The sequence below is a fragment of the Hyla sarda genome, chromosome 2, assembly GCF_029499605.1.
Source record: "Hyla sarda isolate aHylSar1 chromosome 2, aHylSar1.hap1, whole genome shotgun sequence".
Classification (NCBI taxonomy): domain Eukaryota; kingdom Metazoa; phylum Chordata; class Amphibia; order Anura; family Hylidae; genus Hyla; species Hyla sarda.
This window is the reverse complement of record NC_079190.1, coordinates 368865018-368937106: the sequence shown is the minus strand read 5'-3', so window position 1 is coordinate 368937106 and position 72089 is coordinate 368865018.

Here is a 72089-nt window from a genome sequence, read left to right as displayed (position 1 = left end):
ATCTGCGGCGATACCGGGCTGATCGGGTCTCTGGGACCCGACCGCCCGGTAATTTCGCATGATCCCGGCTGTCACAGACAGCCAGGACCATGCTAACGTATAGGAGCGAGGTGGCAAGCCGGCCACCTCCTCCTATACCATGCGATTATTCGGTTAGTTAACCGACCAATTGCACGAGGGGGGGCGGTTACTTCCTCCCGCCCTGCCCGGCCCCTGAAAGTCCGGAGAGGACGGGAGGAAGACCGGAGGACGCGGCGGGGGACGGGGGAGTGCTGGGGACCAGCCTCGGTACTTACCTCGTCCCTGAAGACCCGGATCCAGGCGTGAAGACGGCGGCGGCGACAGGTGAGTTGATCTTCAGCCGCGGTCGGGCCCTTTACAGCAATGCATGTCGCCGTAAAGCGACATGCATTGCTGTAATGGGACCCTGTATACTACAACTCCCAGCATGCCCAGACAGCCCTTGGCGTCTGGGCATGCTGGGAGTTGCAGTTTTGCAACATCTGGAGGTCCACAGTTTGGAGACCACTGTGCCCTTCCAGATGTTGCAAAACTACACATCCTCAGCATGCCCTTACTGTCCATGCATGCTGGGAGTTATAGTTCTGTAACATCTGGCCCTTCAGATGTTGCAGAACTACAATTTCCAGCATGCCTGGACAGTTTTGGCATACTGGGAGTTGTAGTTTTGCAACATCTGGAAGGGCACAGATTGGGAACCACTGTATTAGTGGTCTGCAAACTGTAGTCCTCCAGATGTTGCAAAACTACAACTCCAAGCATGCTGGGAATTGTAGTTCGGCAACATCTGGCTCTAAAGATGTTGCCGAACTACTACTCCCAGCATGCCTGAGAATGTTTGGGAGTTGTGGTTTTGCAACAGCTGGAGGCACACTGGTTGGGAAACATTGTCTGTTTCCCAACTCAGTGTTTCCCAACCTGTATGCCTCCAGCTGTTGCAAAACTATAACTACCAGCATGCACTGATAGACTGTGCATGCTGGGAGTTGTAGTTTTGCAACAGCTGGAGGTCCCCCCCTGTGAATGTACACGGTACATTCACATGGGCAGGGGGCTTACAGTGAGTATCAGGCTGCAAGTTTGCGATGCAGCAAATTTTGTGCGTCTGCTCAAACTCGCAGTGGGAAACTCGCTGTAACCCCCCGCCCATGTGACTGTACCCTAAAAACACTACACTACACTAACACAAAATAAAATAAAAAGTAAAAAAAACACTACATATACACATACCCCTACACAGCCCCCCTCCCCTCCCCAATAAAAATGAAAAATGTCTGGTACGCCACTGTTTCCAAAATGGAGCCTCCAGCTGTTGCAAAACAACAACTCCCAGTATTGCTGGACAGCCGTTGACTGTCCAAGCATGCTGGGAGTTTTGCAACAGCTGGAGGCACCCTGTTTGGGAATCACTGGCGTAGAATACCCCTATGTCCACCCCTATGCAAATCCCTAATCAAGGCCTCAAATGCGCATGGCGCTCTCACTTTGGAGCCCTGTCGTATTTCAAGGCAACAGTTTAGGGTCACATATGGGGTATCGCCGTACTCGGGAGAAATTGCCTAACAAATTTTGGGGGGCTTTTTCTCCTTTCACCCCTTATGAAAATGTGAAGTTGGGGTCTACACCAGCATGTTGGTGTAAAATAATAAATTTGTTACACTAACATGCTGGTGTTGCCCTATACTTTTCATTTTGACAAGAGGTAAAAGGGAAAAAAAGCCCCCCAAAATTTGTAACGTAATTTCTCCCGACTACGGAGATACCCCATATGTGGGCGTAAAGTCCTCTGGGGGCGCACAACAAGGCCCAGAAGGGAGAGTGCGCCATGTACATTTGAGGTGATTTGCACAGGGGTGGCTGATTGTTACAGCGGTTTTGACAAACGCAAAAAAAAACAAAAAAAAACACATGTGACCCCATTTTGGAAACTACACCCCTCAAGGAATGTAATGAGGGGTGCAGTGAGAATTTACACCCCACTGGTGTCTGACAGATCTTTGGAACAGTGGGCTGTGCAAATTAAAAATGTTGTACAGACCACTGTTCCAAAGATCTGACAGACACCAGTGGGGGTAAATGCTCACTGTACCCCTTGTTACGTTCCTCAAGGGGTCTAGTTTCCAAAATGGTATGCCATGTGTTTTTTTTTTGCTCTCCTGGCACCATAGTGGCTTCCTAAATGGGACATGCCCCCGAGCAAAATTTGCTCTCAAAAAGCCAAATATGACTCCTTCTCTTCTGAGCATTGTAGTTGCCCATAGTGCACTACAGGCCAACTTATGGGGTACCTTCATACTCAGAAGAGATGGGGTTACAAATATTGGGGGGTATTTTCTGCTATTAACCCTTGCAAAAATGTGAAATTTGGGGGGAAACACACATTTTAGTGAAATTTTATTTTATTTTTTTACATATGCAAAAGTCGTGAAACACATGTGGGGTATTAAGGCTCACTTAATTCCTTGTTACGTTCCTCAAGGGGTCTTGTTTCCAAAATGGTATGGCATGTGTTTTTTTTTTTTTGCTGTTCTGGCACCATAGGGGTTTCCTAAATGCAACATGCCCCCCAAAAACCATTTCAGAAAAACGTACTCTCCAAAATCCCCTTGTCACTCCTTCGGTTCTGAGCCCTCTACTGAGCCCGCCGAACACTTTACATAGACATATAAGGTATGTGCTTACTCGAGAGAAATTGGGCTACAAATATAAGTATACATTTTCTCCTTTTACCCCTCGTAAAAATAAAAAAATTGGGTCTACAAGAACATGCGAGTGTAAAAAATGAAGATTGTGAATTTTCTCCTTCACTTTCCTGCTATTCCTGTGAAACACCTAAAGGGTTAAAAGGCTGACCGAATATCATTTTGTATACTTTGGGGGGTGCAGTTTTTATATTGGGGTCATTTGTGGGGTATTTCTAAGATGAAGACCCTTCAAATCCCCTTCAAACCTGAACTGCTCCATGAAAAATAGTGAGTTTGGAAATTTTGTGAAAAATTTTAAAATTGCTGCTAAACTTTGAAGCCCTCTGGTGTCTTCCAAAAGTAAAAACTTGTCAACTTTATGATGCAAACATAAAGTAGACATATTGTATATGTGAAAAAAAAATTCAATATTTTGAATATCCATTTTCCTTACTAGCAGAGAGCTTCAAAGTTAGAAAAATGCAACATTTTCAAATGTTTCATAAAATTTTCAAATTTTTCACCAAGAAAGGATGCAAGTTACAATTTTTTTTACCACTATGTTAAAGTAGAATATGTCACGAAAAATCTCGGAATCAGAATGATAACTAAAAGCATTCCAGAGTTATTAATGTTTAAAGTGACAATGGTCAGATGTTCAAAAAATGGCCGGGTCCTAAGGTGTAAAATGGCTGGGTCCTTAAGAGGTTAAAGGGGTACTCCGCCCCTAGACATCTTATCCCCTATCCAAAGGATAGGATATAAGATGTCAGATCCCCGGTGTCTCGCTGCTGGGGACCGCCGGGATCTCCGCTGCAGCACCCCGCTATCATTACTGCACAGAACACACTCGCTCTGTGCGTAATGAGGGGCAATACAGGGGCCGGAGCATCGTTACATCATGGCTCCACCCCCTCATGACCTAACGGCCCGCCCCTCAATACAAATCTATTGGAGGGGGTGTGGCGGTCATCACGCCCCCTCCCATAGACTTGCATTAAGATGGCGGGCCGTGACGTCACAAGGGGCGGAGTCGTGACATCACGATGCTCCGGCCTGTCATTACGCACAGAGCGAGTGTGCTCTGTGCAGTAATGATAGTGGGGTGCCGCATTCGAGATCCCGGAGGTCCCCAGCAGCAAGACCCCGGCGATCTGACATCTTATCCTCTATCCTTAGGATAGGGGATAAGATGTCCAGGGGCGGAGTACCCCTTTATGGTCCTTAAGGGGTTAAAGTCCCATACAAGTCTATGGGAAATATATGTTACTTCATAACTTCTAAACAGCTGGAGATATTTTTATTATACTTCATCACATGTTATTTATATGTCAACTAAAAATATTGAATAGTTAATTTAACCCTAACCTACCCCCATTTGCAAGGGTCAGGGTTTAAAGTCCAAAGCAAATCAATGGGAAATGCATAACTTCCGTATGGCTTGAGATATTTCAATAATACCTGTCACACATACCTGTCAAATGAAAATATATGATAGTTAAATTAACCCTAACCTACCCCCTTAAGTGAAGGATGGAGTTTTTGTTTCAAGTCCTATACAAGTATATGGGACTTCCGGTTACCTTACTCCACAAGCCCCACTCTGCATCCCCTGGTGAGTGCATCAGTCCGGCTTGCAAGCCAAACCCTCCACGCATGCCACGTCCCATCTTGCAAAGACATAACCACAATTTAAGCCACACCCTTTTTATTTTCTACCCTTTTGTGCATCGATCTGGCTTGCAAATCCCGCCCACTCCCACAAAGCTACGTCCCCTTTTATTTACAGCTTAATATATCTTCAATCTCAACTCAGCTCCACCTGAGGACTGGATATGAGGTCGGAATATAAGATGGGGATATGAGGTCAATATGAGGATGGGATATGAGGTCAAAAGCTTCCTCCTTTGTTGCTTTTCCTGTCCAACAAGGATTAGGAAGGAAAAACCGGGCAACGTCGGGTACTCAGCTAGTAACACCTAAAGCACAAACTGTGCCTCTTTTCATTCTGTATTGTTTTTTAAAAGTAATAAACATTTATTCAAAACATTTATATGTCAAAAAAAGGGAGAATAGATAAGAAACACTATGTGATATGAGCATTGTTTCTATTAATTTATACAGTTAAACAGTGTTGTATAATGCAATTAATGTTCAATATTTGGCTTATTGGCTTTATATTATGTCAGACAAAGATTTAATAGTTAAATATAATGCAGTTTCTTTAGGATAATATATGGTTGGAAAAATTACCCAAAAATGTGTGCAATGGAATTTTCCACATTGGAATTCCGCATGGAAATTCCGCAGCACTGGCATTTTGCTGCACTGTGCACACGGCAGAATTTCCTAAATAAATCCTGATTCCAAAGTCTGCAGAAAGAATAAACATGTCTATTCTTTCTGCAGAGTCTGCACAAATCCGAAATTTTCTGTGCAGACATTCTCACGTGTAAACATAGCCTAACTGTGTTAAACAGTAATTGAATCAAATCCCCTTCCATGGCTCTTCCCTTTCCACCCCACTAGACCAAGAAGGACGGTTTAAAGGTCCCTTTAGATGCAGCTGTCAGCTTTGACAGCTGCTATCTAAAGGGTTAACAACCAGATGCATCCTGGCTATTAGTTGTCTCCCCCTAGCTACTGAAATCAGCTGGTGGTCACCAGAAATGGAGAGGCACCATGACGGACTAGATCCGTCATGGGTCGTGACAGGGTTAAAATGTAAATCGATTCACACAGTGAACACCATAAATAAAAAATATGCCCAATACTAGAATTACTGTTTTTTGTGTGCAGGGCAGTGTTTTTTTTAAAGCCTTTGTAGCTGGTGAGTGGACCAATTAAAGACCTTGACTTTGTTCAATCTAGGCCACAGGATACAGAACTGCATAACAAATATACATCACCATACAGCTTCCTAACACTCAAGATTGAAGGCAGTGAAGATTACTGCCTGCATCCCGGGTGGTCTAGAAAGATAAAGGGGTTAATGTCAGTATACCTGGTGGTTTAAAGGGGAACTAATGGGGGCAATTTTGAAGAAAGTCAGCACTGTACAGAAGGGGGAATAGATGGAAAATTGGCCCTGTATACCATGTGTGTGTGTGTGTGTGTGTGTGTGTGTGTGTGTGTGTGTGTGTATATATATATATATATATATATATATATATATATAATTCCTAAGGTTTTTCATACCATGTAGAGAGCAGAAAGTGTCATTTTGGCCTCTGTTTGGGTGGCTTCTGGTGAAGTTAGCATTTTTCTTTTGGGTTGAATAGTGCAGACGTCTCCGCTATTCCACAGAGCAGAATCCTTTATAAAAACATGTATAGAATGTGATAAGTGGCATATGCAAAGATATACATTGAAGAATCGAAATATTGGGCATACAGCTACCAAAGTATACCAGTATAAAGTAGCAATTATCAATATATATATTACTCAAAAAATCACAGGAAAAAAGGTCATACTTACTGGTTACTGGTACAAGGGCAGGTTAGGTACTTATTTCCATGCATATCAGCCACAATGCTATATTATCATGCATATCAGCCACAATGCTATATTGGGGGAGGACGCACTTATACAAAATAAACCACTTACATGCCTCCTACTTATGAGCAATGCCCATACTATTCGATCATTCAACATTCTATAGGTGCACCCCACAAAGCACTGACGCCCCAGGCTCCCCTAGCATCACAAGGCCAGACCGCATTGTCACGATCACACCCTATCGGTCCAGCTAAGACGCTAGAAAGAGTGTGATGGTGCAAGGGTTAAGGCCACCAGACCTCTGGGTATCCACTACTAGTCCCAGCAAGTCACCAAATTAACCCTTAGATAAACGTGTTTCCCCCAGAGCTGTCTTCAGAAAGGTGAGCTCATATATTTAGAGATCAAAGACCAGAGCTGATTAATTAAAGATTTAATCTGATAAAAGGTATCACAGTGCTGACTATATAAAAATACAGAAACAAATGACATACAGGTATAAAAATATATAAAAGAGTTTTGCAAGGTAAGTTCAGAAAAAACAAAAGATTAAGTTCTTACAGCATGATGATATAGCAGTGCATGAGAGTGCTGTTCTTAGGATGTTCTTGTCAGCTTGTGGCACAGCCTTGAAAACCCAACTTTGAGTCTAGCATTGTTTTAAATATCATATCTGCTTTCTTGGGAGGGAGACTCCATTACCCCCTCCCCTCTGATCCCACCAGGGGGTCTTCTCTCTTCCTGGCCCCCTTATCTGTGTGATTATGTTAGGACCAGAGTTCTCCTTACATCCTGCTGCTTCAAAAGAGCCTTTGACTTCAAAGGAGATGTAAACAAACAGCCAGACTCCCAATAAAATGCAATACACACAAGGATACACCGTCTGAATGACCTCTTACCCATGTCTTGGATAATACATCACACACAGTTATAATTTATAATACACATATAGGATTTTAATAATCAGGCCTTGGGCCTGACATGCATCATAAAAAAAAATATACTCCAAATGATCAACATGAGGTATTCGATAATATTTTGGCCAAAATACACAAGCTCGCAACCTACATCAATATACAAATTACCATTATACTGCTACAGAAAAAAACCTAGTAAACCAAGACTATTGTTACCTATAATATCACTACACAGGGGCTAAATGATACTGCCACATCCTGACCACTAACATTACAACTGAATAATGTTTGAGTAATATATTATGCTACTGAATAAAAACAACTGTACACAGACCAATATTAGCTTCATACATATAGTAGTAGATGCCAGCTCTACACTACACAGGGGGCGCCCTCTTTGGTTGGAGTCTTTCACTATTCCCTTTTTGTCTATCCAGACCAGCATTGAGTCTTCTCCAACCAAGACTCATCTCTGCAGAATTTACAATACAAACCTTTATTTATTAGACAGTACCTTTCACACCCTTTACAAACTTTCCATGTATAGTGCTTTAAATAGTAGTAATGCCTTCTTTCTGCTCCTACTATATTGTGGACTCATACTTAGCCCATTTTGTGTCTCCACAGTTTATTTAGGCCCCTATGCATTAACACAGTAGAGATAGATCCCCGCGCCCCCTCCCCCCACCTCCACAATATGGTTATACCCCCTCTGCACCCCACAGTATAGTTAGGCCCCCTCTGCACCCCACAGTATAGTTAGGCCGCCTCTGCACCCTCACAGTAAAGTTAGGCTCCTCTACACTACAACAGTATAGGTATGCCTGCTCTGTGCCCCACACAGTATAGTTAAGCACCAACGGTGCCCACAGTATAATTATTTTTCTGGTACCCCCACAACATAATTATGCACCCTTTGTGCCCCACTGCATAGTTAGGTTCCCTCTTGACTCCACTTGTCTAGTTAGGACTTTCTCTGTGCCCTAACAATATAGTTAGGCCTCCTGTGCCCTCACAGTATAGTTATGATTTCTCTATGCCCGCATGGTAGTTTTGCCCTCTCTATGCTACAACATATAGTTAGGTCCCCTCTTTACCACATCATTATAGTTAGGCCCCCTCTGTACTTGGCCACTCTGTCACTTGTTAGGCAGACAGTCCCGCTTGGGAGCAGGAGCGATGTTCTCGTGAACAGGAGCAGTGCCCTCGTATCGGGCTCGGGAGAACACAAGGACACCACTCCTGTTCAGTATGAGCAGAAGTGACAGGTTTTTTTTCCCCTTTTTCAAAAATATCACTAGAACCATCAATTGGCTTATCTTTATTTTATTTTACTTTCCTTCATTATTATTACTACTATACTACCATTATTACCATCATACCATTACCATTGAGATTATCACTTCCACTGTTTCCCAGCGTATCCCTGTAGAGAGCACTGAGGACTGTATTCTTTTATAGATAATTTATTATGCCTAGAAAAAAAAGTTCTCCAACTCCTGGGAAGTCTCATTTGAATTTTGCAAGGAAAGAAAGCTCTTGTAAAACATAACTACTCTCTATACAAAATGAATCGATCAGCATTGCTTCAGATTCGGATTTAACTATCCATACTTTAAGTTTGCTCTTCTCTACCTGGAATGAGTGTGCATTTTGCTCAAAAATGCTCAGTTTTTTAAATCATTCCTTCTTCCCCGTAGTTATCTTTATTGACCCTGCTGATGTCTGAGAGCTGGGTGTCTGGATGTCTGAGAGAAGTAAGCATGATGTGTCTTCAATCTACTGCTCTAAGTTTCCTTGGCTGACCACGTCTATGTCTGTCTATAGTGTTCAGCGTTGCCTGTCTCTGTGTTTCTTCAACAGGATTTAAACAGCACATCCTGGAACCCCAATTTGCTTTAAAATCTGGAAGAAACCTTGCTGATGCATTATAACAACTTTTTGCAATGTTTCAATACTGCCATTGTGTATGACCTGTGATATCAAACAGTCTCCCACAGCCTCAACTTTGTAGCAGAGTTTGGCAGTTCTTTACCCAGTATAATGGTGTTATTGGTAACTCATACTCCTGACTATAATTCAGTATTCCAAGTAGAATTGATGATATTTGAAGTCAAAGGGGAATCACACCAAATATTGCTTATATTTTGATTTCTCTACATTTTAGTCGCTTGCATTGTGTTAATTGAGAAACATTTACTATTAACACTTTTATTTTGAAAGCATTCCTATTTCTATTCTTACATATATTTTTTCCCAGAATTTGTGAATTATCAGTCAGATATTAACTTTTCCATACAAAGAGCTGAAGTCAGACTCATCTTCAAAAGATCCCACAACACAATACAGTCTGTTTCCATGGGAGCACTTTGCTGCCCTGCTGACTACTAACTAGATATTGCTGTCGCTGGCTGGAATTTCACACCCTTTCAGATAAATAGTAAATCTAGCCATACATTTGTAAGTCAACCCAAGTTAAAACCTTTTAGCCTTGTGCTAGAGAAATATAATTAAGGTAATTAAGCAGATGTCAAACAGTTTAAAAAACTGGGCACTGAGGAATAACCGGCAAATAACCCCCTGCAATGAATTGGGGATGTATTACTTTAAGTGGGCAGATGACATTTCACTGCATGATGAGGATCAGTATTAACTTTATATGTAAAAGAGTTAATGATGCATTGTATTAGGCATTCTCAAGTTCATTAGTATGTTTCATTACATTATAAGGCCATCTAATTACATACAATTCTCGTACTTTTATAGGGCATGAAATGAAATAAACTATTTTGTTCATTTTTAAAATTCTGTCATTTTAGCATTTATCGTAGAGAGTGGTAGAAAATTAATGATACTGTTTACAGTACACAATCAATATTCCAATTGTGATGTCATTTTGTCTGTTGATATAGTGCACTAGATACACACATTTGGCTCAATCCAAGACTGTTTATTTAAAGGGGTATTCCAGGATTTTTGTTTTATTTGACTATGCTATAGGGGCTGTAAAGTTAGTATAGTCCATAATATAGTATCTGTACCTGTGTTTGATGGTGGTCTCACAGTTCTTATGTGATCTTTGCCCTGATGTTTATCTTTAACAGCATACAAAATAAGTGTTGTCTCAGGTTTTCCCAGGTTGCAGTGCAGCCTGAAACATTAGATCACTAGTTGGGTGTTCAAATGAGCCTGTATGCTTCAATGGATGCAGCGACCACTGGGTGGGAAGGAAATCATTCTGCAAGGAATTTAAGTTTTGCAACAGCTAAGGCACCCTGGTCTACTGTTCACAGCACAGCATGGAAAGCAGTTCACCTGTGCTTCCATGGGTGGGTGGTTGATGTGTGGGAGGGAGAAAAGGGACCTCACTGTCACGGTGCCGGCTGGCAGGTAGTGGACCCTCTGTGCCAGAGAGGGATTGGCGTGGACCGTGCTAGTGGACCGGTTCTAAGCCACTACTGGTTTTCACCAGAGCCCGCCGCAAAGCGGGATGGTCTTGCTGCGGCGGTAGTGACCAGGTCGTATCCACTAGCAACGGCTCACCTCTCTGGCTGCTGAAGATAGGCGCGGTACAAGGGAGTAGGCAGAAGCAAGGTCGGACGTAGCAGAAGGTCGGGGCAGGCAGCAAGGATCGTAGTCAGGGGCAACGGCAGAAGGTCTGGAAACACAGGCAAGGAACACACAAGGAACGCTTTCACTGGCACTAAGGCAACAAGATCCGGCAAGGGAGTGCAAGGGAAGTGAGGTAATATAGGGAAGTGCACAGGTGAAAACCCTAATTGGAACCACTGCGCCAATCAGCGGCGCAGTGGCCCTTTAAATCGCAGAGACCCGGCGCGCGCGCGCCCTAGGGAGCGGGGCCGCGCGCGCCGGGACAGAACAGACGGGGAGCGAGTCAGGTAGGGGAGCCGGGGTGCGCATCGCGAGCGGGCGCTACCCGCATCGCGAATCGCATCCCGGCTGGCAGCGGGATCGCAGCGCCCCGGGTCAGAGGACGTGACCGGAGCGCTGCAGCGGAGGGAGTGAAGCGAGCGCTCCGGGGAGGAGCGGGGACCCGGAGCGCTCGGCGTAACAGTACCCCCCCCTTGGGTCTCCCCCTCTTCTTGGAGCCTGAGAACCTGAGGAGCAGACTTTTGTCAAGGATGTTGTCCTCAGGTTCCCAGGATCTCTCTTCAGGACCACAACCCTCCCAGTCTACTAAAAAAAAATTTTTCCCTCTGACCTTTTTGGCAGCCAAAATTTCCTTGACCGAGAAGACGTCCGAGGAGCCGGAAACAGGAGTGGGAGGAACAGATTTGGGAGAAAAACGGTTGAGGATGAGTGGTTTGAGAAGAGAGACGTGAAAGGCATTAGGGATACGAAGAGAAGGAGGAAGAAGAAGTTTATAAGAGACAGGATTAATTTGACACAAAATTTTGAAAGGACCAAGATAGCGTGGTCCCAACTTGTAGCTAGGGACACGGAAGCGGACATATTTAGCGGAGAGCCATACCTTGTCTCCAGGGGAAAAAACGGGGGGAGCTCTTCTTTTCTTATCCGCGAACCTCTTCATGCGTGAAGAAGCCTGTAAGAGAGAATTTTGGGTCTCTCTCCATATAATGGAAAGGTCACGAGAAATTTCATCCACAGCGGGCAGACCAGAGGGCAAGGGGGTAGGGAGGGGGGGAAGAGGGTGACGGCCGTACACCACGAAAAATGGGGATTTGGAGGAAGATTCAGAGACCCTGAAGTTATACGAGAATTCGGCCCATGGAAGGAGATCTGCCCAGTCATCCTGGCGGGAGGAAACAAAATGTCGCAAATAATCACCCAGGATCTGGTTAATTCTTTCTACTTGTCCATTGGACTGGGGATGATATGCAGAGGAAAAATTTAATTTAATCTTGAGTTGTTTACAGAGAGCCCTCCAGAATTTAGACACGAATTGGACCCCTCTATCCGAGACAATCTGCGTAGGCAACCCGTGAAGACGAAAAATGTGTACAAAAAATTGTTTAGCCAACTGAGGCGCAGAAGGAAGACCAGGAAGAGGGATGAAATGTGCCATTTTGGAGAATCGATCAACGACCACCCAAATAACGGTGTTGCCACGGGAAGGGGGTAAATCAGTAATAAAATCCATACCAATCAGAGACCAAGGCTGTTCGGGGACAGGCAGAGGATGAAGAAAACCAGCGGGCTTCTGGCGAGGAGTCTTATCCCGGGCACAGATAGTGCAGGCTCGCACAAAGTCCCCAACATCCGTCTCCAGAGTCGGCCACCAATAGAAGCGGGAGATGAGTTGCACAGATTTCTTGATGCCCGCATGACCTGCGAGATGGGAGGAGTGACCCCATTTGAGGATTCCGAGGCGTTGGCGTGGAGAAACAAAGGTCTTTCCTGGAGGAGTCTGCCTGATGGAGGCAGGAGAAGTGGAGATCAGGCAGTCAGGTGGAATGATGTGTTGCGGAGGGAGATCAACTTCTGAGGCATCCGAGGAACGAGAGAGAGCATCGGCCCTAATGTTCTTATCGGCAGGACGAAAGTGAATCTCAAAATTAAATCGGGCAAAGAACAGAGACCACCGGGCCTGGCGAGGATTCAGCCGTTGGGCAGACTGGAGGTAGGAGAGGTTCTTGTGGTCGGTGTAGATAATAACAGGAAATCTTGATCCCTCCAGCAGATGCCTCCATTCCTCAAGTGCTAATTTAATGGCTAGAAGCTCTCGATCCCCGATGGAGTAGTTCCTCTCCGCTGGAGAGAAGGTCCTAGAGAAAAAACCACAAGTGACAGCATGCCCGGAAGAATTTTTTTGTAGAAGAACAGCTCCAGCTCCCACTGAGGAGGCATCAACCTCCAATAGGAAGGGTTTGGAAGGGTCAGGTCTGGAGAGCACGGGAGCCGAAGAAAAGGCAGACTTGAGTCGTTTAAAGGAGTCTTCTGCTTGAGGAGGCCAGGACTTGGGATCAGCATTTTTTTTGGTTAAAGCCACGATAGGAGCCACAATGGTAGAAAAATGTGGAATAAATTGCCTGTAATAATTGGCGAACCCCAAAAAGCGTTGGATAGCACGGAGTCCGGAGGGGCGTGGCCAATCTAAGACGGCAGAGAGTTTGTCTGGATCCATCTGTAGTCCCTGGCCAGAGACCAAATATCCTAGAAAAGGAAGAGATTGGCATTCAAACAGACATTTCTCAATTTTGGCATAGAGTTGGTTGTCACGAAGTCTCTGAAGAACCATACGGACATGCTGGCGGTGTTCTTCTAGATTGGCAGAAAAAATTAGGATATCGTCCAGATATACAACAACACAGGAGTATAACAGATCACGAAAAATTTCATTGACAAAGTCTTGGAAGACGGCAGGGGCATTGCACAGTCCAAAGGGCATGACCAGATACTCAAAGTGTCCATCTCTGGTGTTAAATGCCGTTTTCCACTCGTCCCCCTCTCTGATGCGGATGAGGTTATAGGCGCCTCTTAAGTCCAATTTAGTGAAGATGTGGGCACCTTGGAGGCGATCAAAGAGTTCAGAGATGAGGGGTAAGGGGTAGCGGTTCTTAACCGTGATTTTATTAAGACCGCGGTAGTCAATGCAAGGACGTAGGGAGCCATCTTTTTTGGACACAAAGAAAAATCCGGCTCCGGCAGGAGAGGAGGATTTACGGATAAAGCCCTTTTTTAGATTCTCCTGGACGTATTCGGACATGGCAAGAGTCTCTGGGGCAGAGAGAGGATAAATTCTGCCCCGGGGTGGAGTAGTACCCGGGAGGAGGTCGATAGGGCAATCATAAGGCCTGTGAGGAGGTAGAGTCTCAGCTTGTTTTTTGCAGAAAACATCCGCGAAGTCCATATAGGCCTTAGGGAGACCGGTTACTGGAGGAACCACAGAGTTACGGCAAGGGTTACTGGGAACCGGTTTTAGACAGTTCTTGGAACAAGAGGACCCCCAACTCTTGATCTCCCCAGTGGACCAATCCAGGGTTGGGGAATGAAGTTGAAGCCAGGGAAGTCCAAGGAGAATCTCCGAGGTGCAATTGGGGAGGACCAAAAGTTCAATCCTCTCATGATGAGATCCGATGCTCATAAGAAGGGGCTCCGTGCGGAAACGTATGGTACAGTCCAATCTTTCATTATTTACACAATTGATGTAGAGGGGTCTGGCGAGACTGGTCACCGGGATGTTGAACCTGTTGACGAGAGAGGCCAAAATAAAATTTCCTGCAGATCCAGAGTCCAAGAAGGCCACTGTAGAGAAGGAGAAGGCAGAGGCAGACATCCGCACAGGCACAGTAAGACGTGGAGAAGCAGAGTAGACATCAAGGACTGTCTCACCTTTGTGCGGAGTCAGCGTACGTCTTTCCAGGCGGGGAGGACGGATAGGACATTCCCTCAGGAAGTGTTCGGTACTAGCACAGTACAGGCAGAGGTTCTCCATACGGCGTCGTGTCCTCTCTTGAGGTGTCAGGCGAGACCGGTCGACCTGCATAGCCTCCACGGCGGGAGGCACAGGAACAGATTGCAGGGGACCAGAGGAGAGAGGAGCCGAGGAGACGAAACGCCTCGTGCGAACAGAGTCCATATCTTGGCGGAGTTCCTGACGCCTTTCAGAAAAACGCATGTCAATGCGAGTGGCTAGGTGAATAAGTTCATGTAGATTAGCAGGAATTTCTCGTGCGGCCAGAACATCTTTAATGTTGCTGGATAGGCCTTTTTTGAAGGTCGCGCAGAGGGCCTCATTATTCCAGGACAATTCTGAAGCAAGTGTACGGAATTGTACGGCATACTCGCCAACGGAAGAATTACCCTGGACCAGGTTCAACAGGGCAGTCTCAGCAGAAGAGGCTCGGGCAGGTTCCTCAAAGACACTTCGGATTTCCGAGAAGAAGGAGTGTACAGAGGCAGTGACGGGGTCATTGCGGTCCCAGAGCGGTGTGGCCCATGACAGGGCTTTTCCGGACAGAAGACTGACTACGAAAGCCACCTTAGACCTTTCAGTGGGAAACAGGTCCGACATCATCTCCAGATGCAGGGAACATTGGGAAAGAAAGCCACGGCAAAACTTAGAGTCCCCATCAAATTTATCCGGCAAGGATAAGCGTATCCCAGGAGCGGCCACTCGCTGCGGAGGAGGTGCAGGAGCTGGCGGAGGAGATGACTGCTGAAGCTGTGGTAGCAACTGTTGTAGCATAACGGTCAGTTGAGACAGCTGTTGGCCTTGTTGCGCTATCTGTTGTGACTGCTGGGCGACCACCGTGGTGAGGTCAGCGACAACTGGCAGAGGAACTTCAGCGGGATCCATGGCCGGATCTACTGTCACGGTGCCGGCTGGCAGGTAGTGGACCCTCTGTGCCAGAGAGGGATTGGCGTGGACCGTGCTAGTGGACCGGTTCTAAGCCACTACTGGTTTTCACCAGAGCCCGCCGCAAAGCGGGATGGTCTTGCTGCGGCGGTAGTGACCAGGTCGTATCCACTAGCAACGGCTCACCTCTCTGGCTGCTGAAGATAGGCGCGGTACAAGGGAGTAGGCAGAAGCAAGGTCGGACGTAGCAGAAGGTCGGGGCAGGCAGCAAGGATCGTAGTCAGGGGCAACGGCAGAAGGTCTGGAAACACAGGCAAGGAACACACAAGGAACGCTTTCACTGGCACTAAGGCAACAAGATCCGGCAAGGGAGTGCAAGGGAAGTGAGGTAATATAGGGAAGTGCACAGGTGAAAACCCTAATTGGAACCACTGCGCCAATCAGCGGCGCAGTGGCCCTTTAAATCGCAGAGACCCGGCGCGCGCGCGCCCTAGGGAGCGGGGCCGCGCGCGCCGGGACAGAACAGACGGGGAGCGAGTCAGGTAGGGGAGCCGGGGTGCGCATCGCGAGCGGGCGCTACCCGCATCGCGAATCGCATCCCGGCTGGCAGCGGGATCGCAGCGCCCCGGGTCAGAGGACGTGACCGGAGCGCTGCAGCGGAGGGAGTGAAGCGAGCGCTCCGGGGAGGAGCGGGGACCCGGAGCGCTCGGCGTAACACTCACACTTACAAACAAGGAATACTGGGACTTGTAGTTGGAGAGATGGAACTCCAACAGGATATAACCATTTCACAAAAAGAAATCAGCAGTGTTATAGTGGACTCGCAACTCATTTAGCCCCAAGACAAGCAAGGATCCTTCTTAAAGGGGTACTCTGCCCCTAGACATCTTATCCCCTATCCAAAGGATAGGGGATAAGATGTCAGATCGCCGGGGTCCCGATGCTGGGGACCCCGGGGATCGCTGCTGCAGCACCCCGCTATCATTACTGCGCAGAGCGAGATCGCTCTGCACGTAATGACGGGCAATACAGGGGCTGGAGCATCGTTACGTCACGGCTCCGCCCCTCGTGACGTCACTGTCCGCCCCCTTCAATACATGTCTATGGGAGGGGGCGTGGCGGTCATCACGCCCCCAGCCATAGACTTGCATTAAGGGGACGGGACGTGATGTCATGAGGGGCGGAGCCATGACATCACGCTGCTCCGGCCCCTCTATCGCCAGTCATTACGCACAAAGCCAACTCGTTCTGTGCAGTAATGATGGCGGGGTGCTGAAGCAGTGATCCCCGGGGTCCCCAGCAGCGGGACCGCGGCGATCTAACATCTTATCCAGGATGCCAGGGGCGGAGTACCCCTTTAAGCATGTCCACTACTGGCAGTTATAAGGTGATTTTAGTACTTACCTGCCAGACAATCAGTGGCGTTTCTAGGGTTGGTGTCACCCCACAACTACCCCCCCCCCCCAAGTAAGTTTTTAGCCTGTTGTGACAGATGCTACTGGTGTAGTGCATTAGAAAAAATTCCAGTATAATAATCAAATATACCAATTGCCACAGAATGGGAAAGTGCTAAAGAAGTTTTTGCCATTTCAAACTACAGCTCCCGGAATGACTTAAGCAGTGGTAAGGTTATGCACAACCGCATTTGGGGTTGAGCACCTCCAGCCATTTGAGACCATGTTTTTTGTTGTTGTGTAAATTTTACACTTGGAGGTGTGTAAACTCCATATGTAATGCGCCTTGAACATCTTCCAGGCAGCATTAAGGTAGCAGCTGTGAGGCCATGAACCTATATTAGCCAACTTAGGTGGGGCTTGCAGTTTGCCTCCCTCCTCCCATTGTATGTGTGCTTAGCCACACTGGAGGGTACCTGGGAGGACTCTGTGAGTCGTCCTAATGCTGCTGTAATTGCCCACTGGCCCCTGTTTTGCTTATCACGCACAGGTAGGATTAGCGTTAGGTCCTGTGCCATTTGAGAAACCTTGGCGTTGGTGTGCGGGCTCTTGTATGTCCTTCATATAGGGATATACTGGCGAATGTCTTAATTTTAGCATCAGTGTTGAGGGATAGCCAATGTCACTGTACACATCTATCACAGTAGTGCACCTAAATTCCTGTATTGTCTTATTTCAACTGTTACACATCCACACTGTCTATCTGGTGTAGGATTCTATTGTGGCACTTGTAGTCCGCTGCAGGCATCCTCCATTGTATGCATTTTTATGCTGGGGATCACCCCTAGCAACGGACTACAAGGCAAAATCTGCTCCCCCAGTATAAGTGCACAACCGCATTTGGGGTTGAGCACCTCCAGCCATTTGAGACCATGTTTTTTGTGGTTGTTTAAGGTTATGCTGGGATTTGCAGTTTCACTCATCATAACTGCAGAACTTACAAGTGACTCCAGCTCTGATGGGACATATGGAGGGGAATACACAATGATATCAGTGACTACAGGTGACATCTTCTCTATAGTCTCCCCTTATCTATTTCAGCTGTACATACTGCCATGACTTGTTTCAGCTAAATCTCTCTCTGCAGAATGTGATGCCCAGATGGCTCCTCACTATGTCAGTGGATTCTGATCCTCTATATGAAAACGATAATTATTATAAACCTGCCATACACTGTATCCTCTAAATATAATACTACCATACACTGCATTCTTTGAATATAAACCTTCCAAACACCGTACCCTCTGAATATAAATCTGCCACATACTGTACCCTCTGAATATAAATCTGCCACATACTGTACCCTCTGAATATAAATCTGCCATATACTGTACCCTCTGAATATAAATTTGCCACATACTGTACCCTCTAAATATAATAATGTGGTATCATCTTTGCACATACATGGATAATGTTCAGGAAGTGAGGGCAGGGCTAGCAATCCTCTGTGCTCACTCTTGTCTTATCAGACTGCAGCATGAAAACAGAAAGGAGGGGGTAACAGAGCAGCCTGCCGTGATTGAATGAAGAGACCCAACACATCACAGCAGAAGGAAGTCGTGCAATGTGAGGACACTCTCCCCCCCCAGAATGATAAGCCCCGTGAGCAAAAGAAAGAAGGTATTTTGCGCAAGAAATATAGACGCTAGACACATAAAAGTTATGATCAGGATTAGGTAATGAGTAACATTTTTTTTTCTTTTTTTTGGATATGACAGGTACACTTTAAGTGACCTGAGTGACATCATGTGCCTCACTGCACAAAGGAAGAAAACAGTAAGGTGTGTATGTGAACTCACTATTTTGCTGTTGCATCAGATATCATCTTTAGTCACCTCCAGAGCAGCAGCCATTATTCTGCTGTTACATCATGCCTTTTCATCCAGTCACCTCCAGAGCTGTAGTCACTATTCTGTTGATACATCATGTCTCATTCTCCAGTCACCTCCAGAGCTGAAGTCACTATATTGCTGTTACATCATGACTTTTGTGCTGTCTACACATCAGAGGGGGAGGAGTCAGCACAGCCAAATTTCAGGCACTAGAGGAAGCCTGTCTCTACTGGCTGACACCTGGCTGTGCTGATTCTCATTAGTGAGGCAGTGAGGCAGGCAGTCAGCATTGTGACTCCCCTTTGGCCATCAAATACTGGAGTGATTATTCAATTCCAACAGGGGCATGGGGGCCTTCACCATATTGTATTTGGGTGGGGGTGTCTATAAAGAGTGGGCACATGGGGGCCCCATGATATTCTATTCCCTGGGGTCAACATGAGGTGTCAGTCCACCCCTGCTTTGAATATAAAAAGGCAACAAAACTGCACTGAAGTGACACTAAGGCTGGTTTCACACTGCGTAATCTCCGGGACAGAATTTCTGCCGGAGATCAAGCCGGTGGCACTAGGACTGTGCGTACATGGCAATGCATTTCTGAGCAGATCTCTCAAAAGATCCACCCAGAAATGCATTGCCGTCTATGGGGACGGCAATGTAGTCCACATGGTCCTAGTGCTGCCGGCTCGATCTCCAGCAGAAATTCTGCCCGGTGATTACGCAGTGTGACTTCAGTGCAGTTTTGTTGCCTTTTTATCTTCAAAGCAGGGGAGGACTGACACCTCATGTTGCCCCCGGGGGAATAGAAGATCATGGGGCCCCCCATGTGCCCACTCTTTATAGACACCCCCACCCACTTATGAGTCTCAGCAGTTTACCTTATCCCACCAACTATATGCTACTAGCTGCTGGAGTCTAAGCACCTCACTTGGAGTCTAAGCAGTTCGCCTGGTATGAGAGCTATACACCCTGTTCCAAATTATTATTCAAATAATTTTCTTCTCATTTACCTAAATAATAATTGATGTAAATAACAATCAGCATAATTCTCATGTTAACAACTATTAAGAGTACAATTCAAATTTTATTGAACAAACCTCCTAATTATAACAGTATTTCTTTTTAAAACATAAAAAACTTACAATGAACTGTTCTAAATTATTAGGCACAGTAAGTTTTAAAACACTTTATAGGTTGTAAAGAACTGAAAATTGTCATTTGTTGTGTTGGCAGCATATTTACTGAAATCAAAATCAAACTTTTAACTACATTTTAACTTTTTAAACATTTTAACAGCTCGCGTTACATTTTAACATAGGACCCCTTATTTGATAGCAGCTTCACAAGTCTTGCATCCATTGAACTTGTGAGTTTTTGGACAGTTTCTGCTTGAATTTGTTTGCAAGATGTCAGAATAGCCTTCCAGAGCTGCTGTTTGGATGTAAACTTCCTCCCCCCCTCATAGATCTTTTGTTTGAGGATGCTCCAAAGGTTCTCAATAGGATTGAGGTCAGGGGAGGATGGAGGCCACACCATGACTTTCTCTCCTTTTAACCCCATAGCAGCCATTGATGCAGAGGTATTCTTTGCAGCATGAGATGGTGCATTGTCATGCATGAAGATGATTTTATTACGGAAAGCATAGTTCTTCCTTCTGTATCAGGGAAGAAAGTGGTTAGTGAGAAACTCCACATACTTTGCAGAGGTCATCTTTATACCTTTGGGGACCTTAAAGGGGCCAACCAGCTCTCTTCCCATAATTCCGGACCAAAACATGACTCTACCACTGCCTTGCTGACGTTGCAGTCTTGTTGGAACAGGGTGTCTGTCCACCAACCATCCATTATTCCATCCATCTGGGCCATCCAGGGTTGCACGGCACTCATCAGTGAACAGGACTGTTTGAAAATTAGTCTTCATGAACCTTGTTTGGTGGTGGTCGAATAGAAGGTTTATGCACTGTTGCAAGACTCTGAAAGACACCTTGATGTCTATAGGACTCCAGAGGTACCAGCAGCTTCAAATATCTATTTGCTGCTATGTAGTGGTATTTTAGCAGCTGCTCTCTTGATACTATGCATGGATCTGGCAGAAATCTTCCTCAATGCGCCTTTATCTGCACAAACCCGTCTGTGCTCTGAATCAGCCACAAATCTCTTAATAGTGTGATGATCACGCTTAAAGGGGTACTCCGGCGCTAAAACATCTTATCCCCTATCCTTTGGGGACCCCCGTCATCTTGCACGTAGCACCCCATTAGAATCAGTCCCCGGAGCACGTTCACTCCGGGTCTGATTACTGGCGATCACGGGGGCCGTAGCATTGTGACGTCATGGCCCCGCCCCCGTGTGACATCACGTGGTGCAAGCCTTTGGGAGGGGATGCGGGGATAAGATGTTTTAGCGCTTGAGTACCCCTTTAAGTTTTCGTGAAATATTTAATGTTTTCATACCTCGCCCAAGGCATTAAATTATTTCACCCTTTTCGGAAGCAAAGAGATCCGTTTTTTTTTTCCGCCATATTGCTTGAAATTGGTGCTCTGCTTAATAATGTGGAACACCAATCTTTCCTTAAATTGGGCTCACCTGGCAATCTAATTATCACAGGTGTCCAAGATTGTTTTCAGTGATCAAAAGAGCCCTGAGACACAATACCATCCATGAGTTAAACTGAAAAACTAAATATTTAATCTTTGTGACACTTAACTAGAATTTTCATAATAATTTGGAACAGGATATAGTATTGAAACATATGGATGCAGCTAAGCTGGAATCAGACAGATGGCATCAGAATAATATGTGAGTGTGCTTTATATGGGAAAAAAACAAAAGCCTGATGTGCCCCTTTAAAAAGTATTCTGAATTTTATTACTCTAAAAATTACTCTAAGCATGCATACTATAAAAAAAAACTTTATACTTACCTTCCTCACTGCTGCCGCCATTGCACAGCACTGTTTTTAGTGTTCTGGTCGCAGTATGCATTGGTGTCCTTCCTCAGTCACTGATTGGCTGAGCAAACAGTGCAAGCACCAAACCCAAAACAAAAGAAGCATTGTGGAACTAGACCAGCTCTGTGAGAACAGCGGTGGCGGAGGCAGCAAGGAACGTAAGTATAGGATTTGTCTATGTATGCATGAGACAATGCATATTTTTAGACTAAAAATACAACTTTTGTTTGCAACACAATGTACTGTATGTTAGTGGTACATTTTGGTTACTATGCCTTTTTTTTTTACACCGCCGCCATCCCGAAGGGTTGAAGTTGTAAGAGAAATTTATTATGGATTATTGTAATTGGAAAAACAATATATATCTTGTAAAGATGTATTATAAGGGTACATTAACATGTGCAGGATCTGCTGCATATTTTGTGCAGCTGATTTTGCCACCCATTAACTTCAATGGGTAGCAAAATCAACTAAAGAAAATATGCAGCAGATCCTCTACGTGTGAACGTACCCTTAAACTAAAATAAATTTGGTCAATTAATTTAGAGATTATTTGTGAAAACCTATTTTCAAATTTGCTTGTAATAGAGATAGTCATGCCACATAAATTAGTTAATATTTACAATAGGTCTACCTTATGTTAGCATTATTTGTAAACAACCAGCTTGTTTGTGACAACGTTAGAGGGCTAAATTATTTAGCAGTGACCTTTATGGTAGAAAGTATTTTTCTTTTTCTTTTTTTTGCTTTTTCATCTTTTCCTCCTCTTTTTTTTAAATCCAAAACTCTTCAAATTTTTTATAAATTTTCCATTTATTGGGCTTGTTGTTTGCGGGACGTATTGGACTTTGTAATGACATCACTCATTTTACCACAAAATGTATGGTGAAGCCAAAAAAAAATTATTTGTGGGGCAAAGATGAAAAAAAGACACCATTATGGAACTTTTAGGGGGTTGTGTTTCTGTACTTTTCAGTAAACATGTCCCATTATCTTAATTCTGTAGGTCCACACAATTACAAATACCCAATTTATACAGGTTTTGTTCAGTGGGGTAGCTAGGGTTGGTGTCACCCCTCCCCCCCCAACACCACTCCAACGCCCGCCCCCTGCTGCATAATTGTTTTACCCATATAACCTATATAATACTGACAAACATATAGATTGAACGAAATTACTACAGATCTGATGGGACCTACAGGAAATATTTTCGATAGTCTTTTCTTATCTTATTCAGATGGTAAATACCGCTGTGACTTCTTCAAGCTAAATTTTCTTTCTACAGAACTTGATGCCCAGAGGGCATTGGCTCCTCATTTTGTCGTTGGATTCTGATACTCTATTTGAAAACAATAATTAATATAATACTACCACACACTGCGAATAGGGTCAGCTCACCACCTCGTAATGCCTTTCACTATAAATAGCAGGGTGCTTGTGTCTTGAACGGAAGCTCAGAAAAGAGCCGTTCTGCTCTACATGGACTACATGAAGAACAAACATCTAAAAACCGCACACAAAACATCAATGCATTTTGACCTGTTAACAGATCTATGCCATGATTAAGATCTGTTAACAGATTTAAGCAGATTGGAATTTTGTGCGTGGTTTTTACTGTTTCTTCTTGCTGTAGTCCACATCATGTAATTTTTATCTTTTTAGAATAAAATTTAAAAAAAATTATCGGGAGCTGGAATTATCCATTTTCGATTTGCAGTACCCCACACTGTACCCTCTGAAAATAATACTGCCACACACTGTACCCTCTGAATATAATACTGCCACACACTGTGGCCTCTGAATAAAATACTGCTACACACTGTGCACTCTGAATAAATAATAATATACTGCCACGCACTTTCCCCTCGGAATGTAATACTGTCATGAACTGCACCCTCTGAATATAATACTACTGCACACTGCACCCTCCAAATATATTGCTACACGCTGCGCCTTCTGAATTTGCCACACACACTGTACCCTCTGAATATAATACTGCCACACACTCTGCCCTCTGAATATAATACTGCCACACACTGTGGCCTCTGAATATAATACTGCTACACACTGCGCCCTCTAAATAAACTACTGCTACACACTGTGCCCTCTGAATATAATACTGCTACACACTGCACTCTCTGAATATAATACTGCTACACACTGCGCCCTCTGAATATAATACTGCCACACATTGTGCCCTCTGAATATAATACTGTCACACACTGTGCCCTCTGAATATAATACTGCTACACACTGTGCCCTCTGAATATAATACTGCTACACACTGCACTCTATGAATATAATACTGCTACACACTGCGCCCTCTGAATATAATACTGCCACACACTGCGCCCTCTGAATATAATTCTGCCGCACACTGTATATTATGTATGATGGCCAATTAATATAATACAGTGACATGCTGTGTCTCTTGCCTGCATCACAATCCCCACCCCCAACTCCTACATTTCTGTGCATCAAAAGATATAAGGCACAGTAATGTGGGGGTTGGGGGATGATGATGCAGACATGATGAGACGCAGTAATGTGGGGGCTGGGGGTGATAAGGCTGACATTATTCATATCAGCCATATCACCCCCATCCCCACTTTGCTGTGCCTCATCATGTCTGGCTGTACACACCCCAAACCCACTGACCCACCCACCAGTACCATATTTCTGGCTGCGGTCCACAGCAGGGCAGTGGGGGCATGGCCACAATTGGGTGGGTATAGGGAATACATTAGATTTACATATTGTTTCTGTGAGCTAGATCTGCAGGGCAGTGTGCATTTCAGATCTAGCTCACAGAAAAACTAGTGACACAGTTGGACTCACGGCAGCTGGGTCAGGGTGTCATCCCACCAGAGGTAGTCACCCGGTGAGTTCCGCACCTCCCAAGCAACGCCACTGGTTTTGTTTTATTTTGCCAGTGGAAAAAAATATATATTACTTTTTGTAAGAAAATTTGTAGGCTTTTAAGACCCCTAAAACTTTTTTTATTTTTCTGTATACAGACTGTATGAGGGCTCATTTTTTGCATCGTGATCTTTAGTTTTTAACTGTACCGTTCTTGTTTTTAGTGGACTTTTTGATTAGTAAAATTTAAGAGAATAAAGAGAATTGTTATGTCATTTTTATTTAATTTAATTTGAATTTACATTTTTTGAGTACCTATTCTGGTGAGCATCGAGCTGGCGGTCCTCCCCCAGGCGAGATATCACCCGTTCCAGCACCTGCCTTTCAGCGCCCCCCTGACTGTAAAAGTGCAAATGTTTCATTTAATCAGTTATGGTTCATTGTTATCGCTCTATCGCATTTTTTACATTTAAGATTTATCCCATTAGCGATGCAGGTTGTAAATGTACATCCTGGTGAGGTGGTACCTAACGCACCAGGACGTACATTTGTGTCCTATACATATCCGCGAGCATCGGAGCGATGCCTGGGTCATGATTGTCAGGTCCCAGCTGCTGATAGAAGCGATCGTGTCGATGTCCGCCATTAACCCCTCAGATGCTGTGATCAATACAGATAACGGCATCTGCAGCGCTGCGATCACTAAAATGGATGATCGGATCGCTCGCAGCGCTGACGCGGAGATCCGATCATCCAGAATGGCAGATGGACGTCCCCTCACCTGTCTGCTGCCTTCCACGGGTCTTCTGCTCTGGTCTGAGATCGAGCAGACCAGAGCAGAAGATGACCGATAACACTGATCAGTGCTATGCCCTATGCATAGCACTGAACAGTATTAGTAATCAAGTGATTGCTATAGATAGTCCCATATAGGGACTATTAAAGTGTAAAAATAAAAGTAAAAAAAAGTATTAAAAAAAGTAATAAAAATGTGAAAAGTCCCTTCCCCCAATAAAAATGTAAATTGTCCCATTTTCCCCATTTCACCCCCAAAAAGTGTAAAAAAAAAATGTAATAAACATATTTGGTATTGCCGCATGCGTAAATATCCAAACTATTAAAATATAATGTTAATGATACTGTACGGTGAACGTAATTTTTTTTCTTTTTTAAAGTCCAAAATTTTTGCTTTTTTATTACATTTTATTCCCAATAAAATTTATAAAAAATGTATTAAAAGTTTTCTACATGTAAATATGGTATCAATAAAAAGTAGAGATCACGGAGCAAAAAATTTGCCCTCATACCACCGCTTATACAGAAAAATTAAAAAGTTATAGGTCTTCAAAATAGAGGGATTTTAAACGTACGAATTTGGTTAAAAAGTTTGCAATTTTTTTTAAACGCAACAATAATAGAAAAGTATGTACAGTGGTCCCTCAACATACGATGGTAATCCTTTCCAAATGAACCATCGTTTGTTGAAACCATCGTATGTTGAGGGATCCGTGCAATGGAAAGAATAGGAAGTCATACTCACATTTCCCCACCGCTCCGGACCCGTCACCCCTCGTCACCGCTGCCCTGGACGTCGCCCTCCATCGCTGTCGCCGCGTCCCCGAGGTGTCCAAGACTCTCCGGACGTCTCTGCTTCCCCGTGATCCTCGCTCTCAGTCGCCACCATCACGTCACTACGAACGCCGCTCCTATTGGATGACGGGGCGGCGTGCACGGCGACGTGATCATGATGAAGGAGAGCGCCGGCGATGCAGGGGATCCCGAAGAGGACGCTCCGGAGCCCTGAGGACAGGTAAGAGACCATCACCTGAGCACACTGGGAACTGTAAACGGCTCTCCGGCATCAGCTGAAGCAGTCTGCACTGCCAGATAGCCATTTATGTGATGGCCCCGACTAGAGATGAGCGAATCGAAGTTGACAAACCCAAATTCGTTACGAATTTCATGAAAAATTTGATTCGCAACTAATACGAATATCGCCGGGATTCTCTTGCGCGAATCGCTACATTAAACTCCATTTTAAAGCGTTCCAGCCTATTGGAGACCTAAGATGGCAGATCCACATGTGAGTACATGGGGCAGGGGATTATGGGAGGGCGGGAAACAGCTGCGGGAATGAAGGTAGGTGGGCTGACCCTGAATCACATGTGAGATGCAGCCTATCAGTGTTCACTGACCCCTGTGATGTCACAGGCCCTATATAATCGGCGGCCTTCTTGCCTCTCTTAATTTCATCTATGCACTCAGATGAAGAGTGTGTGATGCACTCAGATGCGTGTGTGTGAATAGCTCATACCACAGCGTTACACTGCAACTGCTAGTCACATCAGCATTAGGGAAAGGCAGGAGTGCAGAGTGCTGTGCTGTTACACTGAGAAGGGTCATTGATTGCTAAACCTCCTATTCACGTTATTGAGCATTGCAGCACAGAGGGGCAGATAGCTGTCAGCTGCCTCATACAGATCTCCAAGCTGCCTGAACTTTCTGAAGCATCTTATCTCCTCATTTTTCAGCCCGATTGAGTTTAATTTTATTTGCTCCACAAATCTTCCACTGCTCAGAATTGTGTGACAGAGTGCAATTTAGGGATTAATCCCTGGATTATTTTGTTGTTGTGGTGCTGCACTGTTGGGTCCTGCTGCTGTTCAGAAATAAGTCATATTAGTGTGGACTTTAGTGCCTTTTTACCATTTTTCACCTGTTACTCTGTCTCTGTGCTAAATTCAGTGTTATACCACACGTTATATACCTGCCTGTGTATGAAAGAAAAAAAAAAGGTTTTCCTGCGTACAAATACGCTAAACAGTGGCCTTATCATAGCAAAGGGCCTACATACAAGCAAATAGCCTGCCATATACTACCTTTTTTTCTGTCTCTGTGCTAAATTCAGTGTTATACCACACGTTATACACCTGCCGGTGTATTAAAGAAAAAAAAGGTTTTCCTGCGTACAAATACGCTTAGCAGTGCCCTTATCATTGCAAAGGGCCTACATACAAGCAAATAGCGTACCATATACCACCTTTTTTTCTGTCTCTGTGCTAAATTAAGTGTTATACCACACGTTATACACCTGCCGGTGTATGAAAGAAAATTTTTTTTTTCCTGCATACAAATACGCTTAATGGTGGCCTTATGATTGCAAAGGGCCTACATACAAGCAAATAGCGTACCATATACTACCTTTTTTTCTGTCTCTGTGCTAAATTAAGTGTTATACCACACGTTATACACCTGCCGGTGTATGAAAGAAAAAAAAAGTTTTTCCTGCTTACAAATACGCTTAACAGTGCACTCATCATTGCAAAGGGCATACATACAACCAAGTAGTGTACTATTTAGTACCTGTATTTCTGTCTCGGTGCTAAATTCAGCGCTATTCCACACATTAGTATACACCTGCTTGTGTATTAAAAAAAAAAAAAGGTGTTTTTTCTGTGTAGAAATACGCATACCAGTGCGCTCATCATTGCAAGGGGCATACATACAACAAAGGAGTGTACTATTTAGTAACTGTTATTCTGTCTAGGGCCTATATACTTTGAAAGGACAGCCTTAAGTAATCGCCTGCTGCTGTTCTATACCCTCATAAACGCACTAAGTATGTCAGGCAGGGAAGTGCCAGGACGTGCACAGAGAAGGGGCAGAGGCCTACATACGTCAGGCAGAGTTGGCAGCAGACTTGGGGCGAGTGGCAGCAGGAGTTGCAGCAATAGGCCTGAGCTCCCGTTAACACCCAGCGGTCGTGTCGTTGACCCATCTCTCCTCGTCAATTGGTTTGCACACTCATCCCCATCATCACAAGCGACATGTGACAACCCCAGTCAAGAGTCGGTGGGTTTCTCAGACACAACCCTCAGTTGGCATGGCCCGGGAGCAGTCCCCGTAATCCCATTGCCTTTGTCCTATGCTGTTCCCTCTCCCAAAGAAGTATCTCATGCTTTGGGTTCAGCTCCACTATTTACTGAGGACGATCCAATAGAGGACAGTCAGCAGCTAATGGGCAGCCAAGAATGTGAGGAGACATGCGTCGCTTGCTCCGCAAGGCGGGCAAGTAGTGATGCGGAGAGTGACGTGGGAGGCGGTGTTTCAATTGTTCAGGGTCCTGAGGCAGACACTGTTGTGGAACACGAGGAGGACATCAGTGACGGGCACACATCTTTTGATGATGATGAAGCCGATCGCAATTGGGAGCTGGGTGCAGAAGCCGGGGCTTCATCATCATCAGGAGAAGAGATTTGCTCTTTGTCTATGAGGCAGCAAGGCGGTAGCACGGTTGGCAATCAGCGTGGTGGTGGCAGTAGTGGAAATTCAGGAGCCAAACGTGCCAGGGGAAGACCACCTGCTTCGCGGCAAGCTACCATTCAGGGAAGTGGAACAGGGGTTCCTGGAGACCGGGCCAATAGCAGTGAAATAGTGCGGACTGCGGGTGGGAAAATCAGCTACTCTGCGGTGTGGTTGTTCTTCATAAAGAATCCGGAGGACCTTAGCGTAGTCACATGCAAAATCTGTGGGCAGAAAGTGAAGCGTGGCCAGGGTCCCAATCTCGGCACCACGGCCCTGCGTCAACACATGATTTGCCACCATAAACGGCCTGGGAGAACCGTGGCTCCGATGTAGTGGTCCAGCCTGCCGCATCACCCAGTGGCCATCCGCTCCCTCCGTCATCCAGCCAAGGCTCCACCACCTCAGCCGAAGGGAGCATTGTGTCAAACCCTCCTTCTTGCGCTCCTGCTTCTTCCGCTCGTAGTCCGCCATTCCGCCAACAATCGATCGGCGAAGCCATGTCCAAGAGACAACAGTATGCGCCCACTCATCCAACGGCGCAGAAGTTGAATGTGCTCCTGTCCAAGTTGCTGGTGTTGCAGTCCCTCCCTTTCCAACTGGTGGACTCTGCAGCTTTCAGGGAATTGATGGCTTGTGCCGAGCCAAGGTAGAGAGTCCCAAGCCGTCATTTCTTTGCGAAGAAGGCAGTACCAGCCCTGCGTAAGTTTGTACAAGAGAAGGTGGGCCAGTCCTTGAGCCTGTCGGTGTGTTCAAAAGTGCACGGCAGAGCCGACGTGTGGAGCTGTAACTACGGGCAGGGACAATACATGTCTTTTACGGCCCACTGTGTAAATGTTGTTCCTGCACAGCCACAACAGCAACTTGGACAGGTCACACCGCTTCCTCCTCCACGCTCTGGCTCCCAGGCAGTTGGTCTTTTTACAGTGTGCGCCTCCTCCTCCCCGTTTCCTCGGCCTCCACTGCACGTCCAAATCTCGGTGGCCCTTCATCGTACCACGTGTGTAGGGCACAGCGGTGTCAAGCAGTCCTTCACATGGTTTGCCTTGGTGAACGGAGTCACACAGGGGAGGAACTGCTGAAGTTCATTAGGGAAGAAATCCGAGTATGGCTTGCTCCACGAAATCTAGAAATGGGAACCATGGTGACCGACAATGGGAAGAACATTGTGGCCGCGCTGCGACAAGGAAGTGTGAACCATTCACCCTGCATGGCACAAGTGTTGAATCTAGTTGTCAAGAAAGTTCATCAAGTCTTCACCGCATTTGCAAGACATCCTGACAATGGCAAGGAAACTATGCATGCACTTCAGCCACTCGTACACCGCCAAGCACACTTTGCTTGAGCTGCAGCGTCAGAATGGTATCCCACAACATAGTCTAATTTGTGACGTTGCCACACGTTGGAATTCCACCCTCCATATGTTGGACAGACTATACGAACAAAGAAAAGCCATCACGGTTTTTTGATGATACAAAAAAAAGTACTCCCCTGTGTAACTTCAATGTGAACGAGTGGCAGCTCATATGTGACACCTGCCATTTGCTGAGGCCCTTTGAGGAAGCCACATTTTTTGTTAGTCGCTCGAATTACGCCATGAACGATGTAATTCCACTCCTACATTTACTTCAAAAAATGATTGAAAACATGGCTGGTCACGGCAATGGAGACATTGCGCCTACATCAGAAGGCTACATGAGTCCTGTGGGGGATGAACTGGAGGAGGATGATGAGGGGCAGAGCGGAGCACAGTTTATGGTGGATGAGATGGCTGGTGTTTCTGGTCATTGGACAGGAGAGGAGGAGCAGGAGGAGCCAGAGGTATGCTCCTAATCTGGGGGACATCTATGCTGCCTAATCTGGGGGACATCTATGCTGCCTAATCTGGGGGACATCTATGCTGCCTAATCTGGGGGACAACTATGCTCCTAATCTGGGGGAAAAGTATGCTCCTAATCTGGGGGACAACTATGCTCCTAATCTGGGGGACAACTAAGATCCTAATCTGGCGGACATCTATGCTGCCTAATCTGGGGGACAAGTATGCTCCTAATATGGGGGACATCTATGCTGCCTACTCTGGGGGACAAGTATGCTCCTAATCTGGAGGACATCTATGCTGCCTAATCTGGGGGACATCTATGCTGCCTAATCTGGGTGACATCTATGCTGCCTAATCTGGGGGACAACTATGCTCCTAATCTGGGGGACAACTATGCTCCTAATCTGGGGGACAACTAAACTCCTAATCTGGTGGACATCTATGCTGCCTAATCTGGGGAACAAGTATGCTCCTAATCTGGGGGACATCTATGCTGCCTAATCTGGGGGACAAGTATGCTCCTAATCTTGGGGACATCTATGCTGCCTAATCTGGGGGACAACTATGCTCCTAATCTGGGGGACATCTATGCTGCCTAATCTGGGGGACATCTATGCTGCCTAATCTGGTGGACATCTATGCTGCCTAATCTGGGGGACATCTATGCTGCCTAATCTGGGGGACATCTATGCTGCCTAATCTGGGGGACATCTATGCTGCCTAATCTGGGGGACAACTATGCTCATTATCTGGGGACAACTATGCTCCTAATCTGGGGGACAAATAAGCTCCTAATCTGGTGGACATCTATGCTGCCTACTCTGGGTGACAAGTATGCTCCTAATCTGGGGGACATCTATGCTGCCTAATCTAGGGGACATCTATGCTGCCTAATCTGGGTGACATCTATGCTGCCTAATCTGAGGGACATCTATGCTGCCTAATCTGGGGGACAAGTATGCTCCTAATCTGGGGGACATCTATGCTGCCTACTCTGGGGGACAAGTATGCTCCTAATCTGGGGTACATCTATGCTGCCTACTCTGGGGGACAAGTATGCTCCTAATCTGGGGGACATCTATGCTGCCTAATCTGGGTGACATCTATGCTGCCTAATCTGGTGGACAACTATGCTCCTAATCTGGGGGACATCTATGCTGCCTAATCTGGGGGACATATATGCTGCCTAATCTGGGTGACATCTATGCTGCCTAATCTGGGGGACATCTATGCTGCCTAATCTGGGGGAAAAGTATGCTCCTAATCCGGGGGACATCTATGCTGCCTACTCTTGGGGACAAGTATGCTCCTAATCTGGGGGACATCTATGCTGCCTACTCTGGGGGACAAGTATCCTCCTAATCTGGAGGACATCTATGCTGCCTAATCTGGGAGACATCTATGCTGCCTAATCTGGTGGACAACTATGCTCCTAATCTGGGGGACATCTATGCTGCCTAATCTGGGGGACAAGTATGCTCCTAATCTGGGGGACATCTATGCTGTCTAATCTGGGTGACATCTATGCTGCCTAATCTGGGGGACAACTATGCTCCTAATCTGGGGGACATCTCTGCTGCCTAATCTGGGGGACATCTATGCTGCCTAATCTGGGTGACATCTATGATGCCTAATCTGGGGGACATCTGTGCTGCCTAATCTGGGGGACAAGTATGCTCCTAATCCGGGGGACATCTATGCTGCCTACTCTGGGGGACAACTATGCTCCTAATCTGGGGGACATCTATGCTGCCTAATCTGGGGGACAACTATGCTCCTTATCTTGGGGACAACTATGCTTCTAATCTGGGGGACATGTATGCTGCCTAATCTGGGTGACATCTATGCTGCCTAATCTGGGGGACAACTATGCTCCTAATATGGGGAAAACTGATGCTTCTGGCCTTGGACCTATAATTTTTTGAAGTTTAGCAGTAGCTAAATACATGCTTTATGCAAATGTCAACATTGATCTTTAAATGTATGGGGTTATGAAACCCTCTTGGGTACTGCGAATGACTGCTCCAGACTCATTCTGTGTCTTTCACAAACTACTTGCCTGCCTCCCTGGTGCCTCAGGCCTTGGGCCTATAATTTTTTGAAGTTTAGCAGTAGCTAAATACATGCTTAATGCAAATGTAAACATCGATTTTTAAATGTAAGGGGTTATGAAAACCTCTTGGGTACTGCAAATGCATGATCCAGACTCATTCTGTGTCTTTCAGGAACTACTTGCCTCCCTGGTGCCTCTGGCCTTGGGCCTTACATTTTTGGATGTTTAGCAGTAGCTAATTACATGCTGTTACGCCGAGCGCTCCGGGTCCCCGCTCCTCCCCGGAGCGCTCGCTACACTCTCGCTACTGCAGCGCTCCGGTCAGATCCACTGACCCGGTGCGCTGCGATACCGCCTCCAGCCGGGATGCGATTCGCGATGCGGGTGGCGCCCGCTCGCGATGCGCACCCCGGCTCCCGTACCTGACTCGCTCTCCGTCGGTCCTGTCCCGGCGCGCGGCCCCGCTCCCTAGGGCGCGCGCGCGCCGGGTCTCTGCGATTTAAAGGGCCACTGCGCCGCTGATTGGCGCAAGTGGTTCTAATTAGTGTGTTCACCTGTGCACTCCCTATGTATACCTCACTTCCCCTGCACTCCCTCGCCGGATCTTGTTGCCATTGTGCCAGTGAAATCGTTTCCTTGTGTGTTCCTAGCCTGTGTTCCAGACCTCCTGCCGTTGCCCCTGACTACGATCCTTGCTGCCTGCCCCGACCTTCTGCTACGTCCGACCTTGCTTCTGTCTACTCCCTTGTACCGCGCCTATCTTCAGCAGTCAGAGAGGTTGAGCCGTTGCTAGTGGATACGACCTGGTCACTACCGCCGCAGCAAGACCATCCCGCTTTGCGGCGGGCTCTGGTGAAAACCAGTAGTGACTTAGAACCGGTCCACTAGCACGGTCCACGCCAATCCCTCTCTGGCACAGAGGATCCACCTCCTGCCAGCCGGCATCGTGACAGTAGATCCGGCCATGGATCCCGCTGAAGTCCCTCTGCCAGTTGTCGCCGACCTCACCACGGTGGTCGCCCAGCAGTCACAACAGATAGCGCAACAAGGCCACCAGCTGTCTCAACTGACCGTGATGCTACAGCAGCTACTACCACAGCTTCAGCAATCATCTCCTCCGCCAGCTCCTGCACCTCCTCCGCAGCGAGTGGCCGCTTCAGGCCTACGACTATCCTTGCCGGATAAATTTGATGGGGACTCTAAATTTTGCCGTGGCTTTCTTTCTCAATGTTCCCTGCACTTGGAGATGATGTCGGACCAGTTTCCTACTGAAAGGTCTAAGGTGGCTTTCGTAGTCAGCCTTCTGTCTGGAAAAGCTCTGTCATGGGCCACACCGCTCTGGGACCGCAATGACCCCGTCACTGCCTCTGTACACTCCTTCTTCTCGGAAATTCGAAGTGTCTTTGAGGAACCTGCCCGAGCCTCTTCTGCTGAGACTGCCCTGTTGAACCTGGTCCAGGGTAATTCTTCCGTTGGCGAGTACGCCGTACAATTCCGTACTCTTGCTTCTGAACTATCCTGTAATAATGAGGCCCTCTGCGCGACCTTTAAAAAAGGCCTATCCAGCAACATTAAAGATGTTCTGGCCGCACGAGAAATCCCTGCTAACCTACATGAACTCATTCATCTAGCCACTCGCATTGACATGCGTTTTTCCGAAAGGCGTCAGGAGCTCCGTCAGGATATGGACTTTGTTCGCACGAGGCGTTTTTTCTCCCCGGCTCCTCTCTCCTCTGGTCCCCTGCAATCCGTTCCTGTGCCTCCCGCCGTGGAGGCTATGCAGGTCGACCGGTTTCGCCTGACACCTCAAGAGAGGACACGACGCCGTATGGAGAATCTCTGCCTGTACTGTGCCGGTACCGAACACTTCCTGAAGGATTGTCCTATCCGTCCTCCCCGCCTGGAAAGACGTACGCTGACTCCGCACAAAGGTGAGACAGTCCTTGATGTCAACTCTGCTTCTCCACGTCTTACTGTGCCTGTGCGGATATCTGCCTCTACCTTCTCCTTCTCTACTATGGCCTTCTTGGATTCCGGATCTGCAGGAAATTTTATTTTGGCCTCTCTCATCAACAGGTTCAACATCCCGGTGACCAGTCTCGCCAGACCCCTCTACATCAATTGTGTTAACAATGAAAGATTGGACTGTACCATACGTTTCCGCACGGAGCCCCTCCTAATGTGCATCGGACCTCATCACGAGAAAATTGAGTTTTTGGTCCTCCCCAATTGCACTTCCGAAATTCTCCTCGGACTACCCTGGCTTCAACACCATTCCCCAACCCTGGATTGGTCCACTGGGGAGATCAAGAGTTGGGGTTCCTCTTGTTTCAAGGACTGCCTTAAACCGGTTCCCAGTTCTCCTTGCCGTGACCCTGTGGTCCCCCCTGTAACCGGTCTCCCTAAGGCCTATATGGACTTTGCGGATGTTTTTTGCAAAAAACAAGCTGAGACTCTACTTCCTCACAGGCCTTATGACTGTCCTATTGACCTCCTCCCGGGCACTACTCCACCCCGGGGCAGAATTTATCCTCTCTCTGCCCCAGAGACTCTTGCTATGTCTGAGTACATCCAGGAAAATTTAAAAAAGGGCTTTATCCGCAAATCCTCCTCTCCTGCCGGAGCCGGATTTTTCTTTGTGTCCAAAAAAGATGGCTCCCTACGTCCTTGCATTGACTACCGCGGTCTTAATAAAATCACGGTAAAGAACCGCTACCCCCTACCTCTCATCTCTGAACTCTTTGATCGCCTCCAAGGTGCCCACATCTTTACCAAACTGGACTTAAGAGGTGCTTATAATCTCATCCGCATCAGAGAGGGGGATGAATGGAAAACGGCATTTAACACTAGAGATGGACACTTTGAGTATCTGGTCATGCCCTTTGGCCTGTGCAACGCCCCTGCCGTCTTCCAAGACTTTGTTAATGAAATTTTTCGTGATCTCTTATATTCCTGTGTTGTTGTGTATCTGGACGATATCCTGATTTTTTCTGCCAACCTAGAAGAACACCGCCAGCATGTCCGCATGGTTCTTCAGAGACTTCGTGACAATCAACTTTATGCCAAAATGGAGAAATGTCTGTTTGAATGTCAATCTCTTCCTTTCCTAGGATACTTGGTCTCTGATTGGTATGGACTTTATTACAGACTTACCCCCATCCCGTGGCAACACTGTTGTTTGGGTGGTCGTTGATCGATTCTCCAAGATGGCACATTTCATCCCTCTTCCTGGTCTTCCTTCAGCGCCTCAGTTGGCAAAACAATTTTTTGTACACATTTTTCGTCTTCACGGGTTGCCCACGCAGATCGTCTCGGACAGAGGTGTCCAATTCGTGTCAAAATTCTGGAGGGCTCTCTGTAAACAACTCAAGATTAAATTAAACTTTTCTTCTGCCTATCATCCTCAATCCAATGGGCAAGTAGAAAGAATTAACCAGGTCCTGGGTGATTATTTACGGCATTTTGTTTCCTCCCGCCAGGACGACTGGGCAGATCTTCTACCATGGGCCGAATTCTCGTATAACTTCAGAGTCTCTGAATCTTCCTCCAAATCCCCATTTTTCGTGGTGTACGGCCGTCACCCTCTTCCCCCCCTCCCTACTCCCTTGCCCTCTGGTTTGCCCGCTGTGGATGAAATATCTCGTGATCTTTCCACCATATGGAAAGAGACCCAAAATTCTCTCTTACAGGCTTCATCACGCATGAAGAAGTTTGCTGATAAGAAAAGAAGAGCTCCCCCCATTTTTTCTCCTGGAGACAAGGTATGGCTCTCCGCTAAATATGTCCGCTTCCGTGTCCCTAGCTACAAATTGGGACCACGCTATCTTGGTCCTTTCAAAATTTTGTGCCAGATTAATCCTGTCTCTTACAAACTTCTTCTTCCTCCTTCTCTTCGTATTCCTAATGCCTTTCACGTTTCCCTTCTTAAACCACTCATCATCAACCGTTTCTCTCCCAAACTTGTTTCTCCCACTCCTGTTTCCGGCTCCTCGGACATCTTCTCCGTAAAGGAGATACTGGCCTCCAAGAAGGTCAGAGGGAAAACTTTTTTTTTGGTCGATTGGGAGGGTTGTGGTCCTGAAGAGAGATCCTGGGAACCTGAGGACAATATCCTAGACAAAAGTTTGCTCCTCAGGTTCTCAGGCTCTAAGAAGAGGGGGAGACCCAAGGGGGGGGTACTGTTACGCCGAGCGCTCCGGGTCCCCGCTCCTCCCCGGAGCGCTCGCTACACTCTCGCTACTGCAGCGCTCCGGTCAGATCCACTGACCCGGTGCGCTGCGATACCGCCTCCAGCCGGGATGCGATTCGCGATGCGGGTGGCGCCCGCTCGCGATGCGCACCCCGGCTCCCGTACCTGACTCGCTCTCCGTCGGTCCTGTCCCGGCGCGCGCGGCCCCGCTCCCTAGGGCGCGCGCGCGCCGGGTCTCTGCGATTTAAAGGGCCACTGCGCCGCTGATTGGCGCAAGTGGTTCTAATTAGTGTGTTCACCTGTGCACTCCCTATGTATACCTCACTTCCCCTGCACTCCCTCGCCGGATCTTGTTGCCATTGTGCCAGTGAAATCGTTTCCTTGTGTGTTCCTAGCCTGTGTTCCAGACCTCCTGCCGTTGCCCCTGACTACGATCCTTGCTGCCTGCCCCGACCTTCTGCTACGTCCGACCTTGCTTCTGTCTACTCCCTTGTACCGCGCCTATCTTCAGCAGTCAGAGAGGTTGAGCCGTTGCTAGTGGATACGACCTGGTCACTACCGCCGCAGCAAGACCATCCCGCTTTGCGGCGGGCTCTGGTGAAAACCAGTAGTGACTTAGAACCGGTCCACTAGCACGGTCCACGCCAATCCCTCTCTGGCACAGAGGATCCACCTCCTGCCAGCCGGCATCGTGACACATGCTTAATGCAAATTTCAATGAAAAAAACGAAAAAATAAATAAATAAAATTGTCCTTAAAGGGGTTATCAACTGGCTACAGAAAGTTAAACAGATTTGTAAATTACTTGTAGTGAGAAACAGCGTTCGACACAGCCAGCCGTATAGCCTGTGAATCGCTCTTGATGAAACAGGTGTGTGTATGTGTCGCTGCCAGTGGGGTGCTCAGCCAGGACAGAGTAAAACATCAAACGTGCAGGAGAGCATTGGAAAATAAGCGGCACTCACCACGTCCAAGCTAGCGACAACTTCTTTATTTCTTAAACGTGCAGTAAAACATACAGGTGCAGGGAGACAGGAGCGCCGGAGAATCCGGCAGACAGGTCACAGCCGTATCGTGCTTCTGCACTTCGTCAGACCACTTGGTGAGTGCCACTTATTTTCCAATGCTCTCCTGCACGTTTGAGATTTGTTAATTACTTCTATTAAAAAATCTTAATCCTTTCAGTACTTATGAGCTTCTGAAGTTAAGGTTGTTTTTTTCTAAGTCCTCTCTGATGACACGTCTTGGGAAATGCCCAGTTTAGAAGCAAATCTCCATAGCAAACCTCTTCTAAACTGGGCGTTTCCCGAGCCAGGTGTCATCAGAGAGCACTTAGACAGAAAAGAACAACCTTAACTTCAGAAGCTCATAAGTATTGAAAGGATTAAGATTTTTTAATAGAAGTAATTTACAAATCTGTTTAACTTTCTGGAGCCAATTGATATATATATAAAAAAGTTTTTCCTGGAATACCCCTTTAAGGCCAAAATGGGCTGAGTTCTTAAGGGGTTAATTATAAAATGTGTGGTTACAAAAGACCAAATCCAACAAGGAGTCACATGTCAGATGGTAGCACAATTATAGAGCCTAGAGGTGGCAGCAGCATGAGGAGACCATAATCTGGCAGAATGACACAGCCTGGAATTGGCGGCAGCAAAAGGAGACCATATAGTGGCTGAATGACACAGCCTGGAGGTGGCAGCAGCATCAGAAGTCCTGAAAGTTACCCGGTGACAGAGTGGTGCGGTGGGTGGCAATACCAGTACTCGATGATGAAAAAATGACTGATGCAGAGGAATGTTTGTAACTGGGGAGCAGCGACTCAAATCTGTTTTGCACTATCCATATTTGTGAAGTGTTGGTGTGGCACCATAGTCAATCTACTTTGATGCATCAGGTATTGGTGGGTGGAAATCCTGGCTGATCCATGCCTGATTCCTCTTCACAAAGATAAGTCTCTCCACATTTTTCGTGGACAGACGAGTTCTCCTTGGGGTCACTATGGCCCGCACAAAACACCCGCTCTGATGGCACACTAATGGCGGGCAGGACAGCTTTTCCTGGGCAAACTCTGCTAGTTGCGGCCACAAATCAAGTTTGGCTGCCCAGAAGTTCAGCGGATCTTTAAGGTGTGTTGGCATAGGCATGTCAAGGTATGCCACCACCTGCTGGTTCAGGTCCTGTTCCAGGTCTACCTGCTGTTGATGAGTTGCTTCACTATGCGGGTGAAGAAAGGTACCCATCAGCGACTGTGGACTCAGACTGCTGCTGATGGAGCTGCTACTGCTCCTGCCACTCCACCCCTCCCCAGCAGCCATGCGAGTGGAAGGTGAGTTCAGTGGGCCCCCCGAGTCAGACCTGCAAGAGGATGAATGATGGCACTGATAAGCATCGGCCGACTGACTATGTAGGATGTCTCTGTAGTAGGTCAGATTGTCCTCTCTCTCAGTTGGTGTAAAAAAAGGCCCCAATTTTATGCCGGAAGCAAGGGTCCAATAAGGTGGAGAGCCAGAAGTCATCCCGCTGCTGAATGCTGACAATTCAATGGTCACTACGCAAGCAAATGAGCATGCATCGTGCCATTTGTGCAATTGACTCGAAGGGACTCCCTGCCTCCATCTCCACTACATACTGCCACAGTGTGTCTGGGTCCTCTGTCTTGCCTTTCTCATAACCCTCTAGCTCCTCTGGCTGCTCCTGCTCCTCCTCTCCTGTCAGATGGCTAGAAATACCGCCCATTTTGTGAAACCTAAACTGTGCTCCTCCCCCTCCTCCTTCAGCCCCCACAGGACTCATGTGGCCTTGAGAAGTAGGCCCATGTCTCCAGTGCCCTGACCAGCCATCGTTTCCAACATGTGTTGAAGGAAATTAAGCAGTGGAATGATGTAGTTCATCCTGTAATCCTGGCGACTGACTAATAATGTGGCTTCCTCAAAGGGCCTGAGCAAACGGCAGGTGTCACGTATGAGCTGCCACTGGTTGACATTGAAGTTACACAGGGGAGTCCCCCTATCCGCTTGGATCATCAAGAAATCGCTGATGTTTTTTCTCTGGTAATATAGTCAGTCCAATATATGGAGGGTGGAATTCCAAAGTGTGGCAACATCGCAAATCAGACTATGTTGGGGGATACCATTCTGACGCTGCAGCTCAAGGAGGGTGTGCTTTCCAGTGTAGGAGTGGCTGAGGTGCATGCAAAGTTTCCTTCCCATTGTTAGGATGTATTGCAAATGTGGGGAACACTTCAGGAACCGCTTGACAACCAGATTGAAGTGCCATGCAGGGCGCATGGCTCAGTCTTCCTTGTCGCAGCTCAGACAAGATGTTCTTCCCGTTTTCAGTCCCCATGGTTCCCATTTCCAGTTTTCATGGAGTAATCCATGCTCCAACTACTTTTTGAATAACTTTTAGCAGTTCATCCCCTTCGTGACTCCGTTCACCAAGGCAAACCACGTGAAGAACAGTGTGACACCGCCGTGCCCTGCACACATGGTATGCTGAAGGGGCACTGAGACTTGTCCGTGCAGTGGAGGCTGAGGACACAGTGAAGGATAAGGAGGTGGGGTCGCACACTGTCACAGGACCAACGGCCTGAGAGCGTGGAGGAGGAAGCGGTGTGACCTGTCCATGTTGCTGTTGTGGCTGTGCAGTAACCACATTCACCCAGTGGGCCGTAAAGGACATGTATTGTTCCTGACCACAGTTACAGCTCCAGACGTCGGCGCTGCCGTGCACATTGGTACACACTGACAGGCACAAGGACAGGTCCACCTTCACTACCACAAAATTGTGCAGGGCTGGAACTGCCTTCTTTGCAAAGAAATGACGGCTTGGGACTCTCCACCTCAGCTCGGCACAAGCCATCAGTTCTCTGAAAGGTTCAGAGTCCACCACTTGAAAAGGGAGGGACTGCAGCACCAGCAACTTGGATAGGAGCACATTCAGCTTCTGCGCCGTTGAATGAGTAGGCGCATACTGTTGTCTCTTGGACATTGCTTCGCCGATGGATTGCTGGCGGAATTTCTGACTCAAAGTAGGAGGAGCAGGGGCATCAGAGTGACGGAAGGAGGGTATGACACACAGACCCCTTCGGCTGAGGTGGTGAATCCTTGGCTGGCTGACATATGGAGCGGCGTGCCACTGGTTGATGCAGCAGGCTGGACCACCAGATTGGAGGCACGGTTCTCCCAGGCTGCTTTATGGTAGCGCAGCATATGTTGACGCAGGGCCGTGGTGCCAGCATCGGGACCCTTGCCACGCTTCACCTTCGGTGACACATCTTGCATGTGGCCCTCTTAACCTCCTCCGTATGCTTGATGAAAAACTGCCACATCACCAAGTAGCTGATTTTCCCACCAACAGTCTGCACTAATTGACTGCTACTGCCGCCGTCTCCAGACACCCCTGTTTCACTATCTCCCAGAAAGGTAGGCTGCCACAAAGCAGGTGGTCTCCCCTGGGCACATTTGGCTACAGAATTTCCACTTCTGCCACCATGCTGACTGCCAACCATGCTACCACCTTGCTGGCTCAGCTGCTGCCTCACAGGCAACCTTCAACCTTCTGATGATGAAGCCCCTCCTGCACCCGTCTCTCAATTGCGATCGGCTTCATCATCATCAACAATTGTCTGCACATCACTGATGTCATCCTAAGGTTCCTCAACAGTGTCTGCTTCAGGACTATGAACGCTGGCAACACCACCTCCCACGTCTCTCTCCTCATCACTACTTGCCCGCCTAGCGGAGGAAGTGGCGGATGTCTCCTACAGTTCTTGGCTGGACAGTAGCTGCTGACTGGCCTCTGTAGACAGTGACTGGGAGGTAAATCGCTGCAGTAGGAATGCTTTTCTGTGAAACACACAATGCCCTCTTGCCCTCTTTAACTCTCTCTGCGCAACAGAACGCTGACTCGACTAGGAGGTGAATCGCTGCTGGAAAAAGCTTTTCTGTGCAACAAACAGCGCTGTCTGTCCATATCTTGCTCTCTGCAGTGAAAGGCTGAAGTGACTGACCGCAACATGGCTGCCGATTATATAGGGATGTGACATCACAGATGTGACTGGCTGCTGATAGGCTGCATCCTGCATGTGATTCGGGGTCATCCTGCCTACCCTTGTTCCCGCCTTCCCAGGATTCCTTGCCCCATGTCCTCACATGTGGATCCACCATTTTAGATGCCCTGGAGCCTGGACCGCACTAAATGGAATTTAATCAAGTGATATCGCGGTGATATTCACATTCATTGTAATTAAAAATTTTCCTGAAATGTGTAGCAAATTCGGATTCATCACATTCGATTCACTCATCCCTACTCCACACATAAGTGATATAAGAATTGGTTCCGCTGGAATGCTCGAACGGAGAGGTGAAATCAGGTTTTCCTAAGGGCGCACACCGCTATGGTAGGTTAAAACCACGGACATCAATAGCGCATCGTCTATATGTCAATAAAGCCGTTTTATTATTTAACTATTGATGTCAGTGGTTTTAACCTAACCTATTGATTTTACCTCTCCGTTCGAGCCTTCCAACAGAACCAAGTCTTCTCTGAAAAATCCATGCATATATGGAACCGGGTCCTGGCTGACGTGTAACTACTCCTGTTTATGCGCAAAAAGGTGTTGAGCTCTGAGCCCAACACATCCAGGAACGTGGGCATTTTACAAAGTGGAAACTGTTATTGTGTTGCCCTTGGTAATGGCACAAGGATAGTGCCACCGCTGTCTTTTTTTTTCTTTCCATACCTACATTAAACCTATATTAGTGAGATAGGCATACAATAACATTTTTCTATGTACTGTTTGTTCCCAATATTTTTGAAGCTAAGATAAAGACATACATGTACAGCAAACCTATGGCAGGGAATCTAATCAAAAATCTAGTTTATGCCATTCTTCATACACTTGTTCAGGTGTCCTAATAGGTGAGCCAGAATAAATTGTTTCTCTGATCATAGGTTTCAGGCCTAGGTGGATATTGTATGTGATCGTTTATCTGCTAGGTGCTACCGTTTTTATCGGCGTATAACACGCACTTTTTAGGCTAAAATTTTTTAAAGTCTATGTGCGTGTTATACGCCGATACACCCCCAGGAAAGGCAGGGGGAGAGAGGCCGTCGCTGCCCGCTTCTCTCCCCCTGCCTTTCCTGGCGTCTAGAGCCCTTCTCTCCCCCTGGCTATCGGCACCGCTGCCCGTTCTGTTCCCCTGACTATCGGTGCCGGCGCCCCATTGCTGGCGCCGATAGCCAGGGGGAGAGAAGCGGCGCCGACAGCCAGGGGGAGAGAAGGGGCAGCGGCACCCATTGCCGGAGCCGCTGCCCCGTTGCCTCCCCCCATCCCTGGTTGCATAATTACCTGTTGCCGGGGTCGGGTCCGCGCTGCTTCAGGCCTCCGGTGTGCGTCCCCTGCGTCGTTGCTATGCGCTGCGCGGCGCATGACGTCAGTGCGCCGCACCGTGCAGTGCATAGGGGATGCACACCGGAGGCCTGAAGCAGCGCGGACCCGACCCCGGCAACAGGTAATTATGCAACTGGGGATGGGGGGAGGCAATGGGGCAGCGGCGCAGGCAATGGGTGCCGCTGCCCCTTCTCTCCCCCTGGCTGTCGGCGCCGCTTCTCTCCCCCTGGCTATTGGCGCCGGCAATGGGGCGCCGGCACCGATAGTCAGGGGGACAGAACGGGCAGCGGCGCCGATAGCCAGGGGGAGAGAAGGGCCGGCAGCAGGGCTCTAGACCCCAGGAAAGGCAGGGGGAGAGAAGCCAGCAGCGACGGCCTCTCTCCCCCTGCCTTTCCTGGGGGTGTATCGGGGTATACACGCGCACACACGCACCCTCATTTTACCATGGATATTTGGGTAAAAAACTTTTTTTTACCCAAATATCCTTGGTAAAATGAGGGTGCGTGTTATAGGCCGGTGCGTGGTATACCCCGATAAATACGGTATCTAAAATGTTTATTGGATAAGACCAAAAATAGGATTAAAGTAGGAACAGAAAACAATTATTGGACATGACCCCTAAAAAAAAAAGCAGGACAGAGCAGTCTTCTGTAGTAAAGAGTTTATTGAGATTAAAAATGTATTTGTACATTAAACAAATGAAACCATAAGGTTGACAGTAAATAATACTGTATTTAAGATATAACAACATTTGTAATAATGATTGAATGTGTCCACATACAAATAAATGCTTAAAATTGAATGAGTATTAATGTACCTAGACAATGGTTCCAGTCCTTCCACGTGTGTCACAGTGATCTGGGCTACTTATTAATGATTCATTGTGCTGGAAACATATCAACTGACCGCCACTAATATCAACTGACCACTAGTAATGTTAACTGACCTTAAAAATATACCATTACATGGAAAACAAAAGGTGTGTAATGTGAATGTGAGAAGACAAGAAAAACTTATGAACTGTGATTTTAGCTAGGAATTAAGGTTCACAATGTCATGATCTGCAATATTATGACATTTGATCCTGAAGGTCTATACAAGCTGTTTCTCTCTGGTTTATGTTGTCCAGCAAGGCATCTACCTAGTAAGTATTCTCCTGAATTCATCCAGCCGTTCTTATTACTCATCAGGTTCTGCTATAAAGATTAGCCTCTTGCCCTGAGACCTTGCTTGTGTCTGTTCAGATTCTGTTCCAGTGCACTGAAGGCCTCAAGTCATCCTAAAACCTGATTTTGAGTCCTACATCCTGACCTTTCCAGCCTTCTGATTTCTGACCTGGCATGTTCCTGGATTCAGAACCAGTGTAGCCCTCTGGATCCAACTTATGGTATTTGTATCCCATTGTTGTGGGTCTTCTGCTCCTGCTACAATGTCCACATCTGCCACTTCCTAGTCTGTGTACTTGATCCCATCTGGTACTGAAAATTTTGCAACCCTATATCTACTCTGACAACTGCAGTGTCTACATCTTTCTCATCTGTTCAGTATCTGATCTCTTCTCCATATCTTGTATACAAGCTTTGTGCCAGCATTTATGTCTGGCTGATGGCGACCCATGTTCCGGTCCTGCTGCAAGTAACCATGACCTGGATCCTAATCAAATTCCTAACTTAATTCCTCAGTCTTAACCTTCAGTTTAACGTCATGCGCTGATGTAATGCAGATGCAGACAAGACACAGATATTACAGTCCAATAAGCTTATTCTCTACTGATGAGGTTCTATACAGGTAGGCTCATTGTGGTCAAATACTTGTACTTTTACTCATGACTTCAGATAGTAACTGGTTTCAGTGTCCCTTAAATAAAGCCTGTGCTCCCTAAGCAGTGCCATTCTCAGTGCCACTGACAGTTAACTCACGCCCTACTTCATTTATTTTATGCTGAGGATCCGCCGACAATGGACCCTACAGTACTGCCTCCTCTGTGCCTGCTCATAGCGGCAATCCGCCGCTAAGAGCAGACACACTGCAATGTCTGAGTCGCTGTGCGCATACACAGTATACTCGCACACATCGTGGCTGTTCTTTGCCTAGCTCAGGGAGCAGGGGGAACGGCTGCGATGTGTGCAAGTACACTGTGCATGTGCGGCAACTCGCACTTCGCAGCATGTCTGCCCACTATGAGCAGGCACAGAGGAGGCAGTCCATTGTCGGCGGATCCACAGTGTAAAATACGCTGCGGACCCGTCCGTGTGAATGAGCCCTTTAAACATGCAGACCTGTACCCAATATAAGTGCAGAATTAGTGGAGGGCAGAAGGGCAAAAACAAAAACAATTCAGTTCCTGAATGAGTAAAAGGAATTATCTGTTCTTATATAGATGATAAAAGTGTAGCCTTTTTAAATAGCAGATTGTGGGGGGTGCCGCAATTCAGAGCCTTGCATGTCTAATATTTATTTCCTAGCCTCTGGAAATAACCTCTTAAAAATATACCTATACACTCTATTATAAAAATATATATTTTGGTGCAAAGTAAAATTGGAGATTTTCCTACCCTTGGTGGCGAAAAATATAGATTTTATTAAAGACGGGAGACAAGCATTATGCTAAATTCTTTTTTTACTGAATTGATAGCAGCAAACAAAGAGTTAATAAACAGTTAACAAGAAAAAAAGTTGAAGCACTACATTAAGTCCAGTATTTAATCAGTAGTAGTACAGTCCAGGTGAATATAAGGACCCCTCAGATGAAGCCCCTCCTCTTTCTTTGATGAAGAGGTAGATGAGAATAATATAAATAATATATTATAATATTATAATAATAGAACATTAAAGTTCTCGTGTTGAAAACAGAATGAACAGAACAGGAACCAATTGCAGGTCAACTTAAGCATGAGTGATCCATTGTATAAGAAACTAACTGATAACCCTGCGTTGCCCGATTTTTCCTTCCTAATCCTTGTTGGGGAGGAAAATCAACAAAGGAGGAAGCTTTTGACTTCATATCCCGTCCTCATATATTGTTGTCATATCCCAACCCCATATCTCGTCCCCATATCCCGTCCTCATATCTTAACCTCATATGCCGACCTCATATCCCGTCATCATATCTCGACCTCATATCCTGACCTCCAATCCTGTCCTTATATCTCAACCTCATATCCTGTCCTCCTATTCCGTCCTCCTATTTTGACCTCATATCCTGTCCATATATCCCGACCTCATATCCTATCCTCATATCTCGACCTGATATCTTGACCTCCTATCTCGACCTCCTATCCCGTCCCCATATCCCGTCTTCATATCCTGACCCAATATCCCGACCCCATATGACGACCCCATTTCCCGACCCCATATCCCGTCCTCATATCACGTCCTCCTATCCCAACCTCACATGCCGTCCTCCTATCCCGACCTCACATCCCGTCCTCCTATCCCGACCTCATATCCCGTCCTCCTATCACGACCTCATATCTCGACCTCCTATCCCATCTTCATATCCTGACCTCATATCCCAACCTCATATATATCCTTTTGTCCCATCCTCATATCCCGACCTCATATCCTGTACTTATCTCCCATCCTTATATCCTGTACTGATTTGTGCAGATATTATAAGCTGAAAATGGAAGGGGACATGGCTTAAACTGCGGGCGTGTCTTTGTGGGATGGGCCGTGGCATGCATGGTGGGTGTAGCTTGCAAGCCGGACTGACACATTCATCAGGAGATGCGGAGCTTGTGGAGTAAGATACCTGAAATCCCATATACTTACATGGGACTTGAAACAAAACCCCATCTTTTATATAAGGGTGTAGGTAGGGTTAATTTAACTACCATATCTTTTTATTTGACATAGAAGTAATATGTGTACCAGGTATTATTGAAATATCTCCAGCCGTACGGAAGTTATGTGGAAACATACATTTCCCATTGATTTGCATGGGACTTTAAGCAAAAACCCCAACCCTGGCAAATGGGGGTGAGTAAGGGTTAAATTACCTATCCTATGTTTGTTGTTGATGTATAAGTAACATGTGTGGCGAGTGGGCTTGGTACTTTTTGATCAAAAATGTATACTAACAACCTGTTAGTTTTTGATATTATGCTGAGAAGCAATTAGATCATTATACAAGATTGTAGATGTGCAACCATGTCTGTTCTTCTACCTGAATTCACATTGTGTTTTCTATTCACTCCTTTTTTTTTGTTTTAACATATGTCTGCACTCTTCCCCACCCCCTCAGTCCAACCCCATCTAAGTAGTAGTTAGCTACACAAGGGCCATTTCTTTCCTAGCAGCCTCCCAGTCTGACTGGGAGAGCAAGGTAAGTGAGCTTTTGCATCCTGTTCACATTGGTGTGGTGCTGTGCGGCGTCCGTTGCTGCCGTGGCGCCGTGTCTGTGGGGAGGTGAGACCCATAGACTGGTTTGAGTGGCATTGGGGCCGCTCTGCCAGTGGGTTGTTTCCCTCTCGTGGGCACTGGTGTCGCGCGGGGGTGGTGACCGCCCAGTGCTACACCATTTTATGCTTGGGACATTAGGGACCCACTCTAAATAGGTGGCCTTGACGTGGCGAGTGGGCTTGGTACTTTTTGATCAAAAATGTATACTAACAACCTGTTAGTTTTTGATATTATGCTGAGAAGCAATCAGATCATTATACAAGATTGTAGATGTGCACCATGTCTGTTTTCTACCCGAATTCATAAGTAACATGTATGCCAAGTTTCATGTTAATATCTTTACCGTTTGGACGTGATGCTGGAACACACACACACACAACACACATGCACACATGCACACACATACATACACATTGGCCCTGATTTACTAAGAGTGGAGTGTAGGTTTCTTTGTGGGTTTTAATTCCCTACAATTTATTTTCCATGGTATTTACTAAGGTTCCCCTACATTTTGCACTTTTCCCTACATTTTGTTTTTTTTACACCTGCTCTGATCTGTAGGGTTTTCCTCAGCTCCCATCCACCACATTTTCTGTGGAAACCTTAGTAAATATGTTGTTTTTTTGTGAAAATGTCGGGAACACGGCCCTTTTCGGTAGCCACGCCCCCTTTTCAGCTTTTCTTAGCAAAATGAAGAGTTAGTCGCGGTGTTTTCAATTCTGGCGCAAAATCTGGCGCAGACAGAATTTCTGGCACAAATATATATAGATGACAACCGAAAACCCAGAGTTGTAACTTGTTGAGGCTGAAAGAAACATACAAAAATCGTAAATAGATAGGGTCTGGTACATGGGAGGGATAATGCTCATCTCCTGTCTTTAATAAAATCTTTCGGGGACATTTATCATTGTTGGTTTGGTAAGCAAGTTCTGTAGGCATTTTTTTTTTCTTGCTTTTGGTTTTGCTTATGTATGACACATTTATTATACTGGAGCATATATGTAAGGAAGGAACAGAAAAAAGGAGAAAAAGGCGCTCTCTAAGTGCAGTATTTACAGCAGATAAAACACAGGAGTGTATTAATAGTACAGGTGAGACTGTCCACTCACCTTTCAGTGTTGCGCAGCAGGCACAACACTGTGAAGCACATGTATGAGTGTATAAACTCAATAACGGTCCTTGCAGCAGCCTTGTGTCCTAGTCCCAATCATCAATGTTGGCGGTCGTGCAGAAACAGGTAATAGAGAGGTATGCACCTTTCCCTGGTGAGGATCACACAGCTGCGCTAGCAGGAAGCTGTCAGTCAATCATGTACAGGGACAGCGGAGGTAAAACTGAGCAGGTTTATTGGTTTAAAACTAAACAGATACAGAGACTCTGTATAGAGTCTCTGTATCTGTTTCATTTTAAACCAATAAACCTGCTTGGTTTTACCTCCGCTATCCCTGTACATGATTGACTGACAGCTTCCTGCTAGCCCCGCTGTGTGATCCTCACCAGGGAAAGGTGCATACCTCTCTATTACACATTTATTATACTATCACAGGGGGTAGATAAATTGGGCTCACATAAGCAAAAAACAATAAATCACTTTTGAATACCATTTTTTTAGCACACATAAGCAAAAACCAGTAAATGACTTCAGAACACCAACTTTGAAAAAAATCTGCGATATATATATATGTGTTTATTAACATTTTTTACCACTTTTTTCCCTAAATGTACTAACTAATTTTTTTATTTTTTTACTTCTCATTTTAGATCCATGTATTCTGTGGATTACTTTAGATTCGGAGGAGTATGGTGACCAGTATTTTTTTATTTTAATGTTAATAAAATGGTTAACGAGGGCTTTGGGGGGGGGTTGGTATAATTTGTTTTAAACATGTGTTCTTTTTATTTTTTATTACCTTGACAGGCTTAGTAGTGGAAGCTGTCTTATAAACGGACTCCATTACTATGTCAGGGCTTATGGTTAGCCACAAAAACAGCTAGCGCTAACCCCCAATGATTACCCCGGTACCCACAGAGGTGCTGGAAAGAGCCAGTACTTACAGTCCCGGAGCACAAAAAATGGCGCTCCTAGGCGGTAACAGGCTGGCAATACTTAGGCTGGGGAGGGCCAGTAACAATGGTCCTCACCCACTCTGGTAACGTCAGGCTGTTTCTGCTTGGTTGGTATTTGGCTGAGAATAAAAATAGGGAGAACCCAATGCTTTTTTTTGCATAAATAAATATATTAAAAACGCATAGGGTTCCCCATATTTTTATTTTCAGCCAAATACCAACCAAGCAGCAACAGCTTGGCATTACCAGGGTGGGCGAGGACCACTTTCACTGGCCCTTCCCAGCCTAAATAATGCCAGCCTTTTTCCGCCTAGGCCCAGGAGCACCATTTTTGATGCTCCGGGCCTGTTGGTACCTGATCTGTTAGTGCTAGCTGTTTTAGGTGCTAATGGTAAGCCCCGGCTTAGTAATGGACTTAGTCTATTAGACAGCTTCCACTACTAAGCCTGTAAAGTAACTGAAAAAAAAAACACGTTTAAAAAAAAATTCTTAAAAAAAACACTTCCCCACAAGCCCTCGTTAACCATCTTATTATCATTGTTCAGAATAAAAAAAAAATGCTGTTCATCTAAACAGTCCACCAAATCCGAAGTAGTCCACAGGATACACGGATCTGAAATGAGAAAAAAAAATAGGTAAAATAGGTTAATACATTTATTGTAACCGGTCCGCACATCTCCTGTGCCACACAACTACAACTCCCAGCATGCCCTTACAGGACACACTGGGAGTTGTAGCCATGTGGTGCGGGAGATGTGCGGGCGAGTGACAAGCTTGTCACCTATCCCTGCTGCACAATTACAACTCTCAGCATGCCCTTACAGTAAGGGCATGCTGGGTTGTAGTTGTGCAGCAGAGGGCAGGTGACAAGCTTGTCACCGGCCCCTGCCGCACAACTACAACTCCCAGCATGTTCTTACTGTAAGGGCATGCTGGGAGTTGTAGTTCTGCAAGCCAGGGAAGCAGGCGGTAATGCGCTCCACTCCCTAGCCCGCGGTGATCAGAAAATCATTGTAATTTCATATTTCACACGGGACCTGGCAGGAAATGTGCAATTACAGTAAACTCTGCGGCGCCGTAGAAAGGGGAGACCAGGCTGACATAACACTGCAGACTCCCGCAGCTGGGCCAGGAGATGTGCAGGAGCCGTCTCTGCCATCCCTCAGCATGTAACGCAGTGCTGAGTGATGGCAGGGATGGTTCATGCACATCTCCCAGCCCATCTGCAGGAGTCAGGGGCAGCTGCAGTGTTATGTCAGCCCGGGCTCCCCTTTCTACTGCGCCGCAGAGTTTCTATATCTACTGTAATATCAAATTTTCTGCCGGGTCCCGTGATTGGCTGTCCAGTCCTGGCCAATCAGGGGACCCAGCAGGAAATGTGAAATTACATATGGATAGAGATACTCGCCGATGCCGTTGTGGAGCCCGAGCTGGCATGACTCTGCAACCGCTTGGGCTCCATCTGATGCTATCCCCCCTACCCTATCTAACTTAATGAGGGGATAGTGACACTGCTTTACATCTCACCCCTGTCTCCCGCCTGTGCCGCACATCTCCCGCTCAGAATAACCCCCCTTTTCCCGTAAAAAAAAAACTATGTAAATAAAATAAAAAACTATGTCAAAAATAAATATAAACATATGTGGTATCGCTGCATGTGTAAATGTCCAAACTATAAAAATATATTGTTAATTAAACTGCATGGTCAATGGTGTACATGTATAAAAAATTCCAAAGTCCAAAATAGCGTATTTTGGTCACTTTTTATACCATTAAAAAATTTATAAAAAGCGATCAAAGTCTGATCAAAACAAAAATGGTACCAATAAAAACTTCAGATCATGGCGCCAAAAATGAGCTCTCAGATATCCCCATATGCAGACAACTAAAAAAGTTATAGGAGTCATAAGATGACAATTTTAAATGTATAAATATTCCTGCATGTAGATATGTTTTTTTTCCCAGAAGTACGACAAAATAAAACCTTTATAAGTAAGTTGCACATCTGACCACTGTCAGTTTAAGCATTAATAGCTCTAAGATGCTTTTACTTTTCATTCTGATTCCAAGATAGTTTTTTCGTGACATATTCTACTTTATGTGAGTGGTACATTTTTGTCGATACTTGCATCATTTCTTGGTGAAAAATTCTAAAATTTGATGAAAAAATAAAAAATTTCGCATTTTTCTAACTTTGAAGCTCTCTGCTTGTAAGGAAAATAGACATTCCAAAGAAATTATGTATTGATTCACATATACAATATGTCTACTTTATGTTTGCATCATAAAGTTGACATGTTTTTACTTTTGGAAGACATCAGAGGGCTTCAAAATTCAGCAGCAATTTTCCAATTTTTCACAACATTTTTAAAATCTGAATTTTTCATGGACCACTTCAGTTTTGAAGTGGATTTGAAGGGCCTTCATATTAGAAATACCCCACAAATGACCCCATTATAAAATCTGCACCCCTAAAAGTATACAAAATGACATTCAGAAAGTTTGTTAAACCTTTCGGTGTTTCACTGGAATAGCAGCAAAGTGAAGGAGAAAATTCAAAATCTTCATTTTTTACACTCGCATGTTCTTATAGACCCAGTTTTTGAATTTTTACAAAGGGTAATAGGAGATAAAGCCCCCCAAAATTTGTAACCCAATTTCACTCGAGTAAGGCAATACCTCATATGTGTATGTCAAGAGTTCGGCGGGCGCAGTCCTCAGAAGGCTCAGAAGGGAAGGAGCAACAATGGGATTTTGGAGAGTGAATTTAGCTGAAATGATTTTTGGTGGGCATGTCGCATTTAGGAAGCCCCTATGGTGCCAGAACAGCAGAAAACCCTCCACATGGCATACCATTTTGGAAACTACACCCCTCAAAGCACGTAACAAGGGGTCCAGTGAGGTTTAACACCCCACAGGTGTTTGGTGTCTTTTCGTTAAAGTCGGATGTGTAAATGAAAAAAAAGAAATTTTTCACTAAAGTGCAGTTTTTTCCCCCAAATTTACAATTTTTACAAAGGGTAATGGGAGAAAATGCCCCCCAAAATGTGTAACCCCATGAGTATGCAAATTCACCATGTTAGGATGTAAAATGCTCTGCGAACGAACTACAATGCTCAGAAGAGAAGGAGTCACATTTGGCTCTTGGAAAGAAAATTTAGCTGAAATGGTTTTGGGGAGCATGTCGCATTTAGGAAGCCCCTATGGTGCCAGAACAGCAAAAAAGGAAAAAAAAACACGGCATACTATTTTGGAAACTACACCCCTCAAGGAATGTAACACGTAACAAGGGGTACAGTAAGCCTTAATAGTTCACAGGTGTTGGACGATTTTTTTGTTAAAGTTGGATGTATAAATGAAAAAAAAAATTCCCCAAATTTTACATTTTTACAAGGGGTAATAGGAGATATTGACCCCCCAAAATTTGTAACCCCATTTCTTCTGAGTATGGAAATACCCCATGTGTGGACGTCAAGTGCTCTGCTGGCGCACTACAATGCTCAGAAGAGGAGGAGCACCATTGAGCTTTTAGAGAGAGAATTTGTTTGCAATGGAAGTCAGGGGCCATGTGCATTTACAAAGCCCCCCCCCCATGGTGCCAGAACAGTGGACCCCCCCCCCCCACATGTGACCTCATTTTGGAAACTACACCCCTCAAAGAATTTCATAAGGGGTGCAGTGAGTATTTACACCCCACTGGCATTTGACAGATCTTTGAAACAGTGGGCTGTGCAAATTAAAAATTAAATTTTTCACTTTTTCACGGACCACTGTTCCAAAAATCTGTCAGACACCTGTGGTTCGTTAATGCTCACTGTACCCCTTATTACATTACAGGAGGGGTGTAGTTTCCAAAATGGGGTCCCATGTGGGGGGGGGGTCTATTGTTCTGCCACTATGGGGGCTTTGTTAACACACGTGGCCTCCAATTCCGGACACATTTTCTCTCCAAAAGCCCAATGGTGCTCCTTCTCTCCTGAGCATTGTAGTACACCCGCAGAGCACTTTACATCCACATAGGGGGTATGTTCTTACTCAGAAGAAATGGGGTTACACATTTTGGGGGGCTTTTTTTCCTATTTTCCTTTGTGAAATTTTTTTTTTTCATTTTCCCATCCAAATTAAATGAAAATTCTTCAAACACCTCTGGGTTGTTAAAGCTCACTATACCCCTTGTTACATTCCATGAGGGGTGTAGTTTCCAAAATGGGGTCACATGTGGTTATTTATTTTTTTGCGTTTATGTCAGAACCACTGTAAAATCAGCCACCCCTGTGCAAATCACCAATTTAGGCCTCAAATGGACATAGTGCACTCTCACTCTTGAGCCTTCTTGTGCATCTGCAGAGCATTTTACGCCCACATATGGGGTATTTCCATACTCAGGAGAAATTGCGTTACAAATTTTGGGGGTCTTTTTTCCTTTTACCACTTGAGAAAAAAAAAGTATGGGGCAACACCAGCATATTAGTGTAAACATTTTTATTTTTTTACACCAACAGGCTGGTGTAGCCCCCAACTTTTCCTTTTCAGAAGGGGTAAAAGGAGAAAAAGCCCACAAAATTTGCAGTGCAATTTCTCCCGAGTACGGAAATACCCCATATGTGGCCCTAAAATGTTTCCTTGAAATACGACAGGGCTCCAAAGGGAGAGAGCGCCATGCACATTTGAGGACTAAATTAGGGATTGCATAGGGGTGGACATAGGGGTATCCTACGCCAGTGATTCGCAAACAGGGTCACTCCAGCTGTTGCTAAACTCCCAGCATGCCTGGACAGTCAGTGGCTGTCCGAAAATGCTGAGAGTTGTTGTTTTGCAACAGCTGGAGGCTCCGTTTTGGAAACACTACCGTAAGATAAGTTTTTCATTTTCATTGGGGGGGGGGGCACTGTAAAGGGGTGTATATGTAATGTTTTACCCTTTGCTTCTTTGCTTTGTGTTAGTGTAGTGTAGTGTTTTTAGGGTACATGCGCACTGGTGGGTTACGGTGAGTTTCCCGCTAGGAGTTTGCGCTGCGGTGAAAATTTGCCGCAGCTCAAACTTGAAGCTGTAAACTCACTGTAAACCCGCCCGTGTGAATATACCCTCTACATTCACATGGGGGGGGGGCAAACCTCCAGCTGTTTCAAAACTACAACTCCCAGCATGTACTGACAGACCGTGCATGCTGGGAGTTGTAGTTTTGCAACAGCTGGAGGCACACTGGTTGGAAAACCTTCAGTTAGGTTCTGTTACCTAACTGAGTTTCTTCCAACCAGTGTGCCTCCAGCTGTTGCAAAACTACAACTCCCAACATGTACTGATCGCCAAAGGGCATGCTGGGAGATGTAGATACGCAACAGGTGGAGGTACACAACTACAACTCCCAGCATGCCGAGACAGCTGTTTGCTGTTTGAGCATGCTGGGATTTGCAGTTTTGCAACATCTGGAGGGCTACATTTTAGAGACCACTGCACAGTGATCTACAAACTGGGACCCTCCAGCTGTTGCAAAACTACAAATCCCAGCATGCCCAAACAGCTGTCTGGGCATGCTGGGAGTTGTAGTTTTGCAACATCTGGAGGGCTACAGTTTAGAGACCAATGTATAGATCACTGTGCTCTCCAGATGTTGCTAAGCAACTCACCAGCTTCCGTAGGATCTGGGATGCACATTGATATTGTGTCCGGGTTCCCTTTCATAGGTGTTAGATAATGTATATGACACCCCTTCTATTGTTCTTGTAACATCTATGTGTGTTGTTTTTTTGACAATAAAATACATGTTTCTTATTCTTATACTCTACATTAGCATCATTTGCATATCATTTGCATATCCCTCTTTTTTCATCTTTGTATCATCTTTTTTACATCTGAGTGCCACACGTTCAATGGCGTACAGGTAAAAAAATGTTAAAAGTCCAATATAGCGTATTTTTGGTCACTTTTTATACCATTAAAAAGTTTGTAAAAAAGCAATCAAAAAGTCAGATCAAAACAAAAACACATCACGGCACAAAAAATTAGCCCTCATACATCCCCATAAAGTTATAGGGGTCAGAAGATGACATTTTTAAACGTATACATTTTGCTGCATGTAGTTATGATTTTTTTCCAGAAGTATGACAAAATAAAACCTATATAAGTAGGGTATCATTTTAACCATATGGACCTACACAATAAAGATAAGGTGTCATTTTTACAAAAAAAAATGCACTGTGTAGAAAGGAAGCCCCCAAAAGTTACAAAAGGGTGTTTTTTCCGTCAATTTTGTCAAATGATTTTTTTTTTCTGTTTCATCCTGAATTTTTGGGTAAAATGACTAATGTCACTGCAAAGTAGAATTGGTGGCGCAAAAAATAAGCCATAATATGGTTTTTCAGGTGCAAAATTGAAAGAGTAATGATTTTTAAAAGGCAAAATCTGAAAAACGCTGAGTCCTCAAGGGGTTAAAGGCATCATTTATAACACAATATTTTTCATAGCTTATACATTATTAAAAAGCCTGACACAGAGCACAGATATCCCAAATTTTTGCATATATATTGCATATACCTATATTTCCATTGTGACAGTGTACACACTTTATTTTCTGAATACTCATAGAAAGAAACACATCTAATTTGTTAGTAAACATCTTAATTGATGATGAGTCCCTGAGTTATTGGACAGGAGCAGATGTGGGACATGAACTAAGCATTTGGTGAATGTGGGAAGTTATACTGATAAAATGCCACTAGATGGCCTTGATGTAATGCAATTGATCTCTGTTGTGTTGCCTTTTGCTGTATTTGTTTATTAGACATTAAATATTAAAGGGGTACAGTAACCAGAATTAACTTTTCCCCTATGCACAGGATAGCTGTTAAGTAGCTAATTGTGGGGAGTCCGACAACTTGGACCGCCCCCCCCCCTCGTTCTCGTGAACAGGACCCCGTCTCGCTCAGTCAGATGGCATGCGCTCCATTGAAATGAATGGAGCGCATGCCATCTAGAGGTAGATGACACAACCTCCTGACTGAACGGGATGGGGTCCTGTTCCGGAGATCGCGGGGGGCCCCAGCTGTCGACTCTCCCCTATCAGCTATTTATCACCTATCCTGAGGATAAGGGATAAGTTAATTCTGGCTGCAGTACACAGAGGTTCTTTGCTTTCTGGTAAGACCCCTTCATAGGGATTTTTGGATCATTTTTCTCATAAAATCTTCTGTTATATTTTTGCTTGCTCATCAAATTCAATGTCACTAAAGCAATTCCTCCTAATGCAACAGAATTGACTAATGGAATTGGTTTATTTCTAATCTTTTTAATGGCCACTGGAAAGATAGTTATCTCATTTTTAATACATTAATTGAACCCCATTAAAATAATTTCTATTGACCATGTGTAAGGGTATGATTCAATCATGTGATCTAAACAAATTATCAGAAGTGATCATATAGTGGCAGCTAGGCCAAAGGTGATATATCCATATATATATATATATATATATATATATATATATATATATAAAGCAAATACGATGCAGCACTCCACAAGTAGCAAAGAATGTGGTTTTATTCCATCATGTGCATAGACCACGTTTCACCAGTCTCACACTGGCTTTTTCACTTGAAAAAGCCAGTGTGAGACTGGTGAAACGTTGTCTATGCACATGATGGAAGAAAACCACCTTCTTTGCTACTTGTGGAGTGCTGCATCGTATTTGCTTTATCTGGATTAAGGAACCGGAGGACCCAGGTTCCAGATATGCGGGCACCCCGAATCTTTTTTACTCTGGATTTTGGTTGTGCCGTTTTTATTTGTATTGCATATATATATATATATATATATATATATATATATATATATATATAGTATGATTATGGTTCTACATATTTACATTGGCATTTACACATGTACATACCCTGTTCATTCTCTTAGTGTATCTTACTCATCCCATAATCATGTTGTATAATAGGAAGCAGCACCAGAATTAAAGGGGTACTCCTGTAGAAACAAAGTTAAACAAATTTATAAATTACTTCTATAATTATTCTAATATTATTCTTAACCATTCCAGTACTTATCAGCTACTGTATACTACAGAGGAATTTCTTTTCATTTTGAATTTATTTTCAGTCTGACCACAGTGCTCTCTGCTGACACCTCTGTCCATTTTAGGAACTGTCCGGAGCAGGAGAGGTTTGCTATGGGCATTTGCTCTTACTCTGGACAGTTCCTGATACGGACAGAGGTGTCAGCAGAGAGCACTGGGGTCAGATTTAAAAGAACAACTCAACTTCCTCTGTAGTATACAGTAGCTGATAATTAATGGAAGGGTTATAATTTTTTAATAGAAGTAATTTAAAAATCTGTTTAACTTTCTGGAACAAGTTGATTAAAAAAAATTAAAAGTATTCACCGGAGTACCCCTTTAAGGCTATCTTTCTATTTTATCCATATATAATTCAGTGTTTTCCAAACAGTTTGCCTCCAGCTGTTGCAAAACTACAAATCACAGCATGCCTGGACAGCCTCAGGCTGTTCAGGCATGCTGGGAGGTGTAGTTTTTTCAACAGCTAGAGGCACACTGTTTGGAAAACGCTGCTGGAATTACACACATCACACCTTTTATATTTTCTATGGTGACCTTCCATTATCTTACATAGAAAATACAGTTTCTGTACACTAAGGCCATCTAGTGGCCTTATACCAACATAGCTTCTGACAAAGGCTCCAATAACTAAGGAACCATGTGCTCCAGGACATCATCAACTAAGATGCTTACTTACAAACTCTGGGGGTATGTGTCTTTCTATAAATTGGTGGCAAGTTATTACTGTAGTTAACACTTACACTGTACACTTACTGGCCACTTTATTAGGTACACCTGCTTTATTGCTTGTTAACACAAATAGCTAATCAGCCAATCACATGGCAGCAACTCATTGCATAGACTTGGCCATGAGAAGAGAATGGTCCCTAAAAAAAATTCAGATATCCAGGAGTGAGGACAAAAATGCTTTGCTGATGTCAGAGGTCAGTGGAGAATGGACAGACTGGTTCAAGATGACAGAAAGACAACAGTTATTTAAATGACCACTTGTTATAACCAAAGTATGCAGACTACCATCTGAAAGCAGAGCTTTGAGGCAGATGGGCTACAGCAGCAAATCCACACTGGGTGCCACTCCTGTAAGCTACGAACAGGAACATGAGGCTACAATTCACACAGGCGCAACTAAATTGGACAATGGAAAACGGAAAGAACATAACCTGGCCTGATGCGTTTTGATACCAGCTGCAACATTCAGATGACAGGGTCAGTATTTGGTGTAAACAACATGAAATTGTGAATCTTCTGACTACTAGAATGTGTACCTGTTTAACCCCTTGCCGGCCAATTGTTTTCATATGTCCTCTCCCAGCTTCTGTGTATTAGGCCACCCTTTTACCCAATTGCCTGACTTCTGCTCTTCTGCTTTACACACTTTCCTGGCTTCTGCTGCCAGCAAGTCAACCACTTTGCTCTCCACCCAGGTTCCTTGGGTTTGTGGCCTGTTGACTTGTGCCAATATTCTGTCACCACACTTGAAGACATAACATGGATCCCAGGCAGCCAAGTCTAACCAGCCTCATGAAATGCTCTGGTGAAGTCCCAGGGGTAGCCTTAGATTCTGTTTACACGAATGGTATTGAATATTGGTAGCATATTGGTAGCTTATCAGTGTGTTTCTGTAAATTTAACTATGTTGCATTTTGGAGACTGCTATGTTCCCTCTAAACTCAATTGGAGGTTCTTCTGGCTATAAAAATTGCATCTGAGTGGTAATCTGTCTGGATTTGATGACGCACAATTGGTAGGTGCAAAACAAGGGTCAGGCAATCCACATTCTTATTCCTGTAAAATATCTAAGAAAGAACAATAGAAAACTGCTGATAGTAACCTAATATTCTCCTTAAAAATTAATTAGGACCTAAAGACTCTCATTTATACACATTGGCCCTGATTTGCTATCATAAACTTGACCGCTTTTGTGTGCCAAAATGTGGCGCAGGTCGCTGCAGATTGTGTCTGCACCAGATTTCCAGATTTCATTGTGCCAAAATAAATCTACAAACCCCTCAAATTTTCACAATTCAAAATTCCTCAATAAAGCTTCTTCAACAAATGGAAGGGTGAGTGCTATGGTGCAATTGTTCTCTCTTGGCTGTTCTCAGCATATTGCTTAATTTCAAATAACGGGTGCACCGCCCTGCAGTCATTCATACTGCGGATCCTCCCCGCTGTATGAAGTTTACAATATAACCCAGTGCCGAGTGTGCTTTTTGTACTATATTTTTACATTTTGTGTTCTCACAATGCAACCTATTTACTATTGAATTCACAGAAAATCCTGTGAATAAACGGATGAAAATTTCCACCACAAAAAAGATTGTAAGAACTTTCCTAACCTGTGAATCTCAATAGTAAATAGAATGGATTCTCCATACTTTCCCAAAAAAATGTGTTTAGTCCGAATTCATTCGCAGCTAATCACTATTAAAAACGTCTGTTTCTGGCCTACAGGGAGCTTCAATAGGGGTTTAGAACACTTTGCCTTGCTGTAACACGCATGGGGTGTGTGATTGGTTAGTGAAAAAATACTGTTATTCTGTATGAAATGCAGATTAGAGGTGTTGCCATTAGAATCACTGTTGCTGCGCCACACAATGACAGAGCCTTGAGATGGCATCAATATAAGGAGACCATATAGTGGCTGAATAAACACAGCGTGGAGGTGGCGGCAGCATGAGGAGACCATATAGTGCCTGACTGACACAACCTGGAGGTGGCGGCAGCATGAGGAGACCATATAGTGGCTGAATGACACAGCCTGGTGGTGGCAGAAGCATTAGGAGACCATATAGTGGCTGGATGACACAGCCTGGAGGTGTCGGAAGCAGGAGGAGACCATATGGTGGCTGAATGGAACAGCCTGGAGGTGGCAGAAGCATGAGGAGACCATATAGTGGCTGAATGACCAAGCCTGGAGGTGGCAACATCCTGACGAGACCATAGGGCCTCACAATTGAAAAGATTAAAGATATCTTTTAACATTTAAATTTAAGATTTCAAATAGATTAACCTAAAAAGTTTAATTTACTGTGCCAGCAGCATGAGAAGACCACATGGTGGAACAGTGAAACAACCTGGAGGTGGCAGAAGCATGAGGAGACAATACAGTGGCTGAATGACACAGCCTGGAGTTGGCGGCAGCTAAAAGGGAAATCATATAGTAGCTGAATGGCACAGCCTGGAGTTGGCGGCAGCAAGAGGAGACCATATTGTGGTTGAATGACTGCCTGGAGTTGGTGGCAGCATGAGGAGACCATATACTGGCTGAATGACACAGCCTGGAGTTGGCGGCAGCAAGAGGAGACCATATAGTGGCTGAATGGCACAGCCTGGAGGTGGCAGAAGCATGAGGAGACAATATAGTGGCAGAATGCGACAGCCTGGAGGTGGCATCAGCATGAGGAGAACATATGGTGGCAGTATAAAACAGCCTGGAGCTGGCATCAGCATGAGGAGAATATATGATGGCAGTATGAAGCAGCCTGGAAATGGCATCAGCACGAGGAGAACATATGATGACAATATGAGACAGCCTGGATGTGGCATGAGCATGGGGAAAACATATGGAGGCAGTATGAGACAGCCTGGAGCTGGCATCAGCATGAGGAGAACATATGGTGGCAGTATGAGACAGCCTGGAGCTGGCATCAGCCTGAAGAGAACATATGGTGGCAGTATGAGATAACCTGGAGCTGGGGTCAGCATGAGGAGAACATATGGTGGCAGAATGAGACAGCCTGGAGGTGGCAGCAGCATCAGGAGTTCTTAAAGTGACCCAGTGACAGAGTGGGGCGGTGGGTGGTAATACCAGCACCCGGTGACGAAGGTGGTAGAAAAAATGGGGACCTTGGCATCAGATGTGTGGCATCATGTGGGTGGCAGGATTAGAATAGTAGTTGAGAAAGGTAGGCAGAAGGAAACGGTCTGTTTTGTGAAAGTATTAGTGTGGACAAATAAGTATTGAGGATATGCATTATGTAAAACATAACTTTTAATAATATTACTAGGATAAAATATTTGTACCCTAAATTTTTTTGAAATCAAACAAAAGGAAAGGTGTGCAATAAACACCATGTGCCACCTACACCACCAAGTATTAATGTGATGCAAAGACCTCTTAAAGGTGGAAAGGAACAACGTATGGTTCATTGTAACCGGTCGGGTAAAAACTTACCCTTAATGGCCCTACTCTCGCATTATTAATTCCCTTCTTGGCAAGTGTTGCTCACCCTAAGGGTGCATTCCCACCTGGCGTATACACAGCGTATTTCACGCTGCACAAAATTTGCGGCAGCAGCGGGAAATACACTGCGTATTCCTCGGTCACTATACACACAAGGCTTTCTGGCAGCAGCCCTATATGTGCAGTGAGTTTTGGAGGCGGAGCCGCGCGCCGGCACATGGCCCCGCCTCCAAAACTCACTACACGCATAGGGCTGCCTCTGGAAAACCCTGTGTGTATAGTGAGCGAGGAATAATCTGTGTATTTCCCACTGCTACCACAAATTTTGCGCAGCGTGAAATAAGTTGCGTATACGCCAGGTGGGAATGCACCCTAAAAATGGCGGCCCCACACAGGAAACTCTCCCTATTTCCACCTAAAAACCCTGGGAAATGGCAGTGTTTGTAGGTGGAAATAGGGAGAGTTTCCTGTGTAGGGCCGCCCATTTTAGGGCGAGTAACACTTGCCAAGAAGAGAAGTAATAATGCGTGAGTAGGGCCTTACGGGGGAAGTTTTTACCCCCACTGGTTAAAATGGACCATACGTTGTTCCCTTCCAACTTTTAGAGGTCTTTGCATCACATCTATACTTGGTGGTGTAGGTGGCACATGGTGTTTTTTGCACACCTTTCCTTTTCTTAGATATAAAAAAAATGGGGTCCATATATTTTATCCTAAGAAAATATAAGTTTTAGCTAATGCATATCCTCAATACATACTTATGGTCTTATTCGGAGGAATGTCTGTAACTGGGGAGCAGCAGCTTAAATATGTTTTGCACAATCCATATTTGTGAAGTGTTGGTGTGGCACTATGGTCAATCTACGCTGATGCATCAGGCATTGGTGGGTAGAAATCCTGGCTGATCTATGCCTGATTCATCTTCACAAAGGTCAGTCTCTCCACATTTTTCATGGACACATGAATTTTCCTTGGGGTTACTATGGCCCCCACCGCACTAAACACCCACTCTGATGGCACACTACTGGCAAAGCAGGACAGATTTTCCAGGGCAAACTCTGCTAGTTGTGGCCACAAATAAAGTTTGGCTGTCCAGAAGTCCAGCCGATTGCCTGGATTATCTTCAAGGTGTGTTGGCATGGTAATCTCCTGGTATGCCACCACCTGCTGGTTCAGGTCCTGCTCCACGTCTACCTGCTGCTGAGAAGTTGCTTCACTATGCGGGTAAAGAAAGGTACTCATCAGCGACTGTAGACACAGACTGCTGCTGATGGAGCTGGTGCTACTCCTGCCACTCCACCCCTCCCCAGCAGCCATGGCAGTGGAAGGTGAGCGTAGATGCCCCCTTTGGCTGAGGTGGTGGAGCCTTGGCTGGCTGAAACAGGGAGCGGCATGCCACTGGATAATGCAGCAGGCTGGACCACCACATTGGAGCCATGGTTCTCCCAGGCCACTTTATGATGACGCTGCATATGTTGACACAGGGCCGTGGTGCCAACATTGGGACCCTGGCCACGCTTCACCTTCTGCCGACACATCTTGCATGTTGCCATGTTAACCTCCTCCGGATGCTTGATGAAAAACTTGCACACCGCCGAGTAGCTGATTTTCCCACCAACAGTCCGACTGATTGACTGCTACTGCCACCGACTCCAGGAACCCCTGTTAAACTACCTCCCAGGAAGGTAGGCTGCCGCGAAGCAGGAGGTCTACCCCGGGGCATGTTTGACTCCAGACTTTCCACTTCTGCCACCATGCTGACTGCCTATCATGCTACCAACTTGCTGGCTCAGCTACTGCCTCATGGTCAACCTGCAACCCTCTTCCCCTGATGATGATGAAGCCCCTTCTGCACCCGGCTCTCAAGTGCGATCGGCTTCATCATCGAGTTGTGTCTGCACGTCACTGCTGTCCTCCTCAGGTTCCCCAACAGTGTCTGCTTCAGGAGCCTGAACGCTCGCAACACCACCTCCCATGCCACTCTCCTCATCACTACTTGCCCGCCTAGTGGAGGATGCGTCTGATATCTCCTCCACTTCTTGGCTGGGCAGTAGCTGCTCACTGTCCTTTAGTAGATCGTCCTCACTAAATAGTGGAGCTGAGCCCACAGCATAAGATACTTCTGTGAGGGAGGGAACTGCATAGACTTGTGATGAAGTGGATGACCGTGTTAACCAATCGATGGTGGCAGATGGGTTGCTGTTTGAGACATGACAGCTTGCTGATATTGGGAGCTCAGGCCTCTCGCTGCAACTCCTGCTGCCACTCGCCCCTAGTCTGCTGCGACCTCTGCCTGCGCCTGAAGAATTTAGGCCTCTGTGACTCCTCTGTGCACGTCCACTGTATTCAGCGAGGAAAGTGAAATGCCAGGTGAAATACAGCGAGATAAGGCAAGCTCCCCTTTACAGGTCACCTGTCTAACCCGGGAAGAAGTACAGTGCCGCCTACAAAAAATCAAAATAGACAAATCACCAGGTCCAGATGGCATTCACCCCTTTGTTCTAAAGGAATTAAGTAATGTAATAGACAGACCTCTATTTTTAATATTCATGGACTCTATAGCAACAGGGACTGTTCCCCAGGACTGGCGCATGGCAAATGTGGTGCCAATATTTAAAAAGGGGACAAAAGGTGTCCCCAGAAATTATAGGCCTGTTAGTTTAACCTCTGTTGTATGTAAATTGTTTGAGGGTTTTCTAAGAGATGCTATTTTGGAATATCTTGATACAAATAAATGTATGACCCCATGTCAGCATGGCTTTATGAGGGATCGGTCCTGTCAAACTAACCTGATCAGCTTTTATGAGGAGGTGATCTCCAGACTGGACCATGGGCAATCGCTGGATGTCGTATATCTGGATTTTTCCAAAGCATTTAATACGGTTCCACATAAACAGTTGGTGCATAAAATGAGAAGGATCGGGCTGGGGGAGAATGTGTGTAAGTGTGTGAGTAACTGGCTCAGTGATAGGAAACAGAGGGTGGTTATTAATGGTACTTATTCTGATTGCGTGACTGTAACTAATAGGGTCCGTCTTGGGTCCTATTCTGTTTAATATATTTGTTAATGACCTTGTAGAGGGGTTGAATAGTAAAGTAGCAATCTTTGCAGATGATACTAATCTCTGTAAAGCGGTAAACACAATAGAGGACAGGGCACTGTTACAAATGAATAGGTTGGAGGCTTGGGCTGGGAAGTGGCAGATGAGGTTCAACACTGATAAATATAAGGTAATGCACATGGGGAGGAAAAATCCGGCCTGGGATTATGTATTAAAAGGGAGCACACTAGGGACGACTGATGTGGAAATGGACTTGGGAGTTTTAGTTAACAGTAAATTTAGCTGTAGTGACCAGTGTCGGGCAGCTGCTGCCAAGGCAAATAAAATCATGGGGTGCATCAATAGGGGCATAGATGTCCACGACAAGGAAATAATTCTACAGCTGTACAAATCAGTAGACAGACCACACATAGACTACTGTGTACAGTACTGGGCACCAGTGTACAAGAAAGATATAGTGGAGCTGGAGAGGGTTCAAAGACGGGCAACCAGGGTACAATGCAAAACAGAGTACAATGCGCTCCACTACGCTTAAAACAGTATTTGTCTACAACAGCAGCAGGTGTATACTTTTGGCTGGCCTTTCACAGTAACTAGGCCCTTGGAACTATACCAGGAGTCAAATGGTACACCACTTAAATGTACGTACGTGGTATGCACTTATGAGGGGAGTATAATGCGCTTCACTACGCTTAATATAGTATTTGTCTACAACACCAGCAGGTGTGTACTTTTGGCTGGCTTTTCACAGTAACTAGGCCCTTAGGACTATCACAGGAACAAAATGGTACACCACCTAGATGTACGTACGTGGTATGCACTTATGAGGGGAGTACAATACGCTCCACTACACTTAAAACAGTATTTGTCTACAACAGCAGCAGGTGTATACTTTTGGCTGGCCTTTCACAGTAACTATGCCCTTGGGACTATACCAGGAACAAAATGGTACACCACTTAAATGTACGTACGTGGTATGCACTTATGAGAGGAGTACAATGCGCTTCACTACGCTTAAAATAGTATTTGTCTACAACACCAGTAGGTGTATATTTTTGGCTGGCCTTTCACAGTAACTAGGCTCTTAGGACTATAACAGGAACAAAATGGTACACCACCTATGTATGCACAGGTTACACTTAATAGAGGACAATATGGTTCGCTACGCAACCTGTATTAGGCACTAATAGCTGGTGATTATGGCTTTCCGTGTTCTGCTCACCCTAACTGGCTGGCTACTATTACCTGTAAGTTGTTGTAAACATCAGTGCTGCAGCACATAGTCACTGTGTACTACACCCACAATTGCGCTTTCTCTCAATCTCTCTCCCTTGCCTATCAGTGCTTCTATTCTGGATTTGGGCTTCAGGTGAATTGCTGCTGTAATACACCCACAATTGCCCTTTCTCTCTCAATCTCTCTCCCTTCCCTATCAGTGCTTTTAGGCTGGATTTGGGCTTCAGGTGAATCACTGCTTTTCTGTGCAACACACATTGCCCTCTGTCCTTCTCTCTCTCGGCAATAGAACACTGTAGTGACTGGCCGCAAGATGGCTTCCGATTATATAGGGCTGTATAACGATCCGAACTGGTAGCAGGAAGCGGTACTGGTAGTGGATCCTCTGTGTCAGTGAGGGATTGGCGTGGACCGTACCGGAGGATCGGTTCCAAGTAGTTACTGGTATTCACCAGAGTCCGCCGCAAAGCGGGATGGTCTTGCTGCAGCAGTAACTACCAGGTCGTGTCCTCCGGTAGTGGCTCAACCTCACAGACTGCTGAGACAGGCGAAGCACAGAAGGGAGAGGCAGAGGCATAGTCTGACGTAGCAAAAGGTCAGGGCAGGCAGCACAGGTTCGGAGGCGGTAGTCGTTAGCAACGGGTTCAGCAACAAGCAAGGAATACACAATAAACGCTTTCTCTTGGGCACTGAGGCAACACAAAGATCCGGCAAGGGCAGGAAGGGGCAGGGTACATTTATAGGAACAGTGAAATTGGATTGGGCCAGGCACCAATCAATGGTGCACTGGCCCTTTAAATTCTACACAGCCGGCGCGCGCGCACCCTATAGTGCAGGGACGCGCGCGCCGGGAACCACGTGACAGGGGAGCCGAGGAGATAGCCGGAGCGGGTGCCGGTAAGTGAGGATGGGCCGCGGGCCGCGGGGACATCCCGCAGTGCGGACCGCGTCCCTGTTGGTGACAGAAACAGAGTGTCCCTGGTCAGAGAGTCTGACCGGGGCACTCTGCGGGGACAAATGCAGTGAGCGCTCCGGTCCAGGAGCAGAGGACGGAGCGCTCGGCGTTACAGGCTGTAACATCACAGGGGTGGCTGGCTGCTGATAGGCTGCATGCTGCATATGATTCAGGGTCATTCCACCTACCCGCTTTGCCAGCGTTCCTTGCCCCATGTCCTGACATGTGGAGCCGCCATCTTAGATTCCCTGGAGCCTGGACGACACTAAATGGAAATTAATGAAGAGCGGCTATATTCGCATTAGTTGCAAAGCGAATTCGGATTCGTCAGATTCAATTCGCTCATGCCTAAATTGAATCTTGCAATCTGAAACAACATTCCACACTAATAACAACCTAAAGATTGAGAATGGTCCCTAAAGATATTTCCTGCTCCTATCTATTAGATTGGAAAAAGCTGGGAGACAAGCTTTTGTAGATCGCTACTAGACATTTGTTTTCTCACTTACATAATCCCCTTCTAGGGCTACATTCCCACTACGATTATGCAGTATGGCTGCCCGATCCAATGGGGAAGTTTAAAAACCGGCCTCTGCAGTATCCCTGCCGTATCTGCATCGTATCCCATTCATTTGAATGAGCTGAACAGAGTGAGATAGTGACTCCGGTCAGCTAATTTTTTTAACTGTATCAGTTTTTATTGCCAGACTGAAAACTGTGATCTGCCATGGTTTTAGTCTGGCAATAAAATTGATACGGTATATGTCATCAGGTGGTTTTTAAATGTCCCTGTCAGATCCAGCAGCCGTATTCATAATCATAGTGGAATCACACCCTTAGAGGCATTCCGAGGACCTTCTCATATCATACACAGACCTCTTGGCACCCTATCACCCACATTCACATTGAAACACACTTCAGAGCTTAAAGGGTAGACCCACCTTTGCAGGCAATTTATACATGCATCTCAAGTGAAGCAACTTTACATGAAGCCTTGATTGAAAAGTTGTTGGGGGAATTTATCATATTTTTACTCCTGGTTTCAATCATCAAAAAGTTCCAACTTTTTGTGCAAACCACCCCATTTCTGTTTATACCAAATCTTCAGAAACACCAGAATAGCCAGAAGCAAACTTCTCAGAAGACAGAAATAATAATGGCGACCTAAAGTCCACAGCTAGAGGTACTAAGGAGAACTGCAAGAAAACGACATTGCATACTACTGTAGTGTATCAGTACACTTGTGTGTTACACGTAATTTAATGCATACAATGAGGTCTTGCATAGTGTCAGGTGTTAGCATTTCATGCATATATTGTTTTAAATGGATGATGTTTTGGTGACATGGTGCTCCTAGCCAACCTTCCTCTTCTGGAGTAATGAAAGGACCTAAACATGCTAGTCAGTAGTTTAGGGCTGGCTCTTGCCAGTGCCACATGTACTTTAGCTCAACCCTTGCTGAGAAGACATGTAAAGTTGGTTCTAGGTTTTCTATAGCTAATCATGTACCCAAAAATTATGTCCGTTTTCAAATTTTAAACATTGTGTGCATTGATGGCAATTTTTTCATTGACTTTCATAGAGCACATTACTAGATAAAAAAATACAGTAAATCCAATGTTATTGAGAAAAATGTATTTTTAATTTTTTTATAGTGCATTTCTGAAAGTGAGACTATTATTATTTCTATTCTATTTTTTTGAAACGTTTCATGTCCTTTGTAAATGTAAATTAACAATTTTATTATGTGGCATGGTCAGCATTTACTCGGGTCGCGTTTTCCTGCACTATACCAACATAGTGGCAAATAGGACTTCAGGAGGGTAATTAAAAAAAAAAAAAAAAAACAACACTAATTGGAACCAAAGTCGCTTGTTTTCTTAGCATTTTCTACTTGTTCAGTACTTAGTCTAGGCAAGGGATGGCACTGTTACCACTGCAATGTGTTCTTCCATACAATGTCAGTTTAAGAACAAGTAGGTTTCAGTTGCTACATTGTTTATCATGAGATACTTTTTCATGTTTTTTTTTATTATCTGGAGACATAAAGGGAAGTCAGAGGCCTAACTTCTGGCATATTAGTATTTGGATTTGCCAAGATCACTTTCTTTAATCAGTGAAAACTGCTTTGTTAAATATATTCAGTCTTTTCTAAATTAGAGTGACTACATTGTATCCTAAATTCCAAAATGTAAATGTTCCACTGCATATTTCATACAATGTGGATCCGATCTGAAATGTGTTGATTGTTACTTGGATCATACGAAAAGCAACTAATCTTAATAAATATTGTTATTGTCTGAAGCCTGTCCAGATTGAGTCTGTTATCATGTGGTCAAATATTATATCTAGTATGATTAATGAGAAAAGTGCACATCAAATAAAGTGTCTCTACACATAGGCTAGACAACAACTTCAAACTGAGGCTATGACTTTCTGTGAAATCATGATCAGAAAAGATCACTTGTCATTTTTTTTTCAAGAGGGAATAAATAAGTCAGGTTGTGACTTATGCTGCATTTACACCATGTTTGGGGCATACCAAAGCCAAATCCGGCAGTGGAATTTCGAAACCCCCTCCTCCATATCCTTGCCAGTCTCGTTCCGTACCCCATTCATTTCAGCTATAGACTTGATTGGCTTATTTTCCCACCATATCCCGTTTTTAAACCAGATTGAAAAATGCAGCAGATCACGGTTTTCAGTCCAGTTCAAAAACCAGATGAGGGAGATTTATCAAAATCCGTTCAGAGGAAAAGTTGCTGAGTTGCCCTTAGCAACCAATCAGATTGCCTCGGAAAAATGAAAGAAGCGATCTGATTTGTTGCTTATGGGCAACTCAGCAACTTTTCCTCAGGACGAGTTTTGATAAATCTCCCCCGATATGATTGAAAAATGAGCCAACCGGAGTCTATAGCTGGCTCTGGTCACCTCATTAAAAGGAATGGGGTATGGCACAGGCGACTTTGAAATTCTCCTTCTGGATCCATCTGTTGTATGCCTCAAATGTGATGTGTGAATGCAGCAAGCATTTGCAGCAAGAACACTGACACTAATAAATACAGATGAACGAAGTTACAGTGATTCGATTTGTCACGAACTTCTCGGCTCGGCAGTTGCTGACTTTAGACTGCATAAATTAATTCAGGTTTCAGGTGCTCCGGTGGACTGGAAAAGGTGTATACAGTCCTAGGAGAGAGTCTCTTAGGACTGTATCCACCTTTTCCAGCCCACCGGAGCACCTGAAAGCTGAACTAATTTATTCAGGCTAAAGTCAGCAACCACCGAGCCGAGAAGTTCGTGACAAATCGAATCACTGTAACTTTGTTCATCTCTACTAATAAAGTTCCAAAGAAGCTGCATTTGACTAAAATTTTTCCACAGTTTATACTAATTATCTAACAGTTTCCTTCTACTAAATGTGAATGGTACCAAAAGTAGTCCCACAGATATTGCACAACTTTTCTGTTTCACTTATAGTTGTTCTCAATCATTTCATACCCTTGAAGAATTGGTAATATATGTACCATCTGTACAGAAAACATAAGTGAGCAGGAAGAACACATGTCTTATATTTCTGATGGAATTTATATTCAAAAGTCTGCATACCCTTAGTTTTTAATATTGCATCATGTTCCCTTTGACAGTGTTCAGTCTTTTGTAATGGTTGTTTATAAGGGCCCGAAATCCCGCAGGTGGTATAGCTCCCTATTTGTCTTGGCAAAATGCTTCCAGGTCATGCAAAGTATTTCCACTTTACAGCCCTGGCCCGATTGTAGGCCCGAGATAGATAAGTGTAGAGCAGAGAGACCCTTGTTCAACTTTCTACCCTTGAGTCTGGAAATGCAAAATGATATCCTCATAGTGGGGCCAGGAACAAGGTTCTGACACTAGAACTTCGCTTTGTCCTTCCAGCAGGATTTGAGTTGACATGTGGCTCTGGCAAAAGCCAGGCCTCTAAAACTAGCTGGTTTAGGTCTAAAAATTTCACCAGGAGAGGAAGGTTGGACTAGGTGCTTCATATGGATGTGAAGAATCCTTTGAGATCCTGCACAAATTCAATAAAGTATTTCAGGATACATTTGTATGCAGGTATTCTCTAAAAGCATTACTTCTACAGGAGATTAGCAATAGTGTCCAATAGAGCCTTTACTTTAGTGCATAGAGGCTGTAAAGACTATATTTCGGCATACAGGGTCTGTGCCAGTGTACATGAAAGTGGTGCAAAACTCCATGAGCTCAAGAAACTCAAGACCTCTAGATCCTTGAACCATTACACCATACACAAATGTATACCATTTATCCAATAGATAACAGCTGGTAATGTATACCCTCCTTATCACCTGGTTTGTCTTCAACTTCAGGAGCTACAACACTGTACCCTAAATGTTGTGTGTAGTGCCCCTGCCCCCCCCCCCCCCCCCCACACACACACACTCACTAGGCTGAGCGCTTTGTGCCAGTGAGTGGTAGATGTATGGGTGAGTGGGAGAAGGCTGGGAGATGTGCAGACGAACTTTGTCCCTGTTTCCGGGAGCGAAGGTAGTGGGGATGGAGTGAGAGGGAGGGGGTATGCTGATAACTGTGTCCAGCTGTAAAGAAGAAAGCTGTGTCCCTCTAGCTGAGGGTGTGTGTAGGGTGTGCACACGCCTGAGCCAGTCACAACCTGGGTCCCATTCGGGTACAGTGGCAATGTTTTCTTCATTAGCGCTGAAGGAGTTAAGTAGGAATGCAAAAAGTTTTGCCATATTGTAATTAAGTTCTTCTACTTCCATTTGGCAAAAGTGGAGCTGTTGCAAAACAAAAGACCTTTTACCTAGTTTCATACAGCCCCTTTAAGTTTTA